Here is a 71,874-nt window from a genome sequence, read left to right as displayed (position 1 = left end):
AAAACTTAGGACACAACACGACACGACACCATTGTTCCTAAATTGGGCTCTAAGGGTTCTTACGACGGAAACCATAATCCAATGGTTCCGAGAGACACGAGATGAATCGAGATGATGAATAGTGTGAGGGAATGGGAAAGATAGAGAAAGGTGCGACTGAACTTGGGAGTGCCAAATTGCCTACGTACCCCGTGATGGGGATCAAGCCACACGTAGTTCCACTGGGGAGGTTACTTGGATTTTGGAAAACAGAATTGGTATTTGGATCAGGAATCGGGTTTGTATTTGAGCATTGGACTTGAGATTCAGAAACATTGATTTATCAATGGGATTTTGGAATTGGGAATTTGCATCAAAGAATTGAGCATATAGGAATCATCAAGGGTTTGAATTTTGGGAATTCAAAATGGGCGGGCTTATGAGATTCGGCCAAATGGATTCAGACATGCGACTCGGATTGTGTTGGGATATTACTTGGTTGGATTGGGTTAATGGTTAGGGTCAAGTGAGTCGGGTCTAAGTTAGGAGCAAACCCGAGACTAGCCATGGTCTAACTAGGAGGAAGCAGGGTACAAACCAGGGTGCGGACCAGGGTGCACCAGGGTGCGAACCAGCAGGGAACCAGGGTGCGAACCAGCAGGGGAACCAGGGTGCAACCAGCAGGGAACCTGGGTGCAACCAGCAGCGAACCTGGGTGCGAACCAGCAGGGAACCAGGGTGCGAACCAGCAGGGGAACCAGGGTGCAACCAGGAGGGAACCTGGGTGCAACCAGCAGCGAACCTGGGTGCAACCAGGGTCTAACCAGAGTGCGAACCAGCAGGGAACCAGGGTGCGAACCAATATCGAACCAGGGTGCGAACCAGTAGGGAACCAGGGTGCAACCAGCAGGGAACCAGGGTGCAACCAGTAGGGAACCAGGGTGCAACCAGCAGGGGAACCAGGGTGCGAATCAGTAGGGAACCAGGGTGCAACCAGCATCGAACCTGGGTGCAACCAGCAGCGAACCTGGGTGCAACCAGGGTCTAACCAGAGGCTAACCAGGGGGAAAACGGACCCTACATGCTTCCTAACATGGTTTTTCTTTTAAAGTAAAAGATATGCATGAAAACAGACCCTACATAGAATTGAAATAAATGCCTACCTCTTTGGAAACCCACTTTGTGTTTGATTTTTCTTTGATGTTAATTCCTTAAAGATGATTCCTTGCTTGATAATGACTGCTTTTGATATATATCACCCAACGTATAAAATCACCCGATCCGGCAAGGATGGCCGAACCCTTGAAGAGATGAGGGAGAGGGATGAATTTTCTAAGAGAGGGGTTCTTTTTCTTCTTTTCTTGGATGGTGGGATGAGAGGGTATTTATAGGAGAATGGGATAGGAGGTTAGGTGAGGTTAGGTGGTTTTGGATGGTTAGGATGAGAGGATGAGGTTAGGTAAGGTTAGGTGGGGTTAGGTAAGGTTAGGTGAGGTTAGGTGAGGTTAGGTGAGGTTTGGATGGTTAGGATGAGAGGAGAGGTTAGGTGAGGTTAGGTGAGGTTTGGATGGTTAGGATGAGAGGAGAGGTTAGGTGGTTTTGGATGGTTAGACCCAGGTCAAGATCTGCCATTGATCTAACGATTTACGAAAATCGGGTCTCGGAATGGAATCAGGGTCCGGGCTATGAAGTGACCCTAGCTTATTTTGTCCCGATTGATGATCCGTAAAGTCAGATCAAGATATTAATGACCTAAAACATATAAATCAATGATAGAGGGGGTTCTCACATGGATTTAACACACTAATTTATTTGTTGATTAAAACAAAACAAAATGGGGTGTCTACAGAAACATGCATAGATGGTTCAATTTTATAATAGAAAACTTAGGGTCGGGCAGGGTCAGGGTACCCGAGGCATTAACCCAGAACCCGACCCGACCTGAGTCAGGGTCTAAAAAATGAACCGTGACCCGCCTTCAGGGTAGAAAAATCCAAACGGGTCAGCGCTGACAGGGCCAAACTTGCACCCCTAAATTTTATACGTCCTCTACTTGCCATTTTGTAATAATAGCTGCATCTATCAATCCTCTTCTTGACTGTCAATACTGAAAAGAAAGTCACGGGAAACAACAGAAGTGATAATGCCTTCTTGGCAGATCTTCCATTAAATACAAAGAGGCAAACAAAATTAGTGTGAAATGCTGAACAGGGAGGTGGAAATAAGATGTCACAGCAATGGCAGACCAAAGGATACAAAAAGTTTAGGATCACTCAGTTTTTCTTCTGAGTTGTCTCTCCTTTCCACATAGGAATTGATATATCCACCCCTACTTTTTTCTCCTCAGTTTCTCTCTCCTTTCCACATAGGAATTGATATATCCACCTCTACTTGGTTCATCTCCGTACTTTGCTACAAGCCTACACCATCTAGAAGGTTAGTGTTCTCTTAAGTATACGAGTCCTCGTACGATATCATTACCCTTGAGACTGAGCAAGTCGACAATGAAATATCTTTGCCCTTGTTTTGATATATCCACTCCTGCTTTGGTTTATTTGTATTAAAAGCTTTGAAACAATGTTTCTTTAGCCTTTTATTTTGAGTCCAACTGGGGTTCCATGGAAGAAAAGTATAATGCCGCAAATTGAAACAATGAAATTTAAAGAGAAAAGTCAAATACGAGCCTCACTTGTTTCTAATGAAATTCTTTATCTTCATTAGCTCTCAAAAGCTTAAAAATATCTATATTTTTGGTAGGCTACTTGGGAAATATCTCTATAAAATACTTAATTTAATTGATAGAGAACGACTCGTCTCCTATTAATCAAAAGGTGGTTATAGCTCCTAGATGGATCCCTTTCGAGTCTGGTTGGTTGAAGCTAAACTTTGATGGTTCTAGCTTGGTAATCCTAGCACGCCCAGGCAGCGGAGATATCTTTAGTGACGAGACTGGCCCATCAAATGTGCTTTGTCGGGTCCTATTAGAATCAAAGTGTCTAAAGGGGCAAAAGTAAAAGCTATTCCTCAGGGCGTTAACTTCCGGAGGCGATTTGGATGTTCAGAGGATATTTTGATTAGCTTACTGGGAGGGTGATTCATTGACAAGGATGCCGATTCAATGACAAGGATGCCTACACTGATATACAACTCTATTTAGTGCCACTTTGAATCTATACATTAGTGGACTTTTGAGAAAAAATACACATTAAGAAACATGTAAGGGAAGTGATATATTCGTCCCCTTTTCTTTCCTTGTCCACCCACAATAATGTCTTTATGACTACTCTTTTCACAGTAAAAAGGGGTAGCCTGAGAAAGAAAAGGGGCCGAATATATCATTTCTCTATGGTTGTGTTTGGATTGTCGGAATTAGAAATCGGAATCAACATCATATTCCAATTCCTATTGGGATTCTCCTTTAAATCGAATGAGAAAAAAAATTTAATCCAAAAAATTCAATTTCAACCAAGGCGAAGTCAAATACCACCTCTGACCAGATTGTAAAAGAGTCCGACATTCCCCCCCCCCCCCACCCCCCACCCCACACACACGCACACGCGCGCGCACACACACTCTTCATTTAAGATCATGTCAACCCATTATGAGTTCAAAACCAATTATTCGATGCAATTTTTTTTAAGACAAAAAAAAAAGGCGATTATATCACTTCCTCTCAAGGCATTGTTCTTTTATGATTATGCCAACCGATTGTGAGTCCAAAGCCAATTATTCGACTCAAAATTAAAAGAATAGGGCCCAAATATCACGAAACTATGTGATTTGGTGTAGGTCCATCTCTTTATAGTGAGGGGAAATGATATCTTCTCCCATTCTTATTCACTTGGGACAGCGTCAGTAGTAAAAAAGAAAGAAAGAAAGGGCTGTCCCAATGAAAAAAAGGGTGAGACTCAAAACAGTGGGCCCCCATTAGGTGATAAGAGCCTCATATGCGGAGTTTCCCACCTTTTGTCGCCACATTTGGTTTTCCTTATCGGCGTTCTTCTAAAGTTTATCTCCCATGAATATTCCAACACGGGCAGGTTCACAGTACCTTTTTTGTTTTTCTCTCATGTGATGTGACAAGTGGGACCCACTTCTTGTGTGATGTTTTGTAACCCACTATTTCTCATCATCTAAGTATTGACCTTCTAGAAGTAGTTTGTTTAATTACGCAAAATTCCTCTAATCAAAACTACTTTGGCAATGATTCTGATAGTATAATAAAAATACATGTAAAGCCAACTTGAATATATTTAAACTAGAACTACCATTGTAGAGTCCTGTTAATTTTTTTATTCTAAGGACTAGAACAACTCGGGCAGTAGTGCTCTGTTTGGTTGCTTGTAGATGGCTGGGAGAATAAGAGAAAAATAAGTCAAAGAGAATTAGACAAGAATGGAAGAGAATGGAAGATCGGGAGAATATTATGAGGGAGATTTGCGAGTAGTGTTTGATTGCGCGAGTAAATTAGCAGAAGATGTAGGGTGTCATTATCAAAATATAGGTGGAAGAGAGAAAAAGAATAAGACAAGAATTTCTCCTAATTCCCCTAACAAATTTCTCCATTTTGGTGAAAAAGGGGGAGAAGATTATGGGGGGAACATCTCCGCCACGTAGGCGCCACGTAGGATAAAAACCAATAATGATGTTTAGAAGTTGTCTAGTAATCAAAGGTGTAAATGACAACAAAACATGCTTTGGGGAGATCTCATGCATTTGAAACTCCTACAATCCCCCCAAAATAAGCAACCAAACATAGCATAAGGGGTGCAACTCGGGTCGGGTTGGGTCGGGTTGAGGCCAACCCGACCCAACCCGATTTCACCATTTGTTTGATTTCTCCATTTTATTTTTGTATTTCCATCTCATCCTAGTCATTAGATGTTCCCCAACAAGAGGGTTAATTAGGACAACTTTCACCAAGCTTTTTATTTCTTTCTAGATTTGAGTTATACAATGACAAAACAAACATAGAAGTAAAATTTTTATACATATCGGAATTGAAAATCGGGTTTCAGGTCGGGTCGGGTTGCCCGACACCCCAAACCCAACCCAACCCGATGTCCAATTCGGGTTGATTTTTCCAAACCCAACCCAACCCGGCTTTTAAAAAAACTTAACCCAACCCAAATTTATTTGTAGGATGATCCAAGCCACTTCTCAAAATGAAATCCAATACTTCTCAAAATGAACATTGGAGCCCACTTTATAGGATGATCCAAGCCATTCATTTGTTCGGCCACAATGTAAATAGGTTGCACCCTGAAAATCATTTCCATAAGATAATCCTAACCCTCCAATCTGTAGAGAGAATGCACATTATAAAAACCTTTATAGATCGGATGGTTAGGATCATCCTATGGATATGATCTATGGGGTACAATCTATTTGTATTGTGGCCTAACAAATGAACGGTTTGGATCATCCTATGAAGTGGGCCTCACTATAATTTTCAAAAAATACACGTACCAGAGGGCCAATAGTTGCAATTGAGTCTAGCTATAATAAGATGAAAAAAGGTGATAACAAGAAGATACAAAGCATGATTAGTGAGAGATACGCTCATAAATCCGGTATTAACTTTAACAAGATATTTTCTAGTCAAGTTGGGCACTAAAAAAACGAGTAAGAAGGCTGTGGCCGGTGGGTGATGAAAATGGGGCCCATGGGGGTAGTCACTTATCCAAGGATAGTTATCCAACTATACATGGGATATTCCTTCCTTTTTCTTCCCTGGGCAACCCTTTGTAGTGTAAAAGAGTAGTCATAACTCATAAGTAGACTAGAGGGGGCTGTCCCATGGACGAAAAGGGGCCGAATATATCACTGCCCTTCAAAATTTACCTTGTAATTGTGTGGGCCCTATTGGCTAATAATTCGATACAAAATGTACCTCTTAATTATTTAAATTCAGACTCTCATTTGTTGAAGCGGAGCGTAGTGAGCTTTAGGCGCCGAGCGAGAAACGTCTCTTCTTCCGTTTCGGGGTGGGAAAACAATGAAGAGGTGGGCCCACAGCGAATGGACCACGGATAGAACACATTTCACATATCAACCCAGATAAAAGTTATGGGACTCTATGATTTGGTGTGGATCCCATCCCTTCACAGTGACACTCATAGCAGCCTGCTGAGCGAAAATTCAACAGAGTACCACCCAACATGCATGCCACCTTCAGGGCCTCTTCGGATGTGGGAAAAAAGGAATTTTTTCCATGAAAATTGAATTCTTTCATGTTTGATAAACTCACTTACTTTCCATGGATTTTTACCAAAATATTTTTTTTCTTCTTGCTTTTCAAAGATAACTCTAAGGTCATGATTGGCAGCCTTAAAAACTCGAAGGTCCTCTGTTCAAAACACAACTCCTTAATTGATATTAAAAACTAGGCATTTGGCGGATGGCTGTTGCTTCTGACAGGAGCCATAGAAGCTCAATTTCCTGCAGATATTGTCTTCATTCACGAGGTGGCTATTGTCTTCATTTACGAGGTGGCTACTGTCAGATGCAACAGAACGTCCGCGAAATGCCTTCTGCGATGGACGCTAGCAAATCCCATGATTAAATAACACCAACTCTAACAACTTAAGCTTTTTGAGTAACCCAAGAATTTTTGTTTTCCATTAAAATTTTATCATAGAAAATATTAATTTTTAGGGAAAATTATTAAAAAAATGTAAAGTTTTGTCTAAATTGTGAATAAAGGGTAGTGATTTGAAAATTATAAAAAAGGTGTTGTCAGGTGAGAGAAGATGGCTTTTAGGACAAATATATCCTTCATAGTGGTTCCGTAGTAGAAAATGTGGTTCCCTAGTGGTTACGGGGTATAAAATGTGGTTCCCTAGTGGTTCCGGAGTAGAAAATGTGGTTCCCTAGTGGTTCCGAGGTATAAAATGTGGTTCCGTAATGGTTCTGGGGTATAAACTGTGGTTCCGTAGTGGTTCCGAGGTATAAAATGTGGTTCCCTAGTGGTTCCGGCGTATAAAATGTGGTTCTCTAGTGGTTCCGGGGTAGAAAATGTGGTTCCCTAGTGGTTCCGGGGTATAAAATGTGGTTCCCTAGTGGTTCTGAGGTATACAATTTGGTTCCTTAGTGGTTCCGGGGTAGAAAATGTGGTTCCCACGCCGGGTCCCGTACGGGCCGGGTCGACCCGCCTGTCACCCGAATTTTTGCCGTATTTTTTAAGATGATTTTGGGAAATGTTATCCGCATTACCGTATTTTGATGAGGACACTCCTCACTTTATTAAAAGTACGGTATGGCCCGCACCATAGGATGATCCAAACCGTCCATTAGATGTGCCACAGCCTAAATAGGTTGTGCCCCAAAAAGCATTTCCGTGGGTTTATCCTAACCCTCTGATTAGAATGTTAGAGGGTTGGTCCTAACCCTCTATAGATCGGAGGGTTAGGATCAACCTATGGAAATGATTTTTGGGTCACAACCAATTTAGGCTGTGGCCCATCTAATTGACGCTTTGGATCATCCTATGGGGGGCCATAGCGTACTTTTAATTAAATGAGGAGTGCCCTCATCAAAATACAGTAGTGTGGATAACATTTTCCTTTTTTGTATGGGAATTTGCTAGCCACCTTTGCCGAGGCAACTTCTCGGCTTGTGGCCCATCCTTTGATGCAAAGATTGGCAGAAGTAATATGGGTGCAAAAGTGGCTAGCAAAAGTATAATTGCAAAAAATAGTAATCATTACTTGCAAAAAATAGTAATCATTACGGATTTGTGGCTGAAGTGCTAAGTTTTAAATGAAAAATTACGAAAAAATGGAAGCAAAATATTAAAATTACGAAAAAAATACCAAAAGGATGCACTAACATATGACAATTACCGAACTACAAAGTTTGACTGTCTCCTGTCGAAAGTCCGAACGTTTGTTCGGAAGTCCGAACAAACCTTCGGACTTCCGAATGGAACCAATATTTTGGTTATGTATACTGGCTTCCATTCGGAAGTCCGAAGTTTTGTTTGGACTTTCGACGGAAGCCAGTAGAAAATGGATAATTCCAAAGATTTTTATTTTCAAATTGAGTAAAAATTCGAAGGATAATAGGGATATACATTGTGATCTTAGTGTCATGCAGGCAACCATAAATTGAAGCTCGATTTTGATGTTTTAGAATAAAAAAATGCAAAGAAAATGGATTTATCTTGAAAATGGGGAAAACAACAAAATTCAGTTTATAATTTTCCCTATTTTCTATCCTGGAACCACTAGGGAACCACATCTTATACCCCGGAACCACTTGAAAACCACATTTTATACGTCGGAACCACTAGGGAACCACATTTTATACCCCGGAACCACTAGGGAACCATATTTTATACCCCTGAACCACTACGGAACCACATTTTATATATCGGAACCACTAGGGAACCACATTTTATACCCCGGAACCACTACGGAACCACATTTTATACCCCGCAACCACTACGGAACCACATTTTATACCTCGTAACCACTAGGGAACCACATTTTATACCCCGGAACCACTAGGGAACAACATTTTCTACCCCAGAACCATTTGGGAACCACATTTTATACGCCGGACCCACTAGGGTACCACATTTCATACCCCAGAACCACTAGGGAATCACATTTTATACCCCTGAACCCAGTACGAAACAACATTTTATACCCCGGAACCACTTGGGAACCACATTTTATACGCCGGAACCACTAGGGAACCACATTTCATACCCCGGAACCACTAGAAAACCATATTTTATACCCCTGAACCACTACGGAACCACATTTTATACCTCGAACCTACTAGGGAACCACATTTTATACCCCGCAACCACTACGGAACCACATTTTATACCTCGTAACCACCAGGGAACCACATTTATACCCCGGAACCACTAAGGAACCACATTTTATACTCTGCAACCATTACGTAATCACATTTTATACCTCGTAACCACTAGGGAACCACATTTTATACCCTGGAACCACTAGGGAACCACATTTTCAACCCCATAACCACTTGGGAACTACATTTTATACGCTGGAACCACTAGGGAACCACATTTCATACCCCAGAACCACTAGGGAACCACATTTTATACCCTCGAAATTAGTACAGAACCAAATTTATACCTCGGAACCACATTTTATACGCCGGAACCAGTACGGAGCGACATTTTCTACCCCGGAACCAATACAAACCAAATTGGGTAGAAACAAGTAATGATCTTTTTCCAACAGAGAAAATGGTGGTTCTAACTTTCTTTTAAAACCCAAAAAAACAATGAAAACAATTATACAACCAACATAGAACAACTTGGGTAATTTCTCTGTTTTTTTCAACATAAAACAATAAAAACAATGAAAACCTTCATAAAATATTAAGACCCAACAAAACATGAAAACCTTCATAAAATGTTAAAACCCAACAAAATATGAAAACCTTCATAAAATGTTAAACCCTATTCAAGTAGAGGAACATGGACCTACTTGGAGCTATGTTTATCACCCAAGTTCAAATTTGTGACAAGTAATGGTGTTTTTTTTTAACAAAATACAATGGGATTGGAGCTTCCAAAGGATGGCAATGGCTGTATTGGGTGTTTTTCACGTTGGATGGGTGGGGAAGAAGAAAGAAAAACGTGAAGTGGGTAGCTGAAAAAAACATACGGATTAGAGCATAAAAAATGGTGGGAAAATGAAAGTGGGGGTATATTTGTCCTAAAACTCATACTCTCTCACCTGACAGCCCTTTTTTTACAAAATTTAAATATCTACCTTTTATTCATAATTTAGCATAAACTTTGCATTTTTTTTAATAATTTTCCCTAATTTCTATAATTTTCTGTTTCTTAGATCCAAACACCCCCTTACACTTACACTGGAGCCAAGTGTGTTAAGACACTGTCGCTCTCATCCATAGATATTTTAATTAGCTCGAAAGGTGATAAAAAAAAAAGAAAAAAAACTGATACAAGGTAGATTCCGTGTAGGATTTTTTCTCCTTTTGTCTTCCTCATCTTCCTTCGTCTACTTGTTTTGACCAGATTTCAATTTCTTGGATTCTCCGCCAACGAAAGCTCCATGAACTCAACTTTTTCTTTGAAGCAGACTATATTTGGTGAGCATGGCCATTCTTCTTTTCATCTTATATATGTATTTATCCACCTTCTAGACGTTTTATCCTTTGTTTTATGCAGAAAATAATCGAGATATTTTGAAACAGCCGACTTCAGCAAAGCTTATGATAATGTAAAATACTATATAAAACCCTTTGATTTCATTAAAACAAAGGAAAATGAACTTCAATTACTCAAGCTAGATGAGAAACTGAAAGAAAAATCTTGAAATTTGTATTTATAGAAAGAGGTGAGTAATGATGAAAGCACCCATGTCCCACATTGCATTATCGAATGATTTCTTTTATCCATGGACAGGTTATTTATCTTCGAGAACAAGCCTAATGAATAGAGTATACTGGACAAACAAGGTAGCCAATCCTAAGGATTTTTAGTCATGATAAAATTATCCAAACAAAGTAATCTTTTATCCATGGATAGGTTTGTTATCAACGTTTAAAAACGCGGATGTGATCGACTCGGTGTGGACGCAACCAAGAATGCGGTTGACGAAGTTGATGCGGTCATAACTCGGGAGAGATAAAAGGAGTTTATTGGCTCTGTAGGGCAAAATGAGGAATGCGGATGTGGTACAACGGCCAAGGTAAAATGAGTGAACTTATGCGAGTTCCTCATCTAGTCAAGGAGTTTTTAAACACTGCTTGTCATATTCGGTTTACATCTAGAACAACCCTAATGAATATTGTACAATAAGGTAGCCAATCCTAGGAATTTAGTCAAAGATAAAATTATCCAAGACAGGACAGCTTGTCCAAGGATTTTTGTCTCCATTAACAGGAGCCCCATTTACAAGTAGCTAGCAACTTTGGTGGCTTCCAAAGAAGCCCTTCTCAATTTTGATAGATGCTGGGCTGTGTTTGGTTGGCGGACAGTGCGTGCTGTTTTAATGTGGACTTCATTAGCTGAGATATAGACTTTTGTGGGCATGTTTTTGGAGCTTCTTCTAGAAAAAAGAGGCTTTTTTCTGGGAACTTCCAAACAAATGACAGCCGAGCATCAGTCAAATTTGTGGACGGGAGAGAATGGCCGTGGAGACTTTCTAGAAAAGTTGAACTTTCTAGAAAAATACCTTTTTTTTCTAGAGGTGGGTCCGAACTCAAGAGAGTGGATCTAAATTGCGCTGCAGCGCTGGTGGCCTACTAGGCTAACATACGTGCCCTCATATATAGTTGGGATAATTATTAGAGAAATTATATGGTGTATGGGCGTACAAACAAGTAAGGGTGGTGCGATGAAAGTACTACGCTTGATATTTCATCTAACAACAGCTTCACAAAAAGAGAGCTACTGTTGGATAAGGATGGGATGATGAAGGCTGTTTGTGAAGGTGTGTGTGTGCAGCAAAAAATTTGGAAATCACAAATCTATGGCTTGAAGCAGACTCTGTCCTCGCAGTTAATGCGTTTAACAAAAAAGGTCCGGCTCCATGCATGGAGGCAAATCAAAATTGTAAAGAGAGCTTGCAATCAATTGCAAGATATAACCACCCACATATGGAGAGAAGCAAATGCAGCTGCAGATTTCTTATCGAAAAGGCCAAAAGGGTATGTCCTTGTAAAGGCACTCAGATCCCATTAGAGCACATGCCTGATGAGCTGAAGAGCAAGATCCATTCAGATAAAACTGGAATAGTGTATCTGTGTTCGTAGGCCTTCTGTAGTTTTTTTTTGTTTGGAAATTCTCTTCGTAGTTGGCTCATTTCAGCCCCATGTATTGCCTAAACCCAGCTTACTCATAAAAAAAAAAAGAAAAAAAGATGAGATGATGCGTACGAGTTTGTATGCCCATTCATCATATAATTTCTCTAATTATTATTGCTACTGTGACTTGAGTCCACCGCTTTCTCGTACAATAAAGGGGGAAATTATATTATTGCTACGGATAAACACATACCCATCATCCCATCCTTGATATTTGATCCAACATCAGTTCATGCTGCTTTGGATCAAATATCAAGGGTGGTCCCTCTTTTGTACCATCTTTACATATAAGGCCATTCATCATATAATTTATCTAATAGAGAAGAGATCTAGAGACCCACCACATTAAAACAAGAAGTAAAATGGTGGGCCTCACTTGATACAAGTGTTTGGAAAGAGTTGAGGGGACTGAACCCATCAAAACTGCAAAACATGGGGAAGTGGTATATTCATTCGCCCCTATTTTTACTTGGGACACCCAGCTCTAGTGTATCTATGACCGCCGTGGGACTGATGTGCTTCACATGGGAAGAATTCAACATGCCTGATGTGGAGCGATACATTAATAACCTTTTTTAAGGAAAAAATAACCATTTTGTGAGTTTTAATTTATATGGTACGAATGCGTGAATTCCAATGTATTTTTTGAAGAGTAGAGTAGGGCCCACTTCATCGAATGAGTCAAACCGTTAATTTATCGGCCCACAACATAAATTGGATGTGGCCATTATATCATTTCCATAGGATGATCCTAACCCTCCGGGCCAACAAATGAAAGGTTAGGATCATCCTATGAAGTGGGCCACTTGCACCCTCCGTAAAATACTGTACTTCACGTGCACACAATCGTATAGAAACTCTATAATTATACTCCTGCTTTTGGTACACTTGCCACATTATTGTGGCTGTTTGGGACAATTCTAAAACATGAGTGCCTTCGTATGCTTTTGCAAAGTTTAAACATTATTAGGTACTTTTCTAACAAAACCATTTGGGCCCCACTGCATTGTGAAAATGATGGGAAGTGATCTATTCGCCTTCCCCGGCCACCCCCCTCTTGTGTGTTTATGATTAATCTTTTTACATGGAAGGGGCTGGTTCGGGGAAGAGAGACCTTCAATCTATTGATATCCCTCTAAATGAACCATATTCATATTAATTTCCTATAAATTGTCAAAATATAAAATTTTCCTATGAAATTTTTTCCATACATTTCTGGCAATCCAAACATGGCAAAGAGTCATCATTTTCATGGGCCTTAATGTGACAGATGGGATGTCCATTTGGTATGGAACCAAGACCATGTGGGCTGCCTCTACATGATCCATCACATGAACATTCTAATCACTTGTCGTGTCACGACTAGGACAAAGCAAGAAGCAAAAACCCGTAAATCATTAGTCCCTTGAGAGAGTTATTCTTGAATTTTATTCCAAGGTAGAACCGTACACCACACACTCTTCTCTTGAATATTTTATTCCAAAATAATTGTCAAAATTATGATTTTCTCTAATCTCAGATGTGTTACACTTAAGATGATCAGTGCTTAAATAAGCACTTGAAGATAAACATGAGAGATAAGATAGGAACATGAGATGAAGATCATCCTAATCTAAACCAATCTCCCTAATCCACATCCTTATCTAAATCAACTACCCCAATTTACCACCGATCAAATCTTATCATGTATGACAAATCTTAACACGTATTGCACTATCCCAATGCTAATTAAAGAAAGACTCCTAAATAAACTCAACAGCCACATGCATCTTTCCTTTTTCAGAGCCAAAACCAAAAACAACTCTAACCAATTTCCTAATCCAATTAGGACTCAAATTAAACTATCCTACACTTACTAAAACCTAAGACAATATTTTAGAAACCTATATGACATGTATAACAGGTCATATTCTAATAAGACATGTATAACAAGTTAACAAGCGAATTGCTAGCGTCCATTACAAAAGGCATTTCACGGCTGGTCTGTCGCACGTCAAACCAGCCACCTCGTGAATGGAGACAAAAGCTATGTTGTCTTCATTCACGAGGTGGCTAGTCTGACATGCGAAAATGCCTTTTGCGATGGACCCTAGCAAATCCCAGTTAACAATCCAAATTAGAAACTAAACTAAAATAAACTTATAACAAACTAGAAACTTCTTTAAACTACTAAATTAAGGTCCATGTGGGCCCGTTTTGGCTTGCGTCCGCCCGTGTCGCATCCGCCTGGCCCCTCCGACGCCGTGGAGAGTCGATGATGACTCTCAGCACATCAAGGCGTAGTGCCTGTATTCATCTGAGGTGCTTGTTAAATTTAGGATGATATCACTAATCTTGAATACATTACAAATAGTATAATGAGTATTTAAATATTACACTCAAGGGATAAACATAGAAAAAGTTTAACATAACAACCAAAATATATTATTTCTGCATAATCAAGCCTAATTACCTCAATCTACCACCAAACTAGTCCTTTGTTTTCCCTAGCTAGTGCGTCTCAAGGATAGGGAAGGTGGTTTTCATACTTAAATGTTCCATCTTTCTTTTCATATAATAAACCTGTTGGGGTCCCCTCCAATCCCAAGCTTACCTTCCAAAGCAAGATCTTATGTATTCTAACATGCCCGTCAAATGTATGTAGATTGAAATTTGCATAAAATTCCCTAATATGGAAATGTAATTTTCCATCAAAAAAGAATCCTCTGATTTGAAGTGCACTCTCAAATGTCGATGACGAATATCTCCTGAATATCTCCTGATGTTCTTGCCGAATGTCAAGACCCAAGTTTCTTTAAAAACTTGGCAATTTGGCAAGGGTATCTCATTGCGGACGTTTCTCATAGGATCTAAAATTAATTTCCATCGATCCACACAACTAACAAAAACCCGTGGGACTGTTCTAAATCCATGTTTACACTATTTTACAAAAATACCCTCCAATTTTTTGTAACTTAAAGTATTATTTCATGGATATTTTAGTAAAAATAAGCCAAATGCAATTTTCTTTTAGTCTTTTGTCATTCATTTCTCTCAAGTCTGGAGCCATCCTCTTTACTTCCTTGACCATGGTCATTATTTCCCTAACCTACTAGTAATTACACTATTGTCGTTGCAGCTCGCGCTCGCCCCCACCCTCTTCTGGAAATGTTAACTATATAGTATATTCTAGGGGTGGACATGGTTCGGTTCGGTTCCGGGGTATACCCAGAACCGAACCATATGCAATCGGTTCCCAGAATTTGGAAGCAGAACCAAACCATATATCTTTCAAATAGAACCGAACCAGAACCGAACTTGATCGGTTCAGTTCGGTTCGGTTCTGGATTTACCCAACCTTTATTTTATAATTGTTTCCCATTTATTGGATGAATGAATGGAATGGAATGCATGGGCTGTTTAGTAGAAAGTTTAATAAAACCACTATGAAAAAGACCAAATATCATATTATCATCAATTACTCCAAGGAAAAGTCAGATTATCATCCTCCTTAAAAACCCAAAAGAGGTGTGATGAAAAAAATAAAAGGTTCTTTGTAAAATATAAGCATGAAAAAATGCAAAAAAATATCTGTTTGAATATTAAACAACAAAATATGTGTGATGAAAAAACCCTAAAAAATCAACAGGGTCTCCGTAAAAAATGAAAACGACCAAATATCTTTGATCAAGAAGTTAACCCCCTTGAAAAGAAAAGAAAAGATTAAATATTTGTTCGATCTTGCAAGTTGCAATACACACACACAGAGAGAGAGAGAGAGAGAGAGAGAGAGAGAGAGAGAGAGAGAGAGAGAGAGAGATGTTATCTGGAAGTTAAAGATGATGAGAGCCTAGAGGATGAGCCGCGAAGTTGAAGACGACGAGAGCCGGAGATGGCGAGATTTTATTCGTTTTGGGAAAAACTAGGGTTTCCAGTTTCCACATAACGACTGAGATTTTATTCATTTTTAATAACTTACGATTAAAACTTTAAAAGGCAAAGCAAAACGTTAAAGGGGGGTGAATTTATCCTCAAGCAGTAAATATAAAGTCTAAAGCATTTTTTTTTCTCACGGAAACCATATTGGGGGAAGGGCGGAGGCACATATAGCATGAGGGGGGCCATGGCCCCCCAAAAGACTTGCAAAATGCCTTTTATGTAATATGGGTGTACATGCATGCTAGCTAGATTAGTGGTGGCCCTCCAAAAGACTTGCAAAATACCTTTTATGCTATATGGCTGTACATGCATGCTAGCTAGATTAGTGGCCATGGCCCCCCAATTACCAATCAAGGCAAGTGTAAATTAGTCTGGCCCCCCAAAGTGTAAATTCCTGGCTCCGCCCCTGGGGTGATTTTATCAGATTGGGGGGATATGATCCTACTTGGTTCTCGGATCCCAAACCCAGAACCGGACCGCATTCTCCCGGTTCCAAGATCCCAGAACCGGAACTGAACCATCAAATCTTAGAACATAACCGAACCGAACCGAATAGGCTGGTTCGGTCATGTCCACCCCTAGTATATTCAATGTAAGTTGGACCCTAGGATCGACACTCCGATGGAAAGTCTAATTTGATTTGGATCTTGACCAAGATTTGGAAGCTAGGATCCGAAGAGCACTACTAATCTAATCTGCTCTTCGAATCTGATCTGACCAATAAGATATTTGATTGGATCCTGACCGACAAGTGTTTATGATTACCCAGTGGTCTTCATTTTTAGGGCACGACCTGTATACTATATGAGCCTCAAAATGAATGGTTCAGATCATCCATTCATGTTAGCCCCAGCTTGTCTTTTCATTTTTAATTGGTTTATAAGAGCTTTTTGGGAACTGTAATAACCCTTGACGGCTTGACTGCTCTTTAAATACTAAAAGAGAAGATGAGTCAGTGGAATTATCAAAACATGATTGTGTTTTCATCATAATTACTTGTTGCTTGGAATTTTATAAGCCAAACAGAGAGGTATAGGTTTTAATGTTCCCAACTGAAAAGGAAAATAATTTTTCACGGCATATATTAGCATGTGCAGTTAAACATACGCCGATCTGAAGATCCAACGGCCAGGATTGCTTAACTGGTCAATGTGAAAATTAGTGGCACATGACACTCTTCTACAAGAAAAACCTCTTGCAAACGACACTCTAGGCATGCAAAATGCGCCACGTCATCCGATTTTAACGTGGCTTCGCCCTAGGAGAAATTATATGATGCCCGAGCGTCAAATCCCGTGAAGGGATCAAATATCAAGGGGGGTCCCTTTTTGACGGTGCTTGACGGTCGGGCACGTTAATGAACGTACCTGGCATCTAGCTACCGGGCGCATGTTAGAGAGCGGCGGGCCATCTTCTTTTTTTTTTTCCCAAAAATTTCTTAAAAAAGAAACAAAAAAATCTCATTCCAAAAGTGTCTTCCCTTTATTCCGGACATCTGGGCCGTTCATTTGCTGGAACTTTATCATGAAATTTCTCTCCCTAGCCCAAGCTGAGACTGCATCACCTCAAACCTAACCTGACCCAGTCCGAGCCTCGGGTTGAGGATGGCCAACCCTAGCTCATCCCCATCGGATCCATTTTTACCAATATCGAGTGAGGTTGAGTTAGGTTCGGTTCGGGTTATAATTACAGGTCAGAGGTCCAGGTGGAGTTGTCTTTTACCATCCCAAGTTGAGGAAATTCCAACCTAACCCGAGCTAAAATCGCGTATAAGCAGTCGGGTTTGATTTGATCCCAACTTAAATTCCACACCTAATTGGGGGAAGTGCTACTTTTTCCCATTATTCTTCTCTAAGCTACCCCATTTTGTGTAAGAAGAGCAATCATAAAACTCTAGAGTCTAGAGAGGCTATTCACGACAAAAAAAAAAAACAGTAGAGGGGTTGCGCTGGGAAGAAAAGGGGGGCGAATATTTCACTTCTAAATGGTGCGCCTTTAATGACCACGGTGGGGCCGAAACAGTGAGCATCATCGCCCACGTGACTCTAGCCTCTAGGACGCGTAACGTCAACTTCAAGAGCCAGCCACATCGGCCATCAAATCCGCCAACTACGCAGGCGGCGCATGTTAGCGACGTCGGCTGTAGAGTAAAGCCTCCTCTCACACGCGCGCTCTAAGTATAGTCACGTGCCACGTCATCCAAACGTTCCGGTGCGCCCTCTGCTTATCCGATCCTGTCTATAAATATATCTCCGTTGAACCCCTCGTTTCTCAACCATACCCAAGTCCCAACCTTTTTTTCTATAATTTTTCAAATCTCTCTCTCTCTCTCTCTATCTAAAAGACGTCATTGGATTCGCCATTGTTGTTCTGCAACGAAGCTTAGAAAGAAGAGGAACGGATCTCCCTCCTCAACACAAATCGGTGAGTTTTCACATCTTTTTCCTTACCTTATCGATTCCAAGTGATAATTAGCGTGAAAGAAATTATGTGATCTGTGTATTCTATTTATTTTTCTCTATGAGTTCTTTCTCAGAGATTAGAATGCGATTAGATCTAGCTCTATTTGATCAACGATACTAGTTTTTTCTTTTCCTTTTGCTCTCTATCTCTCTTCCTCCGTTTGCTATGATGATTAAAATTTTTAGTCTAGATTAAAAATCGATCGGATCGTCTGGAAAACGAGTAATGACTCGTTCTTCCTACGAAGTTTCATTTAGATAACCGTAAAATGATAGATTAGAGTGATTTTTTCGATGATTTGTCGGGAAAACGAATTACACCTGTTTGGATTGCTTTTGTACGAGCGTCAATCGAGAGATTCAAAGGATTCTTTAATATGAACCGCGCCAAATGGATGTAATGATTTCTACTGCCTAAGAAATCGTTTAGAGGCGAGGATTAAAGCGATTGGTTGAAGGAGTCATCGAGGACAAGAATCCGAGAAAGTAATAACTCATTTTCTTTTGAAATTTCATTGTGAAGTTCTTGATTCGAAAGATTCTTTGGATGAATAATCGTTTTAAGGAATCATTCAGGACGAGAGTAACTCATTTTCTTTTCAAAATTTCGTTTCGAAGGCTGTGAATCGAAAGATTCTTCTAATTAATCTCTTGGCTTGGCCTGAGAACTACAAATCTCGGTCCAGAAATTCCTCTTTTAAATTAATTTGTGATCAATAAACATCTGTCTCCTTGTTTTTATCTTTTTCATCTTTCGCAATCGATTGAAAATCACATGTTCAAATACATGATCGACTCCGAGTCGCTATTTCTCGAGGAAATCGTTTCCAAATCAGAATCTCTATTTTTCCTCTTATTTCGTTTTTTTTTTTCCTTTTTATTTACATCCAGTTTTCTGACTTTTCCTCTCTTCTCTTCCACTCTAGTTTTATTATTATTATTATTATATTATACGATGATTTATTTTTCCTGAGAGTTCAAGGTGCGAGATCGTGGAAGAAAAATAATTTTTTTCCGTTTTTTTTATAATAAGTTTCGTTTTATTTTTTTTATTTTTCATTATTGTTCGATAGAAAAGCTTTGATCATCTCAAAACAAAGGATTCGTCGTTATCTTTTCTTTTTTGTCGCGATCTCAACTTCCTATTGACAGATAGGTTCTGAACCGTACGTTTTCCCCTCACCCTTTCTGTTGGTTTAGCCATCAAACAGAAACAGACGTTGTTTCCAAAGCTGCAAAATGGCAATTTCGTGATTACTTGAATCTTGTGACAGATAAGCTATTCTGTTTCAATTTACCAGTTTTAGACGATTTGGTAGAGTGGTTATATCGACTGGGGCCGTTTCCCGAGAGAAACAAATTTCTTTTCTAACCATTTTTTGATATAAACACAACCATGTTTTGATAATTAGACTAACTCATTTTGTCTTTCATTATTTAAAGAGTTGTCAAAGTTATTGCAATTTGCAAAAAGCTCTCACAAGGCAATTTAAAAAAGGAAAAAGACAAACTGAGTTTGTGCAATTATCAAAACATGGTTTTGCTGATAAAAAAGGAAAAAGAAAAAAGAAAAAAGGTATCACAAGGCAATTATGAAAAGGAACAAGACAAACTGAGTTTGTGCAATTATCAAAACAAGGTTTTGCTGATATCATTTCCTTTTTTTTCTCTTATTTTCTTTCTCCTTTGCCGATGATCTAAAATAATGTCACTCCGGTGATTTCTTTTTGTTGAGAAAAATAGCAGGGAATGTAATTCTATTGATTCGCTCGAGAGTGTTTGGTAGGAAATTTAGCGAAATTGGGGAGTTTGACCACCGCAGATGTTGGGCCGCTTGTCGGCTGACGTGGAAACCTCAAAATTCACTGGTGCTCTATTTGGATGCCATTAATTCTTTGGGAGATCTATATCCCAGCGGTCAAAGGGGAGATCTAAAGCAGATCAGTTAACGGAGAGATTAAGGGTGGAAGAAAGAAATATTGTTTGGTCTGTCTTCCAAATATTGGGAGGTTTGGGATAAGGGCAAAAAGATCTCCCCAAGATCTTCTCTAGCGCGCCACATCACCCGACCGTAGCCTAGCTGTCAAAGGCCTTAAAAGGCAACCAAACAATCTCAAGAAGATGTTCTCCCCTCAATCTCCTTAAAATTAGCCAAACAAACAGAGCATAGATGAATTTCTCCGAATCGAAGAAAAAAGGGGAGAAGATTTGCTCAAAAATCTCCTTTGACTTGTTCTCCAAATCCTCCCAATTTCTGATTGAGGGATGGGAACTTCGCTTTTACTCTTTCTAGAAGTGTAATTATTTGAAAAATATATTTACTGCTTTTTAAAATAATAATATATTCGGAATTATATGCAGTGATTGATTGTGTCCACCCACATGACTTTAACGTGAGCCTGATCCACTTTTTGTCCACTCCTTCTAGACTCTTATCCCATTTGTTTTTCTCTTTTTTAAATCATAAACGTCCTTTTCTAGATTGCATTACAGTAAGTTGTGGCTATGACATCTCCATAGCCTGTCGCTGAAAGTCTTATCGTTTCTCTTAAACAATCTCAACATAAATAAACAAACAAATTGCATTATTTACCTTCTTGTCCTGTTTCATCTGTCTATTAGTAGATTTTGTTCAAGCATCTAACCTTGTTTTTCTTTCTTTATACCAGGATTAAAGAGTAACAGCTTTAAAAACCCTTCAACCCATTCCTATAAAAAGCTCACATGAACATAGATAGCTACTTACAGGCAGCTATGGAACCTGAGAAGAAGTGGGATTCAAACTTAGCACTTACAAAAACAGGCCCAGGCCTAGGCCCAGAGACAGCCACAGGCTGCTTCGATTGCAACATCTGCTTAGAGTTCGCCCAAGACCCCGTGGTCACACTCTGTGGCCACTTATACTGCTGGCCCTGCATCTACAAATGGATAACCCTCGAAAAAACCTCCACCCCTCAACTGTGTCCCGTCTGCAAAGCAACCCTCTCTCAAACCACCCTAGTCCCACTCTACGGCCGAGGCCAACCCCCAAAACCTCCTAAACCCGAAGGAAGAGTAGTGTCCTTACCAAAACTTCACATACCCCGAAGACCCCCAGCAAATCGCCCCGACTCTCTATCCTCACCTTCTACTCCTCGTAATCACACCCACCACCATATTCACCAACACCAACATTTCCATCAGGAAAACCCTCCTTACAATGGTCATTACTTATCTTCTCCGTCGATGAATTTTAGGGTTCCGGTGACTCCGACCGCGGCCACGGCGGGGGCTTTGGCCGAGATGGCTATTTCGGTTTTGCCTTGGTTGTTTGGATGTCAACAACAGCATCCTTTTGTTCCTTCGAGTCCGAGTATGAATAGTCCGAGGGTGGATTTGAATAGTCCGAGACTCAGACGTCAAGAGATTCAGGCGGAAAGGTCGCTTAGTAGGATTTGGGCCTTCCTTCTTTGTTGTTGTCTTTTGTGCCTTGTCTTCTTCTAATCTTTCCATATTATACGCTCCTTGGTATACTTGTATGTACAGACTACAGAAGGCTTTCTAAGTAAAAATTACAGAAAGCAAGGCTTATGCTAAAAGGGTGATCAATATCATATGCTTACAGTTACACAGCATTCTTGTGAGGGAAATGATATACTTGCCCCCTTCTCTTCCTTGGACCCCACCCCATCAAAAAAAAAAAAAAACACTAGAGGAAGATGACCCAGGGAAGAAAAGGAGGGGAATTTATCACTTCCCTTGTTGTGATTGTGATGAGAATCCTGTCCCCTCTCCTGTTACTAAAACACTTTTTGAGCTTTATGTTCATGTGTAATGAAAAAAGAGCTTTCTTTATCCTCATTGCTGCTTTCAGTGCTTTGTGGTAGCTTTTTTGGTAAATGTAACCGAAGCAACTGGGGGGGGGGGGGGGGGGGGGGGCTATGTAAGAGTTGTAATGAAAAGTAGCCGTTCTGATATTTTTACCGGCATGGCTTTTAGCAAGTTTTTCTGAGTGCACTGGCAGAGAAGACAAGACATGTTGTGGATTATTAAGTAAATGAAATTAGGGCCCGTTTGGATACCTTTCATTTTGTATTTGGATTTGGAATTGAGTTTTGAATACAAATTGAATTGACCTGGCAGGTCATGTAAAGGGAGAACGAGAGGGAAGATGGTACTTCCTAGTGGAGGGGAGAGATTAAGGAGCTAAGAGGGTGAAGGAAACTCCCAGATATGTAGATTTTCAATTTCTTATTTCTTATTTCCACAGGAAACTTAGAAATCTGATTTTTTTCACTGCTGAATTAGAAATCCAAGAATTTGATCCGATCCAATCCAAATTACAATGTGAAAAATTCAAATTAAAATCTTCTCGGCATCCAAACAGGCCGTTAGGGAAATGATATCTAACGCTCCCTGCTTTCATAATGGCACTACACACTTTATTAACCACTTTTCTGAGTGGCTTTTGAGTGTATCTTGCGAATTGTGACATACTAGAAAAGTATAAAGCAAAGATTGAAATAGCATTATTAAAACAAGGGAGTGCGAAAATAAATTCAGTATAATTAGTGTTTGGGTTGCCGGTATCAGGCATTTTGATTCCAGTGTTCGGTTGAAAAAAAAAAAAAGAGAACGGCAACAAAGGGCAGAATTACACTAGGCTGCAACTCAGGCGCCAAAAATGTTGGAATCTGTTTCCCATTCTTAGAGGTGGTATCAGGTATAAAAATTTTACTGTATTGTTTAAAATCAAATGTTTTATTTTAGTTTTAATTTATTCTGTCCTAATGATTTTGACAATCCAAATGCAGATTGTTTCTGGACGGGCCTAGACAGAGGTGTGTAGACCGAGTTGTGCAACTCAGTTTGGGTTGGGTCAGGTTAGGTTGAGCCCAACCCGAACCTGACCCAAGGAAGCATTAACTAAACCGTATTGGTACGGGTTTAGTTATTGGTTTCAGCCAAAATTTAGATAATTACATGGTGGGATGTCAATTTGTTCAATTATTGAGTCAATGACTTTAAATCAAATCACATTAGTATATCTCTGCCAAAACATGAAATGGGCCCTCCCTCCAAAGGCATTGATTTCTCAACAGCTTCCGACAGGCCTCGTGGAAATTAATCTTCTAGGTTTGATGGGAAATAATACCCCACATACTTGTTTCCCAAGAAGTGTAAAATAAGAAGAGGAATCCTCCATTATCAAACACAGATTTGATGTGTTGTGGAAAGCACTTTCAAAATCGATCGCTAGGTATATTACTTTGAAGATTAATCCTAAAATTAGGAGTATTTTGGTCATTAATTTGGCCCAAATCATTAATTAAGGACCTTTTTCTTGTCTTTTTGCGTATTACTATTTTTTCAAGCAAAATGGGCTCCTTTTTTGCTAGTTTTTTTCATTTGTTTATTGGGAAAGGTGTGCGTACTCGGTCGAGTAGATAAGCTTATCTACTCGGTCGAGTAGATAAGCTTATCTACTCGGTCGGGTTAAAAACAGTGGGGGCCCACATTTTTTGGGTGATCCAAACCATTCATTTGAAAGGCCCTTACCTAGATAGGGTGTCCACCAAAAATCAGCCCCATAGGATCATCCTAACCCATGCAACAGTGGAGGGAAAAATGGGAAAAACACAGCTTGTCCACAAATCTGCCCATTTTTCCCTCCACTGTTAGATGGGTTGGGATGATACTATGGGGCTGATTTTTCGTGGACACCTTATCTATGTAAGGGCCTTTCAAATGAATGATTTGGATCACCCCAAAAATGTGGGCCCCCACTGTTTTTAACCCGACCGAGTAGATAAGCTTATCTACTCGCACACCTTTTAAGTTTAAACTTCTGCGCTTTGATTATGACTTTGATTAAGACGTTGCTTTTGTTTGAAGCGTGCGATCTTTGACATGTGGCATCTATTTCATGGGCCAATTAGATGAATGGTCCAGATCAGACTGATGTCACGTGAGCGGGCGGCCAACTACTATAGTGTCTCATGTGAGTGTCTTTTATACGTGGGGCATGTAACAAGTGGGAGTGATATAAATCTAAAGTATTGATTAGGGTGAATTTACAAACATTTACGGGCGGCCAACCACTTGCTATTCTCAACTATTGATTTGCATTGTTAACGTTAACCCAATGTAACAAGTGGATTGCCACGGTTGCTATCAATCCCACTTGATTTACAAACGTTTACCCTCTGATCTATGGAGGAATTGTATATTATTATTTATGGAAACCTTTTATAGATCGGAGGGCTAGGATCATCTCAAAAAAGTTTGGTATGTCAAGGGATCAGGATTATAGTATCCGTCATCTAATAGTATGAATGACTGCCTACTCAGATGCAGATTGGGCAGGAAATGTTGAAGATCGAAGATCTACCACCGGGTACCGTGTTTTTCTAGGTAACAGTCATATATCATGGAGTTGGGGCACAACTTATTTGGGTTGTGTTCCATAACATGGGTGGTTTAGGTCATCATAGGATGTGGTCCGTACAGTATTTTCTGAAAAACATGAGACTATAAGGGCTTTCATCGTATAAAATCTCGATCATTTGGGTTTTTACGGCCACCAGCAGGTCTACCCGGCCCTGCCAATTTTGATGGGACCCGTACGGGCCGAGTCAAATTTCAACGGGTAACTAAATTAGTGACCCAAACCAGTAAATTACGGGTGGATCCGCGGGTACGGGTCACTTTTTGGCTTGTCTGTGTATCTAGTACTCTCTTTTTAAAAAAATAAAATAAATTTAAATGGTCAAAATATGTATATGAGTACTCTTTTCGGGAAACAAAGGGGGTGGCCAAGGGAAGAACGGGGCAAATATAACATTTCCCAACTAAAACTCTATTTCACTTTATCTTTCCTCTTGATTTTGGTGAATAATCGAAAGGCTATTATTTGAAAATTTCCTTGCATGGCTCTTGATTCGGGTGAATAATCGAAAGGCTATAAATTGTAAAATTCCTTGCAACAAGGAAAATAAAATGAAAAGTGCAAGGCAACCAAACATATCCGGGAATGTGAAAATGAAGTTAATGTTATTTCATTTTCCTTTCCCAGACAAACACTGCATCAACAGCAACAAAACAGAAAGGTTGAGTGCCATAAAACAGAAGAAATAGAGATACGAATTAAGAAATCAAGAAATCATGGCTTAAGGTTTTATCTTACAATGCCCACATTTTCTTTCAATCAAGACTGCACCTCAAGACTATGACTAATTTCAAAGAGAGAAGGAAGATCACAACACAACTCTCCACAAACTAGTTTTATTTTTCCTATTTTTCAGCCACGTGGCACCATCTCCTCACTCCTGTCCTCTCAATTCCCTCCCTCTCTGACTCTTTCTACCAATTTCTTACCACTTGGCCAACTGATATTCAGTGAATTAAAAATTCATGGTTGCCAAACATGACCGAGAATTCTTAGAATATTTTAAGACATTATTTGTAAGAGAGAATTCGTGATTGGAGAATACAAATCTTGTATAAATTTAAGTAATAAGCATTACATCTTAAAGACTTATTAGTAACAAATAGATGTGACATAAAACATGGTTTAACATTCTTCATTAAATGAGGACTTGTCAATGAACCTAAAATAATTGTTTTGTTACACATGACAAGTTAATAATTCCCACGTCTCTATCAAAACAGATTATTTTGATGAGGGCACTCCTCACTTTATTAGAAGTACTGTATGGCCCGCACCATAGGATGATCCAAACCGTCCATTAGATGGGCCACAGCCTAAATAGGTTGTGCCCCAAAAATCATTTCCATAGGTTGACCCTAACACTACAATCTGAATGTTAGAGGGTTGATCATAGGCCTCAATAGATCGGAGGGTTAGGATCAACCTATGGAAATGATTATGGGGGCATAACCTATTTAGGCTGTGGCCCATCTAATGGACGGTTTGGATCATCCTATGGTGTGGGCCATACCTTACTTTTAATAAAGTGAGGAGTGCCCTCATCAAAATACAGTTTCAGTGCTGATAACATTTCCCTTTTTTTTATTAGAAATGATGTTTTAATCTTGTTTGTCCAAGCATTTCCACCTTCCTTCGTTTGTTCTTGAAAATGGCTTTATGTCCGGGAAAAGATAATCAAAACGGAGTGGAAATATCTTTTTCCACTTTATTCGTTTTTTTTGTTTTAGCCCTGTTTGTTTAAGATTATGACAACCGATTGTGAGTTCAAAACCTATTCTGATTATAGGCCCAATCAGTATCAGTGTCAAGGGTGCATTTGTTAAGTACAACACATACTATCATTCCTCTTCTATGTCAACAGTAGAAAAAGCTAAAAGAAACAGAGATGCTAGGTACCACAAAAGTAAGCACCACTTAGGGTACAGTGGGCTACAATGAATTTATTTTCATGGTAAATTAGCTTCTTCAAGTGATGAGGGAGGCTAGGAGAGGGATTTGTTTTCCGGAATAGTAGTGGGAGTCAGTGAGGAGAGGGCAAGAAAAGCCTGAAAAATCAGGAAACAAAAAACTCCACTCCAAATGTGAACAAATTTTTCCTGGTTTTTTAGCCACTTCTCACCCTCAACTCATTCCTGCCCTCTCAAATCTCTCCTTCTCCCATCCGCCCTACGCCTCTCACACCACTTGGAGACACTAATTTATAGTGAAAAAAAAATCGCACAGATGGAATGACTGAATGACGATTAAATTGCCCCATGTTCCGAAAACCAACCAGTCAGAAAAATCGGTAAAAGCTTTGATCAAATCAAATCAATAGTAAAATTTTGATTGCAACATATTAATCAGAAAAATGCATAAAAAAATTTAGGCATTGGAGGTTTTATTTCAGGAGAAAAATGGCAGCACACTACTATTTTTTCAGGTCTAGCGGGTGTTTGCAACTCAAACGAGGCAGAAGCTTGAACTTTCTTTTGAGGATCAGGGTAGTAGGTAAATACAATGAAGACCCACTAATCACAGAGGGAGATTCTTCAAACGTCATCGCTTGGGCCTCTAATAACTTGGGCCTCTAATAAAGCAATCAGTCACTGAAAAATACTGGGTGTGATAGAAGAAATTAGATCTATGAGCCAATATCTCTCAGGAATTTCAACATAGGTTAAGGTGGGCTAACAAGCATGCAGACAAACTTACAAAAGGTGGTGCGGAAAAGGTGTTGGTAGTCATCAACGGTCCTCATCTTGGTGACAGGAGAGACGAAGGGGAATGAAGAAGCAGGGAGTTGGTGTATCATTCTGCACATGTAATGGGATAACCCATCCCATGTGTGTACTTAATGTAGAAGAGTTGGGATTATCAAGAAATTTCATTCCTTTTCAGATAAAAAAGTATTTAAGCTCACAAAACCCCATTCTAGGATTTCTAACCAAATTTTAGTCAATTTGTAATACATAGCATTGCATTACAGTAATGAAAAATCACATGGGGCAGTAGCCAGTTTCAGTCTAGAATGTTACCTGAAATTCCATTTCATCTCCCTTCACTCAACAAAATAAGTCTTCTCCTTTGATCTGAACAACAAGACAGTAATTTAAGATCATTGAAACTCACAAAACTGGATGCTATTTCACTTCAAAGTTGATCAAATGAATTGTGTACAACTATTGCCGGACTATAATTTGATTCCTTAGATTTGTCACTAAATAGCGTCAAACTCCATCATTATCTCACTGCCATTAGCAAAAATTTCTACATTTGCTGGGCTTTACTCTCATGATTCATACGTATTTCAGACCCTAAAATAGCTTGGTTCGAGCTTCCCGCTGATTCTGATAACCGTGTCTCTCGTGTTTCCAGGATTTCTTGTGTTTCTTTATCTGCTTCCAAACCATCCACTTTCATTTGATCGAGTACACCAGAGACGGGCTTTCCAGCTGCAATGTAAGTCCTAAGCAACCTGTCGTAAACACCCCTTGTCAAAGGCACCAAAGGCTTGAGTAACCCTACAAATTCCTCCGCTCCTTCAACATCGCCCAGCCCTTCAAAGTGTTCAAGACACTTAGCAGCAAAGTCAGGATTTAGCCTCCACCCAGGATAAGCAACCAACATTGCCTTTTTCATCGACTCTGCCGCCTTTGAGATCTGATTATCCTCCAAATACCCAACTGCCATACGATACCATGTAATCACGTCAGGCGTCTTTCCTCTCTCTAAGGCCTTGTTTACAAATGATTCAGCCTTGGCTAAAAGACTATTTTTACAATAAGCTGAAATTAGCCGATTTGGTACCCTGAAATCATAGCAAGTGCACCCAGATTCCCAGTCCTCCACGATCTTCTCAGCCCCCTCGATATCATCCAATTTCAATAGTGAGTTTATCATGTTTAGATAGGACGCAATGTTCAACTTCTCCGGCAAAGACTTGTTCAGATCCCAGATTCTATAGATCTCATCTTTCTGTCCTAAGCCTGCATAGAGAGTGAGGAGAAAGTTGTAAGCAACCCTTTTCTTCACAATGATTAATCCCTCCAATTTTTTTAGCATTGCTAGAGCTTTGTCTACCGAACCCACTTTCGTATACCCAACTGCTGCGAGTGAATACACATCCCAATCCATGATGATTTTGGGATCATTTTGCATCTTTTTCAAAATATTTTCCATCCCATCAATATCGGAGATGGCTGTATATGCACTCATTCGGATGCAGAACGTGAATTTGTCGGGAGGTATTCCCTTTTCCTCCATTCCTTGCATCAGGATATCTAGTTTTTCATGCTCTCCAGCCTGATAGTAAAGTTTCATCAATGCATTATATGCAAGAGAATCATCGAACCCCAAGCCCTTCATTTTCTCAAAGACGGTCTCCGCCTTCTCAACAGATTTATCATGTGCATAACAGTTAAGAAGAGCACCATATGTTTTTAAGTCCTTTGACGGCTGAGGAATTTCACTGAAATACTTCTCTGCATGTTCTAGGCCGTGAACCTTACAGATCAAGTCTAGTCGAACTGCAATGTCTCCATGTGAGAGACCAAAACGCCTTTGGTCAGCCATCCACTGGGATATCTGAAAAAAGAAAAGACATGAAATGAGGTTATCATTCAGTAGTATAAAGATTATTCGGTAACTTCTATTGTTAGAGGTGATCTGATCTGTAGTGACAAATCTACTACTAAGTGTATCACTGCAGCTTAAGAACCCAGTAGCGCATAGACGTGCCAGGTCCTAACAATTCAGTATTTCAAAATGTGGGACAAAATGCGGTTAAACTTTTGGATAAAGAATGCTTGGATAACGTTGTGGTTGAAGTGGATAAGGCATCGCTAGAATTGTTTGATACCTTACCCCTTTGAGTGCTCCTTAAGGTATGGTTGTATTTTTTTTCTTTTTTTCTGCTTAATTTTTCACAACTAGTTTGGGACAAAGGCTTTGTTGAGTTGAGTTGAGTTGAGTTGAGTTGAGTTGAGTTGAGTTGAGTTGAGTTGAGTTGAGTTCTGCTTAATTTTTCTATATTGACCTTCTCGGTCTCCCTTTTCCTAATTTAATCGACATCATTAAAAAGAAAGGTATAAAGGGGTCAACTAGGGCAAGTCAACGATGACGAGGGGGAGTTTTGAAACTATGCCTAAAATAGCATATTTCCAACTCTTCTGTGGATGTTACCTTTACTCCCAATCGCTTCCACTAACTAAGGTTCTAATCTCATCAAACCAGCCATATAACTGTCACATGTATGTTCAGATTTCAGAGTATCATAACGCTACATCGCTTAAGGGCCGGGCCTGGGATATCAATGAAGCAACAAAACTAACTACCAATTCAAGTGAACAGGTTAAGAAATTGGGAATTGTAGTATCTGAGTTGGAACCATACAATCTATGAAGCACGGGTGCGGGTGCGACACGACACGGGTACGCAGGTACGTGATTTTCCAAAAAATTCGGGTGCGGGTGCGTTGAATATAATAATATTTTTATTATTTTATTATATATTTATAAAAAAAAGAAAAAAGGAGAGCAATCAAATAACAATAACATCACCAAAATAGAAAATTCTAATATTACTCTTTATTTCAAACGTGATTAAGTTCATCATTAAAGCACCAAAATAACATAAAGCACTAAAAAAACATAAAGCATTAATGCATCATCAATCCTTATTCCTAGAAGTCCGTCGCCTCGTCTCCAATATCGACAACATCGTCCTCTACGTCGTCGGTAAAAATAATGGACTCCAGCTCCGGCTCATCCAAAGAAAGACTAGCAACTTCAAGTACCCCTACATCCTCGCAAGAATCAAATGTATCGCCACCTATGTCCCACATCTTTGTCTCTCCTTGCTTATATTGTGGAGTTTGTCTTGAGAGAAGCCGAAGATTGCTATGAACGAAAACTAAACCTTGAGCTCGTTGTGGAGTTATCTTGTTCCTCTTGAGAGAATGCATAAAAGAGTAAGTGCTCCAATTCCTCTCGGCACAAGATGATGATGAAGGTTGCATAAGAATCTTCAAAGCTATGCTTTGAAGCATAGGGGCACATGTACCATGGATGGCCCACCACTCATGAGGCTTGATAGTGAACCGTTCATTGATGGAATCAACATCATTGAATAATCCGGACTTCATGGAGAATTTAGCGAACTCCACATTAGCTCTCGTGCGGTCCTCGGAATTGGTGAAGTACCTCTTGAAGCACTTTATCCTCTCGGTATAAATTTCCGCATCTTTATGTGGAGGCACCCGACTCGAATCTTCACTGAGCCATTGCTCACTATAATACCTTTAAAAAAGAAAAAACTAATTTAGCTTCAAATTTCAAGTTAAAAGTTAGAACTTAGAAATAAATATAAATAGCTAATAATCTAAATAAATTTAAAGTCACCTAACCTTGGATTCAATGAATGAGCCAAGCAATGAAGTGGAGTGTTGCTCTTGTTCCAACGAGCAACAAGAATCTCGTGCACCACGTCAAAAAATTTGGACTCTTCTTCTTTCCTTCCTTCCTATATATCGCCGCCCTTACTTTCTCTATCATGGTATCCCACAAATCATAAACCAAGTGAAGGCAAGGCGTATCCATGTCACACTCTCTAAGCATGTCATAGATGGGGGATGTAAATGCGAGTATGTAGTCAATAGAATCCCACCATACGTCATCTAACACCTTCTCTTTTACAAACCTCGCTTTCCCCAAGTCATCCTCTCTATAACAAGTCCATTTGTCGCTAATAACCATTGCTTGCTAATAACCATTGCTTGAAGACCTTGCTTTAAGAGTTTCAATCTCTTAAGCATAACAATAACACTCGCGAATCGAGTCTCCGCCACGAAAAGCAACTTCAAAGTGTTGAACTCGTTGAATATGGCTAGTCTCATGGAATGATTCATTATGAAATTCTTAATGATCCTAGCATCTCCCGAAACATCCGTTATCCAACTACATTCGTCATATGTAACTTGATTTGCTTCCACATTCTTCGTCGCACATATGTTCTTCAAAGCAAGGTTGAGGGTGTGCACCCCACATGGGGTCCAAAAGATGGAAGGAAATTGTGCCTCAATAAGTTGCCGGCCGCCTTACAATTTGCGACGTTGTCGGTAATTACTTGGACAACATTTTCATGCCCAACTTCCATAATTACCTCCTTCAACAAGTTGGCAATGAAATGTTTGTCCTTTGTCTCCCCCGAACAATCTACCGCCTTGAGAAACATAGGGCTACCCTCGGTTACCACCATGAAGTTAATGAGAGGCCTCATTTGTGAGTCACTCCATCCATCACTAACAATGCTCACCCCTTTATCCTTCCATGTATCTCTAAGGGGTTGCAACATATCAACATTTGCCATCTCTTTTTGTAGTAGAGTCGTCCTTAGCAAGTTGTACCCCGGAGGCAAATAACCAAAAATTGGATTGTTGGACGCATAAGAGTATGAACTCGCATAGTGTGGGTTTCTTGCTAGGTGAAATGGCAAGCCACCTGAGTAAAACATCCGAGCAATCTCGCCATGTAGGCGATCACGGGCCGCCATGTTGAATGCCTTTTCAATAGCACTCACACTTCCACTTGGACCACTTGTCTTCCTCCTCTTTAGATCAAAACGTGGAAGGACAGGTATATTACTTGGCCAACTCAATGATCCACTACTTGATGATGGCGGTAATGGCACTCTCTTGGGAGCATTTTGCTTCATACGCTCTTTGCATTCTTCCTCAAACCTTTGCATTGCAAGTAGATCACTTGCTTTCACTTTAGGACATGGTCCGATTCCTTGTCCCGTTATCTTCAACAAGTGCGTCCTAACCCTTGTGTAGGAGCTACTGAACCTCTTACTGCAAAAATTGCATTGCCACCTCACATTCCCTCCACCCTTAGGATCTTTATCAAATCTAGAGACATGCTTCCATAAAGGCTTCGACAAATCTTCATCAGTAGAAGACGTATGTGCGGCTTGGGCGGCATTACTAGCACCGGATGAAGACATTCTAAAATCTATTAAACAACAAAAACAAAAATTAGTCAGTTATTGTACATTTGTACCCAAAAATGTAATGAGCCCCAAATAGATTTTTGGACTCAAAATTAAACAGAACAGGGCCTAAACTGAACAAGTGAATAGGGCCTAAACTAAATAGGGCCTAAAATGAACAGGGCAAAATCACTAAATGTAATGAGCCCCGAACAGATTATTGGGCTCAAAATTAAACAAAATTTTAAATCCAATAATCAGTTTTGCATTGCAGAATTCAAACAGATTATTGCACAAATAATTAGTAGTGGACTGAAAAAAAAAATAGGGGGAGCAGTAAAGCCTATTCTCTAGCAAATCCCATATACAAGCAAATACCAAAATTCCATATACTAGCAAATTAGCAATTAGCAAATCCCATATACTAGCAAATCCCAAAATACTAGCAAATCCCAAAATTCCATAGCAAATTGCCAAATTCCATATAAAACAGTTTTCAGATTTAAGGCCCTGTTCGTTTCAGATTTTGACAACCGATTGTGCTCCCAAAAGGGAAAAAGCCCAAAACCTATTTGGAGATTATGACAACTGATTGTCAGCCCTAAATAGGTTTGAGGCTGATAATCAGTTGCCAAAATCTCAAACGAAAAGGGCCTAAGTTTGGAGATTATGACAACTGATTGTCAGCCCTAAACCTATTAATCTGAGGAAATAGGTTTGGGGAACATAATCAGTTGCCATAATCTGAGGAAGGAAAAAGAAAAAGAAAATGGGAGGAAGAGAGAGAGAGAGAGTTGTATACAGAGAGAGAGAGAACGAGCAGTAGAAAGGGAGAGGGAGAGAGAGAGAGATACCTTTAAGAGAGTGGAAGGGAGAGCCGGAGAGAGAGCCGGAGGTTCCGTCGGAGGAGGGAGAGCCGGAGAGAGAGGCGGAGGTTCCGTCGGAGGAGGGAGCCGGAGGGGGAGGGAGAGCGAGATATATATATATATATATATATATATATATGAGCCGGAGGTTCCGTCGGAGGAGGGAGAGCCGGAGCGAGATTCCGTCGGACGACGGAGCCGGAGGGAGAGGGAGAGGAAGAGGGAGAGAGAGAAACATATATGAGTTAGGGTTTGAAAAAAACCCAAATCGTGGTTTTAATAATTTTTTTAAAGACCCCCCACCTTTTACTCCACACACACCCCACCCCATTATGTATAAACCCCGATTTTTACCCCCCACACCCCCCTAACTTAAGTTTTTTTCTTTTTTTTTTTTTTTTTTTTAAAGTTAAACGTGTCAGGTACCCCAAACTCACCCGATTCACAAAAGATCGTTTTTCTAAAAATAATCTCTAGGGTGCGTACCCGGGACGTAACCGTACCGGATACGCACTCGAGCGTACCCGTACCGGATACGCACCCGACACGGGTACGAGGGTTTTTTAGGGGTACCCGTGCTTCATAGCATACAATATAAGCTTTATCTGAAAACAAAATTCAAGAAATATATTTTACAAACCAAGCAAAAACAAGCCAACAAACGAAGCTTCAACAATGGAATCAACTTTGCAAAAGTCCATAGAAAATATAGTTCAAAACCCATGAAGAGGATTCATGAAAACAAAATTCAAGACATATTGAAAATAAATTGTTCACTTCAAATTTTAAAATAAAAAAGAACTCAAACCAGTACATTTCTCATAAATTAGTGGTGACAGTAGTCAACAGGGAGGAGACAAGTGAATTTATCAGGAACTTAACCCATAGAAGTGGTTAGTGTTAGGCTGTCAACGTCGTAGAGTACTGGTATGGGTGTCATTACCAATGTATAGAGAGAGAAAGAGAGAATGAGCATCATTCCCATGAAATCCAAGCAAAATTCCACCTTTTTGTGGATTTTGGCTTGGATTTCATTGGGAAGGGATAGCGGTCGGATCAGCCTCTTGGACCATTTTGAGGGAAGGATCAGTCCTTTGTGTGCAAGAAAACAATTTCTGGACAAATTTCTTCATTCCCTCCGAAAAAGGCTACGTACATGTTATTTATGCCAAAATGGAAATCCCACTTGGCAGCCACTTGACCATTTCCACTAAAGCTCCAACCCAAGCCAATCTAGGTATTGAAACCTTTATCTCTAAGAATCCTACTCATACCAAACAATTAGAAAGCTCAACTCAACTCAACAAAGCCTTTGTCCCAAACTAGTTGGGGTCGGCTAAATGAATCCTTTAGAAAAATTTCATGAAAAAGGTGAAAGGAATCTACCCGGCTCTAATCCTGGCCCTAGTTGGGTTCTTCTACGTGGATCATTTTCTTCAATTCTATCCTATCCAAGGTCATGTTCTCTGTTATGTTCCTAACTATCAAGTCTTTCCTCACTGTTTCTATGCAAGTTGCTTTCAGTCTGCCCCTATCTCTTTTTACTTCATCAACTTGGCACGAGTCGCCTCTTTTCACTGGAGCATCCAAAGGTTTGAGTTGGATATGTCCAAACCATCTTAAGCGGTGCTCTCTCATCTTCTCCTCAATTGGTGCCACCCCCACCTTAATTCTATCTAACCTTGTGTGGCCGCACATCCATCTAAGCATTCACATCTCCGCTACACTCATCTTATGCACATGCTGCTTCTTGGTGGCCCAACATTTCGAGCCGTACAGCATGGCTGGCCTCACAGCTTTCTCATAAAACTTTCCCTTCAACTTAGTAGGGATTTTATGGTTGCATAGAACTCCTGTGACAAGCTTCCACTTCAACCAACTTGCTCTTATTCTATGGTTAACATCCTCTTCAATCTCTCCTTCCTTACGTAGAATTGAACCACGATAGCGAAAGATATCCCTCTTAGGTACCTCCTGTCCAGACATATTTACTATATCCTCGTCCTGCATCCTTATATTACTAAAGTTGCACTCCATATACTCTGTCTAAGTCCTACTCAGTCTAAAACCTTTGGATTCCAAAGTAGTTCTCCATAACTCTAACTTAACATTTACTCCTGCTTTGGTTTCGTCGATTAATACTATGTCATCTGCAAATAACATAAACCACGGCACCTCATCTAGGATACCCTCCATAAGCTCATCCATAACTAGCGTAAAAAGATAAGGGCTTAGAGCTGATCCTTGGCTCAGTAATATTGTAATTGGAAACTCACTAGACGTGTCATCCGTGGTTCTGACACTAGTTACTGCTCCACCATACAGATCCTTAATCAAATCGACATATTTAGTAGGCATTTTTTTCCTTTCAATGACCCACCATATAACAGCCCTGGGAACCCAATCATACGTTGTCTCCAAATCAATGAAAACCATATGAAGGTCCTTTTTATTTTCTCTAAATCTCTCCATTAACCGCCTAATCAAGAAGATAGCTTCCATAGTCGGTCGTCCGGGCATGAAGCCAAAGTGATTCTCTGACACCTTAGTCTCTTTTCTTAGTCTATGCTCAATTACCAAACAATTAGAAAGCAAAGTCCAAAAATTAAAAAAATCCGACCTAATTTATTACATTCTAAGTGAGACCCATCTAGGCACGTAACACTAATGCAAGCAAGCATGGAAGTGAAGCGAAATCAAATGAAGATTAGATTCAACTTCATACCAAGAGAGTCCCATTTGTGTGAAACAACCAATTACACCAAAACCTTAAGCTGTTAGAGTTGGTGTTATTTAATCATTTATACATTAACGCTCCCCCTCACGTGTGGCCCTCATTTTTTTGGTGTGTCTGTGTGTGTGGAGGTGGGGGGTGGTAGCTGTATACGTGGATTTTTAATATCAAGGAGTTGTTGGGTTTTGAAACCAGGGCCTGCGACAAGGCAATAGCTCTGATACCCTGTGAAACAACCAATTACTCCAAAAGCTTACGCTGTTAGAATTGGTGTTATTTAATCATTTACACTTCAACAATTTGTAAAGTAGTGATTGGTTGCACGACCGTCCTCCCGGAGAGTAGTGGAAAGAGGTAGGGGTTTCATTACCAATATAATATAAAGAGTGAAAAGAGAGACAGAGAAGTGAGAGAAAAGACAAAACCTTTTCCACTATTCATCTACCAAAATTTTACCATTTCCGTAAAAATTTGGTTGGAACTTGGAAGATGAACACTAATGCCATATGCGCGCCACATGAGAAAAAAAGGAGTCGAGTGGAATTTCATTGCAACTTTAGCAACCAAACAAAGAATCGCCATTCATTAGCATTTGAAATTCGAATGATCAAAGAAGAAGAAAAATGCAAAGAAAGGAAAAAGAACTAAATCCTAAAATGAAAAGCAGAAAGAAGAAAAAAAACAAGAGAAAATGATACCTCGAGGGCGTGCTTGAATCTTCTGTGATTCCTGAGCCTTTTCACCATAGACCCGAGCTCCCATTTCTCGATTTTCCTTCCTTCTTCGATCCATTTCTCCACCACTGGAACGATCGAAACCCTAGGGTTTCTAACAGGAAAAACCCTCTTGTATAAAGAATCTGTGGATTGAGTGGTGGTTAGGGTTTGGGTCGTGAAGGGAAAAACCCTAGCAAGCCTAGGGCAACATTTATTACGGAACGAAATAAGCCTGGTCCAGTTCATTGGCTTAATTTTGAATGACCCATCATATAAATTTTCCTATAAATGTTACCATATTATTAATTACACAGTTCTTCTGTGTAAGGATCATCCTATGAAATGATTTTTAGGGCACACCTTAATTACATTGTGGCCCATCAAATGAACCGTTTGGATCTTCTTACGGTGTAAGCCATATAGTACTTTCTGAAAAATACTAGACTATACGGGCATAATGGTGTAAGCCATATAGTACTTTCTGAAAAATACTAGACTATACGGGCTTTATGCCGTACAGGAACTCCAATTTAAGGTTGTGGCCAAAAAAATCATTTCCATAGGATGATCCCAGCCCTCTTATGGCCAATCTTCGATCCTACTAACTGGTTTTTCCACTAACTTGGAAGCAATTACAGAACACTTAAGTGATATATATAGAATCAAATTTTGATAACTATGTAAAGAGACTAATCTAATTCAATAAAGTTGGCTAATGTATCCAGGTTACCCCATCCAATCCATTTGCTCGATCTACCTCCAAGATGATCTAATGGTGAGATCTTAACCCAACCCAACCGTTGGATGTCACATATTCTAACAGTTTTGCGTTTCATTTTGAAAAGAAAAACAGATACTAATTTTAGTAGTTAAACAATAATAGAATAAAACATTACTAGAAAATTATAAGAAACCTATATTTCAGTTGAATTTAATAAAAACGTATTTTACCTTTTAAAACATCTTTTGGGCATGATATTTGCTTTTGATGGGTCTAATTACTAACTATATAAATATTACAAATAAAAAAAAATAGAACAAAAATCATAAAAAATACAAATAAAACCGAAATTTTGGTACATCTTTCAAATGCGTCACTTTGATGAAGAGAAAGTCTCCTCCTTCACTCCTTTAGGCCTTGTTTGGATTGTAAGAATTTTCTAGAAACGTTTGGAAAAGAAAAACGTTCCAAAATTTCAAGCTTTTACATTGTCTAATTACACATGAAAAAAGTAACTTTAATAACAATCGTTCAAAGTTTTATTTACAGGGACTTTAATTTATAATATTATCTCTAAAACTTATTATTGGCTTATGGGGCCAGCGATGCCCCTTGTGCTCAGAGGGCTTTGATTGTATCAGATTAACCCTGTCCGTCCCAGGGGCGGAGCCTGGAATTTTCTTGAAGGGCGGCAAATTTGCTTGGGGGTGAGAGCCAAGAGGATGTCTCTTGTAGCACGTTAAGGGCCCACCGCTTTACACTACACTTCATATTTTGATGTAATGGGACCCACTATTTACACATGGATGGGGTCCACTATTTTACACCCATGCATAGCATGTCCCAAGAATGCTAGTGATTTAATAAATTCCAAGCCCCCCCCCCCCCCCCCCCCCCCCCCCCCCCGCCCCCCCCCCCCCCCCCCCCCCCCAAACTAAAATAAAATAGAATAGAATTGCTTTTTACTTTGAAATTTTCAATAATTCCTAAAATTTTACATGTTGCGGTGAACCTGAAATACTATATTTTTTAAAAAGGTACTATGAGGCCCACTTCATAGGATCATCCAAATTGTTCATTTGTAAGGGTGTGGCTCTTTGGCGTAAAGTCATGGGTTTGCTCCCCAGTGACGAGCGTTCGAATCCCCCCTTGCTTACCTGATGCACGTGGTTTCCGGGTGATTGTGCGTATCCGTAGGGAAATAGTCCTACCCCCGAAGGGGGTGGGGACACCCTTCGTTACCCCAAAAAAAAAAAAAAGAGAGAAAGGGGAGGCCATTAGAGAGAGGGAGGGGTGCAATTGCCTATATAAACAGGTACGAATGGAAAATTTTCATAATCTTAGGGGCGCAACTGCCCGCCCTTGACCCCCGTAGATCCGCCCATGGTCCGTCCCATTCTGGTGCTACTCTATGTTGACCTTTAATTTATAATGCATGTGTTGTTGACACTAGTTGAGCTATGTTTTGTGTAGAGTAGATGAAACACAAAACGAAATAGACATGTATTCAACAAATTTATAGCTACTTCCGAACCAAACGGAATGAGATTCTCGTGATCCAAAATGAACATGGCCTTAGAGTTCGACATCCCATGCCTACGATAATGGCACTACACGCATAAAAGGTAGTGCCATTTTTACAATGGCACTACACGCTTTATAAGTCACATTCCATTTTTATTGGCCATTAGTAGTTTCATTGAAATTGTAATCACCTTTAGTAGGGTCGGCCCAACATCATTGTAAAAGTTGAGACCCCATTTTGTCCTGGTGGTCATAGTTATCAAAATGTGATTCGGCAATAAAACGGGGCGGCAAAAATTTGAGTTTAATACGGTTTTGGTTGAAAAAAAACGTAGTCAAAAAAACCGAAACACAAAAAAAAATATTTAAAATTTTGTAATTTACAAAATATAGTCGGGGTAAAGTTGGAAGGTTAGCATAAAAACTTGTTTAATACGTTTAAAAGTTAAAACGGATTTTAAACGTTTTCCACACACAAAAAAAACGGAATAATTTTCACCGGAAAAGTTTTAAACGGAGTTTTTAAACAGCAAACCATTAAAACGAGTTTTAAACCGCCGGGGGGGGGGGGGGGTATGACTGGTGTGGTAGCAACCTATCGAAGATTTCACTTAAAAGCTAAGTATACACTTCAAAGCTAATTAATTTTAAGGGGGCTGATATCTCCACGACCATATTTTGATAACGGGACGAATCACCTTTTTTTTATGCTTCTAGCCTATTATAGTAGAAGCCTTAGAACGAATCATACTCTGGCTTGGAAGAGTCAAACCTTAGAACCAGTTTTGTTCTGAAACCATGTGCAAAATACGATGGTGTGAGAACAAAACTGGTTCTAAGGTTTCACTTTTCTCTCCCTCTCAATCTCTTTCTATCCCTTTCTTACAACATGACCTAAAATTCTTACAAAAATTTAAGACGTGATTTATGTAGAAAAATCAAGAATGCAGATATAAATCTTGTATGAGATTAAGGAATAAGCATGACAAAGACACTTAAAGCTCTATCTTAAATACTTATTTCTCAATTATTTTAGAGCTACCGAAAGGTAAAGTCACCAGGATACAATGCCCACGTTTTCTATTATTCAAGAACAAACCTAATGACTTTGAGTTGAGAGAGAAAGGAGAACCCAACTCTAGAAATTCTAGAAAATTCTAAAATTCATCGGACAGAAGAGAGTGAGAATCGCCCACTCTTATGTCACTTTGAAAAAATAATGGTTTTTACGTGGTTAAATGCACATTAAGCCCTGCTAAACATGTTTTTTTTTAATTTTTTTTTTAATTATTTCATCTTGCACCAAAAAGCGAATAAAAAAGCTACTGTTAGGGGTAGAATCCGTCCTACCAATGAGCGCATGAGACATGGCCTCTTCACCGAATTTTATTGGGACTGAACCTGCGTATTATTGAGCAAGATCAAAATGGTCTTTTCACCTCCAAAATTGGTAACTTCGATTAAAAAAGTAGGTGCCCTAGAAGGGAGTTCAAATCGGGAAGCAACTGATGCAGGTGCAACGACCCACGTTGATCAAATCATTAAATATAGTTTTTCTTTTTTTTTTTGAATTTTCCTCTATCAGAAATCTTGGACGAATTCCAAGTAGTGGTCGTTCGATTAACTTTGAGTTGAGAGTTGAGAGTTGAGAGTTGAGAGTTGAGAAATTTTAGGAAAAGTAGAGAGAAGTTTTAGGAGTTTGATTTTGTTTAGGATTTTAAAAGATTGAGTTAGATATGTTTTAGAATTTGATTTAGAGAAAAAGATGGACGTCCAAAGTGGGAGAGAAATTTCAGTTTGAATAGGATTAGGAATGACCAAGAAAAGTCTATAAATATGGCCTTTGTAAAACGTTTTATTATCTTTGGAATAAAATTTGGTTGCTTGCCTCTTCTTGTTTTTTTGGAGAACGTACACAAGAGCCACCTGCTCTTTTGACCCTCCATAATAGAGCCATCTGCTGCTCTTTTGACCCTCCATAATAGAGCCACCTGCTGCTCTTCCCTTTCATAAATTTAGCCCCATATTATCACCCAATCTCCATCCTGCAAAAAAAACCATTCTAAAATCAGCCCATTGATTTCTTATACGCGCCTGCGTCAGCAACCTTCCCAAAAGCTCAATAATGTAAATAGAAACCGAGTTCCACCAAGACACTCGAAAATCTCCAAGATAAACTTGGAAACCGACTCCTTAGGGAAGTCAACCAATAAAGGAAAGTCTTCAAGAAAGGCAAGTATTTTAAACTTCTTAGGACTCCGACTCTGTAAAAGGACCTCACTCTCAAAGGTACGCATCTGAGATCTCTAGCACAATGTTACTCTACTCCTCTGCTATTTGCATTCCCTGTTGTGCCGATTCCTGACTTGAGCATCAGAGTCCAAACTCCAAGACCTCTAACATTTGTTTTTTGAGCGCATGACGTGCACATATAGAAGTATAACTCAAGCTCATCCGGCAACGAGTGGATTTCGGCAACAAGTGGATTTCGGCACCAACAGTTACAAGAATGATTGACAAACATAACCTAAGCCTCATTTTATGGAAACTGAATAGACTTGAAAGAATCCTTCCACATAAGCAACTTGAATTAGAAAATCAAATTAAAACCTTTTAAAAATAGGCGAGTGACAAATCAACTCCCATATATCTTAAATCGACTCCCCATGTGTCTTTCTCTCTCCTCTGGGTTAGAGAGAGAAAGAGGAGAGAGATAGACCCATGGGAAGTCGATTTAAGATATTTGGAAGTCGATTTATCACTGCCCTAAAAAATACTAATATACTTTGAAAAGGCTACTGATATTAGCACTATCATGTTTTGATAATTGCACTAACTCACCTTGTATTTTCTTTCTTGATTTTCTTATGATAGCTTTTATGGATATTGTGATAATCTTTCACAGCTGATCAAATAGTATTAGGCAAGGTTGGTTAATGCAATTATCTAAACATGGCTGTGCCAATATAGTAGGCTTTGAGAATGCCCAACATCTTTTACCGTGCATACAGTAGTAAAAAAAGGGAGATGATATTTGCACTCCCCTGCATTACGTGCACGGTCCCCTTATAACCTGATTTGACGTGAAAAGTGGGCAACTTTTATGTTTTTTTACATCAAATCACGTCATAAGGGGGCACATGCGTAATGTAGGGGAGGTGAAAATATCACCGCCCTAAAAAAAGGTAATAATCCCCACAAAGATGAGGACTAACTAATGGGGGACTCTCCACCGTAATCTTTCACTTGCATTCATTCAAAAAATAAAGTATTTTTTTTATGAGAAAAGTGTTCCTGCGCAGGAACCTCCCTTTGCAGGCCACAAAAAGCGACCAATCGGTGGCTTTTCAAGCCACTTAAGTGCAGGGAAGCTCCCTGCGAAAGAACACTTTCCTCATTTTTTATTCACAATATGTTTTCATCTGCTTTTTCCAAGCATTTCCATCTTCCTTTGTTTGTTCTTGAAAATGACTATGCTTAGGCTGTATTCAGACAAGATCCGCCCGTGTTTATGGGTTACGATCTGTTAGGATTTTGACTTTATCGTGGCCTTGAAAGATAATTTAGCCATTAATCTAAGTTTTCTTTCGTTATACTCTTTGTAAACATGTTAAGGCCAACAAAGAAATGCCACAGCCTAAAATCCACTCAGTATTGGATGATCCTAATTCTCAGTAGCCTGCTGGTGGACATTTCAGAAAATAAATAAAGTAATCATTCAAATTCAAGCTCCAGGCATGGTTTTAAAATTTTGGTTTCGGTACAATTTAGGCCGAAATTCAGTAGGAAGTCCAGAAATTTCGTTTTCTGAGACGAAATTACAAAAATTTCGGAATTTCGGCTGAAATTCTGTAAGGGCCTGTTTGGATACCTCATGCATTTGTATTTTGATTTGGATTTGAGTTGTGGGTACAAAATACATCAATCACCTTCATGACCATGTTTTAAGAGAGAGAAAGAGAGAGAAGGAGGGAGGGGGGGGGGGGATGTATCGCTGCCGCCGGAGCAACATCGAGGAGCAGCGACGGGGAAGGAAGTTGCCACAAACATTGATTTCCAAAGAACGTTTCGAACAGATTTGAAAATTGGAATTTTTTTCACTGTTGTAGATGATTTAAAAATCTAAGGATCTGATCCAGTTCAAGATATCAACTAAATCCAAATCTAAATCTCGTGGGTATCCAAATGTGTCCTAAAGAAATAAAAAGGGCATTTTTGGTAGGTCCACCAGATGAATAGTAAGTAATGTGTAGGCCCAATCAGTATCAATAGTGTCTTTCCTAAGAACATCACATACAAAGCTTTATTATGAAAGAATTTTCCATGCTCGTTGTCAATCCAAGCTCAGATAGTCAATTGGTTAGGTGAGTGAGAGAGCCCGTAATGGCCACTACCCTGTGTACTGAAAACCAACTAGTCAGATAAATCAGAAGAGGCTTTGATCAAATCAAATCAACGGTAAAATTCTGACATTAACATATTCATAAGAAAAATGCAAACTCTGTTTGGCTGCAAGAAATCCTAACTTTGCCGGAATCTTGCTTGGATTAGAACGGCCAATAACCCAAAATCCCCTGCTTGGTAGGGTAAATGCGGAGAGGATGGAGAATGAAGTAGGGAGTGGTGTGTACATAATGTAGAACAGTTGGGAGTATCAATAAATTTCGTTACTTTTCAAATAAAAAAAGTAATTAGGCTAACAAAACCACATTCTAGGATTTCATACCAAATTTTAGTCAATTTGTAATACATAGCATTGCACTGCAGTAATGAAAATCAGATGGGGTAGCAGCCAGTTTCAGTCTAGAATATTACCTGAAATTCCATTTCATCTCCCTTCACTCAACAAAATCAGAGTCTTCTCCTTTGATCTGAACAACAAAAGAGTAATTTAAGATAATTGAAAGTCACAAAACTGGATACTACTACGCTTTGAAGTTGATCAACTGAATTGAGTAAGACTTGAATTTGAATCATTAGATTTGTCACTGAATTAACATTCATAAAAAAGAAAAAAAAAGATTTGTCACTGAATAGCCCTAAAACTTCATGAGTATCTCACTGCCATTAGCAAGATTTTCTACATTTGGTGGGTCTTGCTCTTATGATTAATAGGTATTTCAGATAACTGTGTCTAGTGGTTCAAGGATTTCTTGTGTTTCTTTATCTGGTTCCAAACCATCTGTTTTCATTTGATTGAGCACACAAGAGACTGGTTTTCCAGCTGTAATGTAAGTCCTAAGCAACCTGTGGTAAACATCCCTTGTCAAAGGCACCAAAGGCCTGAGTAACCTTACAAATTCTTCTGCTCCTTCCACATCGCCCTGCCCTACAAAGTGCTCAAGACACTTGGCAGGAAAATCAGGATTTAGCCTCCACCCAGGATAAGCAACCAACATTGCCTTTTTCATCGACTCTGCTGCCTTTGAGATCTGTTTATCCTCCATGTACGCCATCGCCAAACAATACCATGTAATCACATTAGGCGTCTTTCCTCTCTCTAAGGCCTTGTTTACAAATGATTCAGCCTTGGTTAAAAGACCATTTTTACAATAAGCTAAAATTAGCCGATTTGGTACCCTGAAATCATAGACAGTGCACCCAGAGTCCCAATCATCCACGATCTTCTCAGCCCCCTCGATGTCATCCAATTTCAATAGTGAGTTTATCATGTTTAGATAGGACGCGTTGTTCAACTTCTCCGGCAAAGACTTGTACAGATCCCAGATTCTATAGATCTCATCTTTCTGTCCTAAGCCTGCATAGAGAGTAAGGAGAAAGTCGTAAGCAACCCTTTTCTTCACAGTGATTAATCCCTCCAATTTTTTCAGCATTGCTAGAGCTTTGTCTACTGAACCCACTTTCGTATACCCAACTGCTGCAAGTGAATACACATCCCAATCCATGATGATTTTGGGATCCTTTTCCATCTTTTTCAAAATATTTTCCATCCCATCAATATCGGAGATGGCTGTATATGCACTCATTCGGATGCAGAATGCGTATTTGTCCTGAGGGATTCCCTTTTGCTCCATTCCTTGCATCAACATATCTAGTTTTTCATGCTGTCCTGACAGATAGTAAACCTTCATCAATGCATTATATGCAAGAGGCTTGTCGAGCCCCAACTCCTTCATCTTCTCGAAGAGGGTCTCTGCCTTCTCGATATATTTTTCTTGTGCATAGCAATTGAGAAGCGCACCATATGTTTTTAAGTTCTTTGATTCTTGAGGAATTTCATTGAAATACTTCTCTGCATGCTCTAGGCCATGAACCTTGCAGATCAAGTCTAGCCGAACAGCAATGTCACCACCTGAGAGGCCAACACGCCTTTGGTCGGCCATCCACTGGGATATCTGAAAAAAAAAAAGGAAAAAAAAAGAGGTTATCATTCAGCATTATAAAGATTATTCAGTAACTTCTAATGTTAGAGGTGATCTGGTCTGTAGTGACATGAATCTTCTACTAAGTGTATCACCGCAGCTTAAGAACCCCGTAGTGCATAGATGTGCCAGGTCCTAAAAATTCAGTGTCTCAAAATGGGGATGCCGGTCAAAATGCGGTCAAAGCAAACCCTAGTCAACTTGAAGCGACGCGGCAGAGTACTCGGTTGACAGGACTGAGTAATCGTTTAACGTGGCTGGGTATTTGGTTGAGATGTTCGAGTACTCGGGAGAGTCAAAGAAGTTTTGCTTAGCATTGTAGGCAAAATGTAGAGTTGGACAAGAATGCGTCCAAGGTAAAAAGGAGTCGACTCGGGGAAGTCAACGATGATGAGGGGGAGTTTTGAAACTATGCCAAAAATAGCATATTTCCTATTACATTTAATGGAACATATAAGAGAGGTAAAGAGAAGAGACGAGAAGAGGAGAGAGAAGAGATGGAGAATACGTTGAGGAGAGTTCTTCAAGTCTCTCCAACATGAATATATATGTGTGTGTGTGTTATGACTTATGAGTAGGATTACATAGAAAGACAGAAATACCCCTCCTCAAGTGGAGTTGTATAATACGACCATTCTCAACACTCCCCCTCAAGCTGGAGTGTATATATTATACATGCCCAACTTGTTACATAAATCACTCAATATAGCCTTGTTTAGGGATTTTGTAAACATGTCTGTTAGCTGATCATTTGATCTAGTGAACACTGTGCAAATCTCCCCTTTTTGAATCCTATGACGGATGGCAGTCCACGTCCACATGCTTTGTCCTCTCATAAAGAACAGGATTCATGACCATATGAATGGCGGACATGTTGTCACAATAAAGTGAAGCAGGTGACGAGTAGGGTTAACCCAATCTCTAACATAAATGACCTTAACTAGATCAACTCGCATCCTGTATAGACCATGGCCATATACTCCGACTCTGCACTCGACCTTGATGCAATCTCTTGTTTCTTGCTCTTTCAAAACAGCAAATTACCTCCAACAAAGGTACAATAGCCATAAGTAGACCTACTATTTGCATGAGATCCTGTCCAATCTGCATCTGAATACCCATTGATCCTCATATAGCTATGTTTTCTGAAGAAGAGTCCTTTAGCAGGAGCTTACTTCAGGTATTTCACTATCTGGGTGATAGCTGACCAGTGGGGTGTCTATGGTGCACTCATGAATTGACTAACCACACTAACTGCAAAAGAGATGCCAGTAACTAAGGTTCTAATCATCAGACCAGCCATATAACTGTCGCGTGTATGTTCATATTTCAGAGTATCATAACGCTACATCGCTTTGAGGCCGGGATATCATTAAAGCAACAAAACTACTACCAATTCAAGTGATCAGGCTCAGAAATTGGATATTTTAGTATCTGAGTTGGAACTTATCTACATAAGTTCTTCGTTTTGCTTTGTCAAGTAGAAAATTTGACAAAACAATCCAATACATGAAGCACCAACAATGGTTGTGCACCAAATTGGGAACCCCCTTCTCTAGGCTTATTAAAGCTTAACTTTGATGGGTCTAACTTGGGAAACCCGCGTCCTGCAGGTATCGGTGGAGTTCTTAGAGATGATGAAGGAGAAGTTTTATGGGCTTTTGCAGAACCTATTGGAGTCACAGATGCAAGCAAAGTGGAGGTATGAACTGCCTGGACAAGGAGTGCATGGGTAGGGTGGTTGTGGAGGGAGACTCCATCAATGTCATCAGATGGCTTCGAGGTTCCCGTGTGCCTCCTTGGAGATTCACGAAGTATTATCATGAAATCAAAGATCATGCGGCCGGGTCTTCGATGATATTCAACCATGTTAAAAGATTGGCCAATAACGTGGCTGATAGATTAGCTAGAGCGGGGATAGATAAGGAAGGGCTTGAGATATTTGATTTTCTCCCTCCTTGAACTGGATCTCTTTTGTTGTTTTACATTGTACTTTGTTTTCCATATTCTTAAGAATCTATTGTATTTTTATTGGGGTTGAACATCTCGGTCCTCCCTTTCGTTTGAATGAAAGTTTGCTACCACTCAAAAAAAAAATGAAGCACCAACAATGGCATCAACTTTTCAAAAGTTAATTGAAAATATAGTTCAAAACCCATGAAGAGGAATCTGCAAGACAAAAAATCCCGAAATATATTAAAAATCAATTGTTCAATTAAAATTTTAAAATAAAAACAACTTAAATAAGTACATTGCTCGTAAATTAGAGGTGAAAGTAGTCATAAGATAGAAAACAAGCATTTAATTTATCCGGAACATACCTCATAGAATAGTGTTTAGTGTTTGGTTGTCAACCTCATATAGTACTGGTATGGGGTGTCATTACCAATATAGAAAGAGAAAGAGCATCATTGCCATGAAATCAAGCAAAACTCCAACTTTCTGTTAGTGTTTTTTTTTTTTTTTTTTAATACATTAAAAAAAGCATAGTTTTTTAATGTATGTGGTGTGTCTCTGATACATTCAAGAAGCTTATTTTAAAATGAGAGAAAATACAAAACACATTATACTTAAATAAAAACAGGTTAGCGTTATGAAAAGCAGCAGAAAAGAATAAAAAAAAAATCTTACCTCGAGAGCGTGCTTGAATCTTCTGTGATTCCTGAGCTGTTTCACCATAGAGCGGAGGTCCCAGTTCTGGACTTTTCTTCCTTCTTCGACCCATTTTTCTAAAACCGGAACGATAGAAACCCTAGGGTCTCCCAAGGTTGAAACCCTCTTGTATAGAGAATCTGTGGATTGAGATGCTGCATCAGTTAGGGTTTGAGTGGACAAAGGAAAAACCCCAAAAAACCTAGGGCAAGATTTCGGCAAGGAAAGAAGTCTGGTCCAGTTCATGGGCTTAGTTTTGAGTAAGCTGAGCACTCCCACCAAAGAATAGAGTTTTATGCGGTGTAAGCTTGTATATAAGATTGCAACTTGGGACAAATCGACCGGACCCCACCCGAAAATAACATGGGTGGGGTTTAGAAATCTTGGGTTTTGGATTGGGTTTGGTTTTAGATTGAAAAACCCGACTCAATCTTGGGTTGGGATTAGTGTTGCAACATGGGTCGGGTTTTACGCGACCCACATCGACCCTTCCCGAAAATAACATGGGTGGGGTTTAGAAATCATGGGTCTTGAGTAGGATTGGGGTTTAAATTGGAAAACCCGACTCAATCTTAGTTAGGGTTGGGCTTGGGGTTGCAATTTGGGTCGGGTTTTACATGACCCACATCTACTCGGCCCGAAAATAACATGGGTCGGGTTTAGAAATCATGGATCTTGGGTAGGATCGGGTTTTCTAAATTGGAAAACTTGAGTCAATCTTGGGTAGGGCCGGATTTAAAGAAAAAAAAACCCGAAACTCGACCCAACTCATATGGGTGTACTGTGACTTTCTTTGATATCTCTTGAATAACATAGAAAATTATTTTCCAATATATTGATACAATTGTTTTCATTGAGGTGATCATGTCTGCTGTTATGTGAAAATATAGTGGCCTTAGATTTATCCACTTGATGACATAAATTTAGAGATTTTTGATGTGAAGATTTGTTTTTTCCCCTACAATCTTTAAAATTAGTCACTGTCCTACGCTAAAAAAATGAAAACCCGACCTGACCCAACCAACCTGAGAAACTATTTTGGGTGGAGTCGGGTTTACGAATCTTGGGTTTTCTTGTAAAAAATTAGACCTGACTTGACCCGACATAATTTTCAGGTAGGGTAGGGTTTTGGAAAACCCGACCCGCCCAACCCGAGTTGCATCCCTAGTTGGGATTAAAGAGAGAAAAAAACCAGAAACCCAACCCGACTCATATGGGTCGGTCTACTATGATTTTCTTAAATATCTCTTGAATAACATAGCAAATTATTTTCCAATTTATATTGGTATAATTGTTTTCATTGAAGTGATCATGTTTGTGAAAATGTAGTCTCCTTTCTAAATTTATACACTTGATACATAAATTTAGAGATTTTTGGTATGAAGATTTGTTTTTTTCTACAATCTTTAAAGTTAGTCACCACCCTTTCCTAAGAAATAAAATCCCGACCCGCTCAACCCGAGTTGCAACCCTACCTGTATAGTTAAGTATTTTTCAAAACAGTATTGTTCCGCTCACACCATAGGATAATCCAAAGCTATATATAGATGGGAGGCTTGGGATCATCCTATAGATATGATTTTGGGAGCACAACCCATTTACACTGGGCCCGTCAAATGGAGGGTTTGGTTCATTTGGATCATCATAAGGTGTGGACCGTACAATACTTTTTGAAAAACATCAGACTATACCAGCTTACATCATAGAAAAACTTGTAAAAAAATGATGACCCTAAGGGCACAGCTACCTTTAAATTTTTTTCATGATAAATCTGTGTCTGAATTTTTTTCATGAGAAATCAATGTCTCCAAGTGGTGTGAGAGGGGTAGGACAGGCGGGAGAACGAGAGACTTGAGAGGGCAGGAATGAGTTGAGGGTGAGAAGTAGCTAAAAAATAAGGAAAAAGCCTCACATTTGGAGTGGATTTTTTTTTTTTGTTTCCTGATTTTTCAGTGTTTTCTTTCCCTCTCATATTCCGGGAAACAAATTCCTCTCACAGCCTGCGTCACCGCTTGAAGAAGCTAAATTTATCATGAAAATAAATTCATGGTAGCCAAACGTGCCCAAAGTAGTGAGAGAAGGATAGGGTGGGTGAAGTGGCTAAAAATCAGGAAACTAGTGTCCTTGAGTGACGAGGAGGGGCTAAAAATCAAAATCTCTCTCCTCGTAGTGCCCTACGCCTCTCACCACTGGCACTTGGTGTTTCGATACACTTGGCCACACCAATTTATCGTAAAAAAAAAAAAATCCCTTGCTTCCAAACATGGCCTTACTGTACACCAAAGCTTTGTAACATAAACCGTTCCCACGGTCTGATCAAGTATTTGTTTGCAAGAATTATTTTACCTGGTTTATAAGGTTGAGATACGAAGCCTCAACCATCGAGCTACAAAGCCTCAACCATCAATTCGCAACTAAGTTGTACCTCTCCCTCCTTCACATGTTTGTGTTTCGCTTGTTTCGGAGTTTCGTTTTGGAATTAAAAATGAAATTTAAAACTATGGTTCTCATGATCCAAAATGGACAGGGACTTTGGCTTTGGATACCCCATGCATATGATAATGGTAGTGCCATTTTGATAATGGCACTTCACGCTTTACTAATCACATTCCATTTTTAATGGCCATTAGTAGCTTTCCAGACATTGTAATGGCCTTTAGTAGGGTCGGCGCGACCTCTCGTTCTAAAAGATGGATAATTTAGATGAGTCAAAAGGTCGCACCCTACTGAAGATTTTGGTTTATTCATTTAATTCATCCGAGAAATGCCTTCTGCGTTGGTCCCTAGCAAATCCCAACTTAATAATCAATTAGTATACACTTAAAAAGCTAATTAGTATAAATGGGACTGATATCTGCACGACCATGTTTTGATAATGAGCCAGATCACCATTCCACAAAATGAAATGTGCATTCCCCAAAAAATCCACTATGAGGAAATGGAAGAGTTTACTACACTTTCATGAATGGAAGAAAATGAAGTCATTCAATCACCTATTTTGCACATGGTATCAGAACAGATCTTGTACTAGAATTTCATGCTTTCCAAGTCGGGTTCAAGTGTAGAACAAGGTGATTCGTTCCATTATCAAAACAGGGTCGTGCAGATATCGGGCATTTTAAAACAAAACAGTGTAATAGAATAATCCTCTGCTTTGAGGACTCAATTTCATCTTTACTTAAAAATTCTCTCGTCCCAGCCCAATTCCAAAGAGAAGAGGGGTAATACATTGTCTAAGAACTTGATTGGGAATTCAAAATATACGATTGCTGCTTTAGTCAATTGTGGAGTCTACTCTGACTAGGTTGTGAACCTGGTCGAGTTAAAGAGTAACACAGTCCTTTTCTCAGGAATGAAACAATATAGTGTGACCTCACCATATTACAATGCAGTCCAATAGGCGCGCCACACCAGGATCTATCCGTACTGGTCATCTAGTGGTTTGCTCCTTGAATTACCCATGGCCCAAAATTTACCCTAGCTCAAACCAAATGAACAGATCGTCCATTCGCAAGCCCTTGATCCAACGGTTAGGATAGCCCAATCAGAGCGATTTTGGGGCCATGGACAATAAAAGGTGCACCAATACCCATCCATGCAAAACAGTCTGGCCGCACCATAATGTGATACAGATGCAGCACATCGGCATCAACTCATTTGCATAACTATGACAGAAGAAAAGCACCGATCAATTGCTCAACAAATTTAACACCTATAGCATAAGTTTTAAAACTAGAAATATGTCCTGATCATACACCAAAGAACCCACAAAAAACCGAACATTGAAAGTTAAATATATGATTTGGACTTATATTATAACTACTAAATCCCCATAATATCAGTAAACAACCACTTGGAAGTCATTAACAGACCAACAAAATGTAGAGGTGATCTTCCATGCATGAGAATATTTTATGTATTTGGCAGTTAAGATCATACCTATTCAGCAAGGGTTGATTTGAGCTCACCACTGTTGTGAAGTTCAAGTACAATATCACACCCTCCAATGAGCTCGCCATTGTGGTAGAGCTGAGGAAAGGTAGGCCAGTTCGAAAATAGCTTCAACCCCTCCCTCACTTCATTATCAGCTAATATATCAAAGGACCCAAAGCTCACGCCCTCCTCCTTAAGAGCATTCACAACCTTTGAGCTGAAACCGCATCGGGGACTCTCAGGTGTACCCTTCATGAAAAGCATTGTCGGTGAAGAAGATATCAGATTCTTAAGCTGATCCTCGAGAGTTTCTTTTGGTAAGACACCTTTCTCAGTTAACAAGTTCTTTAGTTCCCCACTCTTTTGCATCTCTAACACTATGTCGGAACCTCCAATTAGCTCACCTTTTATATATAGTTGCGGGTAGCTCGACCAGTTAGAGAAAACTTTCAGGCCTTGCCGGACTTCATCATCACTGAGAATATCAAAGCTCTTGAACTCCACTCCCTCTTGCTTAAGGATCTCAACTACTTTGCGACTAAAACCGCACTTGGGTTCGTCTGGTTTCCCCTTCATAAACAACATGACATGGCTCGAATCTATGATGCTTTTGAGCCGAGAAGTTAATGCAGTACTTAAGCCGGTTGAGGTGTCGGATATGCCGCCCTTTCCAGATTCATTATCTAAATTAACATTGGATATACCTGCAACTTTGGCTTCATTGGAAGAGGGAAGAACACCGTGATCTCTGAAAACTTCTTTTAATTCGCCACTCTCGTGCATTGCGATTGCAATGTCACAGCCCCCGAGAAGCTCGCCCTTGCAAAAAAGCTGAGGGAAGGTTGGCCAGTTGGAGAACTTTTTCATCCCCTCGCGTACCTCATCATCTGATAGTATATCAAAGCTTCTGAATTCAACGCCTTCATCTTTTAGAACTTCAACGACCTTTCGGCTGAAGCCGCACTTGGGTTGTTCAGGGCTTCCTTTCATGAAGAGGAAAACAGGGTGGGAGTTCACAATCTGGTCCAAGCGCTTCTTTAAAGAATTGCTAATGCCGGATGTTGGATCTTCTTTTTTGGAGGACCCATTTTCCTTTGCAAAATCCTTGACTGCTTCGAGGACAGCGGGTCCAGCAGCCATTCCAAGGCTAGCTGGAGCAGCTGATTCTGCAAGGTCTGTGGACCCAGCAATTTTCGCAACTTTGTTGGCCAAACTTGATGGATTTGCACCCTCCAATGTATCAACAGTTTTACCATCCTGGTAAGAACGCAGATACAAATATGTTAGAGAAAAGTTCAGGCAAAACAATTGTTGAAAGACTCGCTGATCAACTAAGAGTTTGGTTGAATTGACTTGTTTGACGAGGCTCTAAATAAATGCCAAAGGTTTTGTTTCGACAAAAAAAAAAGTCTCAAATACCAAGCCTGAATTCCACTTTAAAAATGGTGAGTTTTTCACTGCTTCGGCCAACTAGAACTAGATATGAAGAGACAAATTTCAAAGTCAAATCTGTGTTCTTCAAAAGAGACACATAATAGGAACTTTTCCGCTGGATCTTGCAAACCAAAACTCAAATGTTGTAGCTAAGAGAACAACCAAATCTATAAGTGGATAGATGGGGGTTTATTAAATGAAATGATTTTCAAGGAAGCATATATGAATCACATACGCAACAGCATACAGCATCTGAACCCCATTTCAAATCCAATTATCTGAAGCATGAATATTGAATACCAAATCAAAGATGAGGATTTTCAGAAAGATGTGTACTAAAATCAAGTCGGGTCATAAAATCGTGTCAGCACTAATTTCAGAAGCAGATCATAAACTCTAAGATCGTCACAAAATAAACAAAATGATATTAAGATCCTAAGAGATGGAAAATGTAAAGATAATATGACTAAATAAACCCCACACTCTTACCATTCCATGCCAAAACTAAGCTAATTTGTAATATTCCATGGCATTTCTATCTAGGTTTTTTTTTTTTTGGGGGGGGGGGGGATCGGGGGATGGTATGGCACTTCTATCTATGAATGAAATATATATTGAGGATTCAGAACACTCAGGCATGGAAAGAAACCATAGCACATTAACTGAATTCTCATGTATTCATCCTACAAATCACAAGATTAATCACGAAACCCAAGCTTTCCCTTTACAGTACAACTTGATTTTTGGATGATAGCATTCAAGTTGGTTCTGAGACTTTTCCCATGGAAAGCTTTTTCTTGGGAATGGGAGCAGAAAAATAGGAAAATTACAAAAAAAAAGGGCAGTGATTGCCCCCACATTTCTATGGCACTCTCTTCATTGGATTCAATACAATTCAATGGATTTGAAAGATAAAGAGTTTAGGATGCTAGGAATCTTAAACTGCCCACAATGATGACCATATATGCAAGCTTTAAAAAAAAAAAAAACTGAAACCTATTAAAAAAAGAAAAGAAAAACAGAAGCACGAGATAATGGCCACACACAAAAAAATAAAAACAAAACAAAAAATCAAATTTATGTGAGGTTATCTTTGAGTGCAGGGATATTCCCAAATGCATAGCAATAGACAGATATAGAATGTGCATTTTACTTCGGTTAACCTTTATCCCAGCCAACAACCAAAACAGGTGCACCACATTCCAATGTCTCTTCTAAGGTGTCAACAGGCCAGACCCCATCACAGGACTGGTAAATAAAGACCTCAATCTAGGTCCGGCTCAATCACAAGGTAAATTTTGGGTTCGTCCGGTTGACACCCATACTGTTTTATGATTTTTTTTTATCAATAAAAGAAGTTTATTAGAAAGAGGAAGATTGAAGGTGCATCCAAGTTTCACTTGTGCTAAGAAAACAGATTATGTACACACATAGAGAAGCAAACAAATAAGAGGCCGACAATGAGTTAAGGCCACGTTTGGATACCCACAAGATTTAGATTTGGATTTCTCACATTCACAGTTGAGAATTGGAACTGGATCAGATCCTTAGATTTCCAAATCAGCTACAACGGTGAAAAAAAGTCCGATTTTCAAATCTGTTCTGCAAGACATTATTTGGAAATCAATATTTGTGGCAATTGCCTTCACCCTCACTGCTCCTTGACCTTGCTGCAGCAGCAGCTAGACCTCCCCCCTCTCATACAACATGAGGATGAGGATGATTGGTGTATTTTGTATCCAAAACTCAAATCCAAATCCAAACACAAAAGCATGAGGTATCCAAACGTGGCCTAATAATATCTTTCCAAAAAAAAAAACATAACAAGTGGGTGATGTTGAATGAGTGTTGCATGAGTGTGGGTACGAATGTCAAAATCTGACATGGGTATTGAGTGTCAAACTCAGTAAACCCTGCAAAATATGATTCATAAATTCAGTAACATATTCTAATCAATTTTGGAAATCTAGGGCATGTTTGGTTTCTCCTAAAAATCATGATTTAAATTCGTAATAACTAAAACACAGAATTTCTAAATTAACGTTTTGGACAGCCCAACTCTAAGTAGCTAAAATCATAATTGAAAAGCCTTAATCACAAATTTTCTCTCTACTCCCATTTGGACAGCCCAAGCCTAAGTGGCCAAAATCGTGATTTAAACCCTTAATCACAATGTTATAGATTTCGGGTGGGAAGAGGAGTTTTAAAACTCTCCAAAAATTGTTTCCAACTGATTTCTGACCACTAGACAACGATTGAAACTGTCTACGACGTTGAAAATCCGACACAAGTTTGAAGGCCAGCACAATGACTAGCCATTGCGTGGAAAGGACCCATCTTGCTTCGATTGCCAGTGTTGTTTTTGGCATACTTCCAGCCACTAGATCACAATCAAAACGCTTCCCGGCACAATAAATTATCTACAAGAGTTCTTCCCACACAATGGTCAGTGACAAGGTTTCGAATATCGTAATCGAATCGTAAATTGTAACAGGGTTTGAATCATATCGAATCGTAAATCGGATGGTAAATCGTAAGATTTTTTCAGATTTATATATAAAAATGAGAAAAAAATTATAAAAAGTCAAAAACAAGAATAAAATGAGTAATTATCTATTTTTCATTCAAAACCTATGATTAATAAACGAAAAACATTTCAAAAGACAAATAAACGAAAATAAAAACTGCATCATACAATAAATCACTAAACAAAGCACAAACTATATTCATCTTACAATAAATCATCATATAATTTATCACAACGGTAAACAAAGCACACATTCAGTTATATAATCATCATCATACAACGGAGTGTCAACAGTAAACAAAGCATATTGAAATGATTTCCATATTAAAATCACAACCAGTCCTCAAAATCCAAATCAAACAGAACCTAAATAATTGAAATATGGGAAAAACAAACAAGGGCTAAATCATTTAACAGATTTCCATATTAAGGCCCTGTTTGTTTTGGATTAAAAGCTCATCAGCTCTCAAAATCCAAAAGAAACAGGTCTAAATCATTGAAATCACAATCAGTTCTCAAAATCCAAAATAAACAAAAAAAAAGTCATTGAAAAGGGAGAAATACCACTCTAGAATACACAAAAATAACTTGACAAAGATATGCTAAAGCAACCATCAAATGTCCTTGTTTGTTTTGAATTTTGAGAACTGAGTGTGAGTCTAACTAGTTCTCATAATACATAACAAACAGGACCTAGATCGTTGCTGAAGCAGGTAAAAAAACCCTACAACAGGGAAAAAACCTGGGCTGGTATTGGTAAGAAATGGGAAGGATGGGGAGAAGGAAAAAAGAGGAGAAAAGGAAGGAGGAGAAGAATAGAATTAGGTTTTCTTTACTTCTTTGACCTCATCTCCGGGCATAGTTTTAAATTTCCACCAAAATCGACATGAATCGACCAAAATATTTCAATCTGCATCCCCACCGTAACACACCAATAATCGAAATGCATAGCGAAACAAAACTGTAATGGTAATATGGTATACTATACCAGTATGTATCATATAATGCATTATGTATTGAATTAAGTGTGAAATGTGATATGTACTGAATTATCAACATACGTGACAACTCATGTCACTTGGTTTTTTATGTTACCAAACCTTAGAAGCAGGAATCTTCCCTCGAGGTGCCGCTCCCACCTCGAAACCTCGATTCGGCGCTCCATAGGAAGGAGCTTCCAGGGAGCGCGACCCCAAAGGGACAGGAACCTCTCCCATGACGCTCTAAGCCTGCTTCTATTACTCCATAAGTCCCACCATCACCTACTTTCTTGCATCAAACTCCTCCAACTTTTCAAAGCACTTCATTGGAGCAAGCACAAAGGTTTGTGCATCTTCAAAAGGCACGAGGAATGAGTGCACGAAAATGAAGATGGTTAGAAATTACTGCTTTTTTATGTACTTAAAATTTGAAAAATACATATGAAAATTATTAGAAACTATTATTTTTTGATGTACTTGAATTTTGAAAGATATATAAAGAAAATATTACATAGACGCTCCCATGGCGCTCCCAAACTTGGACTCTTCTAGACCCCCACACTTCCTCGCTCCCGCTCCCGCCTCCGCCCCCGCACCCGCTTTGTGCTTCTAAGTACCAAACCATTCTAGGTAGTTTTTTAATTTTTATTTATGTCATAATTTTGAGTAAGTATTTGTGTAAGTATTTATGTTACCAGACCGAAAACAACTTGGGTAGAAACCGTGAGGAAAGACTTGAGGGCTAGGAACATGACAGAGAACATGACCTTTGATATGATAGAATGGAAGAAAATGATCCATGCAGACGAACCCAACTAGTGTCAGGAGTAGACTTAGTCAATTTGAGCAAGGTAGATCCTTTCACCTTCTTCATGGAAATTTTCTAAAGGATTCATTATCCGACCCCAACTAGTTTGGGACAAAGGCAAAGTTGAGGTGAGTTGTATTTGTGCATATTCTAGCAATTCTTGAATTTTACAAGAAGCAAGTCAAGATGATACAGATCAACCAGTTCTTCTTGCGCCAAAGATCTTACCATTTCCGAAGGAACTGGAGCTACATCTCTTTTCAATTTTGATTCAAGAGTTCTTATGTGTTTCCACGCCCTTTTGTAATGAGTGTGTATTGAGAGGTTAATATAGTATGGGGTAATATTATAATGAGGAAGTGAAGTTGATGATGTGGCAAAAGGGGGGCACAAAGAGAGAACCAAGCAAAATTGATTTACAAGGAGCTACATCTGGGGTTTAAGCTTATGAGGGAAGAAGATTGGCAATGCCCTAGTTCTCGCTATTATAATTTTGGATGGCGGTTTAGATGCAGAAGATGCTCACAGGTTAGATTGATTCCATCCCCTCCTCCTGTTTGGGGTGAGGAAGGAGTATCTCTAGGGAGACCCAAACTTGTCCAAGATAACTGGCTGGGGGCATGGTTCTGTGCTCCTTGTCAATACCTTAACTATAAATGGCGGGATGAATGTCGATGGTGTCATTCGACCGGATCATCATTAAAATGGATTCCTCGATCTCCTAAGGCGCAATCTAAGGATGATGAAGATAGTATGTGACCTGATTCGGGTAAAATTTATCGCAACAAAAACTCTGCGATTCCAATTTTATCCATTTCAGGGCAGGAAATCGATGTGCGATTAAGTTCTCTCAGATCCTGCTTGGTTGGGAAAAAGAAAAAACCATGATGAATCCTTGCAAGATTTGTGGAAGTGGGCACAAGTGTCCTGGGTACTCCCAACGTTACATTGCCCTTCTTTACTTGCAAAGGATAAAGTCTTTTTTATGTTTGAATCAGAATTGCAGGCTTCACAGATCATTGCTAAGGGACCTGTGGCCTTGGACAACCATCTGCTCTCCCTTTCACCATGGACAAAGGACTTTATTCAAGGAGAGGAGGCGCTTTGGATTTGTTTTTATGGAATCCCTTTGCATGCTTGGGCTCTTTCCACGGTGGAGGCCTTAGGGGGCCTCTTTGGCAAGGTTGTAGAAACCAAGATGGAGGGCAACCATCAGAATTGTATGAGCTTCATCTCGGCTAAGATTCTAGCCCCTCGATGGCTCTTCCCTACCTCTGGGGTAAAGCTCAAAATCTCTGACCAGGTCTATCCCATTGGGGTTGAGCTCTTGAAGGAAACCCCTGAATCTGCCGTACCTGAATTAGGCTCCTCCTTAGCGGCGGACTGGCTCCCGGCAACCTCAAGGCCACTATACCTGGTGAACCGTTGGGCCCCATTGGGAATTCAAATTCTAATTCAAAGTTCCCTGCTAGGAGGTCTGAGATGGAACCATTAGCATTTCCAGAAAAAGGCTTGATGGGACTTGAACAGAGGTATAAAGATTTTTTGGGATTGTTGGTAAAGCCCAAGAAACCTACCCCTCACATCAGACAGAAGTTTGTTCCACATGTCAGGAAGAATTTCGTAAATCACGCCCCTGGCGGTTTTTCAACCTTCCCAGTCAGGAGCTCAAGTTCCAAAGACCACCTAATTATGGATAAGATAAGCTCTATCTTGGATTCCAAACCAGGTGTAGCGAAAAAATTTAGCAGATTGTTTAGACTTCTAAAGTTTTATTCCAGGCCTACTAGATTTGGCCCTATCTATAGCTAAGTTTATAGTTGGGGTTCCCGGGGTTGGAGAATGGCTATGACAATTAAAATAGCTGCATGTTTTGATCTTTGTATTTATTGGATGCTATGGAGGTGTATTGTCAGACTTATAGCTCTCCTCCCTAGGAGTGGAGGTTCCAAGGCTCTATACTCACCTTGCTATTAAAAGACCCTCTCCATCTAGTTTTTGAACACAGGATCCTTAACAAAGTGGGAATGGCTCTCCTTGAGGAACTGGGAAGGCCAGTTTCCTTAAGTAGTCAGGCCTCCCTCTCTATTTTGTTCTGGAACTTCACCGGGATCTTGGGAAACGGATTTTGTATTGACGGGAGCCAAAAACGTTTCCACATTAAGGCGATGGGTAGCCATATGGTGGAGGAAGGTTTGGAGATCAGTGACCCTTTGCAAGTCCTGATCCCTTTTTTTTTTTTTTGTGGGTTGTATATCTGTCACAGACCCAGATTCAGCATAGCATGGCTAAGTCTCTTCTGGCTTTGATGGGTTGTAGAGATCACCAAACTAAATGACTATCTAAATGGTGATGACTAGTCTGTTTTGAGGAAAGCCTTGCTTGAGAAGCCCCCAAGTTTGGCCCTTTTTGTTGGATTCGGTCGGAGGGTCCCCCTGGGGCAGTGCTTTGGAGCTTCGGGGGAGTGATGAAGACTCGGTAGGAGGCAGTGCATGGATGGGTAGTCCTCACTATTGCGGATGAATTAGTAGATTTCCTTCTTTGCTTTTAACTAGTCTAGGAGTATGCTCTTGGCCATCCTTAATTGATTCTATGTATTGCAAGTTGGGACCTCTGGTCCCCAATGTAATTGCCATAGTATCAATAAAATTGTCAATTTTCAAAAAAAGAAGAAGAGAGAACCAAGCCAAAGAAGACACATAACAATGGGGACCAGTAGTGCAATTAACTAACTAGTGGAGAAGGTGCCAAGTTTTCTAGGGACCACTTACAAGTGGCGGCCCAAGAAGAAAAGGCTACTCTCCTTGTGACAAGTGTCCCAGGGGACTACATGGACCCATGGAGAGGTGGCAGACTATAATGCATTCACTCTCCCTTTAAATAGGAGATGAAGGCTCTCATTTAAGCAGTTCTGGATGATTGTTTGAAAGAGTTACAGCCTTGGTTGAGGATTTGGTCTAGCCCCTTTGGGGAAGTGGTGGAGATCTTGTGAGGAAGTTGTGGAGGAGAGCAAGGAGGGTTCCTGAATTTGTGTAATGAATCTACTTTCTCCCTCTCTCTTTCTACTTTGAATTGCAAGTAGAATCTTTTGCCTTCTCTTTTACTTTGTTTTTCCCTATTGTATTCTTTAATGATTTCACTCGCATTTTTCAAGTTTTCTATATGACTTCCGCTAATCCGCCTCTTATCCACATGAAAATCTCTACCCTAAATAAACGGAAATAGATTGAACCTATCCTTACAATAATAAGATAATAGCTTGACTCATCTCCTCCAAATTTTCTCAAGTTTAGTTTCAATGTACCTTTGAAGGCAATCCGTACACCACTAAAACTTGGGGGAATTTCAAGCGAGGTTGTCAAGGTTTCTCACTCTTATCAACACCATCGAATCCAATGAGATAGGGTCTTCATATTTTTAAGCTGAAAGCTTTATGAGAAGTTAATAATGGAAGGTGACTCTTTTTAATGTCACTGCATCGACATCAAAGCTCGACCTGAATCCTTCAAGATAGAGTATCACTCCCGTAACCATTCGAAAAAAATTGAATATTACTCTTGTTATCCAGGATTTGACAAGATAGGTGATCCCAATTTACTTCCATATTCCTAGAAGCAATAACAAGATGTACAACTTCAAAAGAGAGGGCTTGGGCAATGATCTTTGTAGCATTCCTTTGCTTGGCTAGCTGTTTTGATTTTTTCAGCTTCTTGTTTATTTCTCCATCCCACCCCCCCGCCACTTCTTTTTATCTTTCTCTTTTACTTAATAAATTTGTTTTATCTTTCAATAAAATATAAAAACGGGGTTATCACTACGCATGTAATGCGACTTCTTTATGTGGAAATAAAACATTATATCCAACATGTACATAACCCACTAGAAGTCGCATTACATGCGTAGTGTACATGTTGGATATAATGTTTTATTTCCACATAAATTTATATCAATGCTGATGGAAACCAAAAGGCAAAAGCCACATAAATTTATATCAATGCTGATGGAATTTAGAAGATAGACAAGAAATCTGTAAGTATCGCATTTGAATCCATAGAGTCGTATTTGATGTGAGTAACAAGCCCATTTGGAAGAATCCACGAAGGTGATATCACTACATGGGCATCAAAGCTTGAGCCGAGTCCTTAGAGATTGGCCAATATCACTCTTGCTATCCAGGATCTGAAAAGAGAGGTGATTCTGATTTACATCCATATTCCTCGTAAGCAATAATAAGATGGTGGACTAGTTGACAAGAGAGGGCTCGGGCATTGAGCTTGGTAGCAGTCCTCTGCTTGGACATCTGCTTTGTTTTATTGAGCTTCTTGTTTATTTCAATTTTATTTTGGGGGTTATCTTGTTCCCACCCTTCTTCCTTCTTTGTATCTTTATCATTTTATAAATAAATTTGTCTTCATGTTTAAATATAAATATAATAATAGGGCTATCAGGGCATATGGAATGGGGATTCTAGTTCGTTACTCACATCTAATTTTTATTTCCACTTAAAAGCTTACTATCATGATGGAGAGAAACCAAAAGCCACATAAATTTATATTTAAAATACACGTCGGCCAGCGTCGTGGATTTGCTCCCCATAGATGAGGGTTCGAGTCCCCTCGGAGTTACCCGATGCACGTGGTTTACGGGAGATTGCGTGCATCCATAGGGATTAGTCCCGCCCTAAAATGACGTGGGGATACCCTATGTCAAAAAAAAAATAAAAAAATAGACAAGAAATCTTTAAGTATCACACTTGAATCCACATTTTCCAAAAAATCACACTTGAATCCACAGTGTCAATATTCAATGTTAGTACCTTGCCCATCTAGAAAAATCCATACAACATAGGTTATACCCAGTCAGCTGTTGATGCAATATATCGATGTACAAAATCTCAACTATAATCAAGCTAATTATTCCAGTCGGGAACTAATCATGAAGGCTGTTTTTGGATTTCTTTTTAAAATTAATTCATCTGAGTTGATAAAAAGAACTTGGTCTTTTTCCTTTCATCATTAAACCTCTTTTATTTGACAGGAGTAGCAATATTAAATAATCCTCTGAAACCCCCTCTTCTTACTTATCAAATTGAAGATCACTTCAATCCATCAAAAGAAGCAAATTATTCTGTCATTGTCACTCATGCTCTATTCTTCCTGCACCAAACCACATCTACCTACAAAGATCAACAAATCTTTCTGTACCTGACAAAATCTACATCTCTCGCCTGTTTATTAACAGTAACAAAAAAGGTCTGCTCAAATGCCTATGCTTTTTCTTCTGAGGTCTTAACTTATAATACTAAGATCCAAATGGTTGAATCAAGGTAATAGGAACTGAATGGATGAACTAGAGTTACCATAACGAGCCCTTGTGTTCAGAGTATAGTAATGTGCATGCATCACCACAGGAGTGATAACAACAAGCCTAATCCTACCCAATCTCATGACATTAATGTAATCCAAACCCTTCACAGGGTAGACACTAACATAGAGATCACATGACAGAAAAATTACAGTTATTGGATCATTCCAACCACCTAATCAATGTCTTGCAAATAGAAGGTAAAGTGAAAAAGAGAAAGGAACCACATTCAAATTCTAGAAATGTTTGAAGAGAGAATTCCAAGACAAAGAGATGGAGGGTGTGTGTGGGTGAGCCTGCGTCATGTGCTTCATGCATTACGAGCTTCTCATAGAATCATTCCCCTTATTTCTAATAGGTCATCTGTTTATCACGGCCATGGTATCCTGTATTATTGAAATAATTGTTTCACGAGTCTGAAGCAACTCGTATGAGCCTTACCCCGAGGCAGCACATATGGGAGGAAGTAATTCTATACAATGTGCTTGTACCAGGTAACAATACAGGTTACAGCATCCTAGTTTTCCAGGTAACTTAGAGTGTAGGTTTCTTTTGTCTTTTTGCCACATACTATGCACCAAATGACAAAGGCAAGATCCCATGGATGGTACGCTTCTAACTTGTCATGTTGCCTATATTTCATGATTGGGATTTGCTAGCGTCCATCGCAAAAGGCATTTCGCGGATGGTCTGTTGCATGTGATAACAGCCACCTCGTGAATGAAGACAAAATGTGCTGAAAAGTGAGCCTGTGTGGCTGCTGTCACATGCAACAGACCATCCACGAAATGCCTTTTGCGATGGACGCTAGCAAAACCCTTCATGATTTGAATGCACTGAAACTAATCCAGTCAAGTCACCAAGTTCTTTGAAATAATCAGATGAGTTCAACTTGGAAATCATAGTGCGATTTGCGACAATTAGAAATTTACTCAAACACAGATTCTCACTACACTGTTTTAGATGAAGCAGCAACCCATGTTAGAAATCCCAATGCCTAAAAACATCAAAACAATACACTTATTTTATAGAATCACCAAAAAAAGAATATACGATAATTAACACATAACCAGGCCTACGAAGAGTACAGCTTCCCTATCAATCAGTATGATCTACTAAATGCAGCAAATGAAAATGAAAATCAAATTGCTGAAATTATAACCTTTGACATCTCACCTAGTTTCAGAGCAAAAATCGCAAACCCTAATTTTTACTTTTTTTATTTTTTGTGTGTTACTTTTCCTAATTCCATATTCCTAAGCACTGCTGCTAACATCAAAAAAAAAAGCAGTAAGAAACTAACCTTACAGAAAACAAAATAAGGCACGGCAGAAATGGAATAATCCGCAGAAATCTCAGGTTGCTCTTCAGCTTCAACCTACAAAAAGATTTAGAGAAATATGCAAATAAATATCAGAATTGAACATTAAAAACCATTGTCAGCGCTAAATCATAAATAGAGATATAAGTAACAGAATCCAGTGGAAAAACTTTGGGATGAAATTTTTTTTATTAAGACCCATACTTCAGAAAAACGAATAAAATGATAAACCAACTTCCAACAACTAAGAAACAAGTAATATAGAAAAAAGAGAGGAAATGTTACAACAACAGAACGAATAAACAGCTACATATTAGAAAAATCAAATCTATTGAAAGAAATATGAGAAAAAAAGAATGAGTAGAAAAAGAGGAGAGATCAGACCCAAATAGACATCCAGAAAAATTGCAAAAAGAAACATACAAAAATCAAAATAAAAACCTCCAAAAGTCATTTCATAAAAATGAAAAAGACGGGATCAGATTAAAAAAGGAAATGAGTGTTGAGATTAAAAGAGGATTAAGCATGAAAAAATATATATATAAAAAACCCCCAAGAAAAAAAAAAAAAAAAAAAAAACTGAATATTGAAATAGGAATAATAAAAAGGCAGCTGATATTGACACTACCATGTTTTTATAATTGCACAAACTCAGCTTGTCTTTTATTATTTAAACAGCTGTCAAAGGTTATTAGCGTTCCCAAAAAGCTCTTAGAAGCCAATTAAAAATAAATAAAAGACAAGTTGAGTTTGTGCAATTATCAAAACATAGTAGTGCCAATATCATTAGGCGAAAAAAAAAAAAACCCTAAAAGTTCATTTAGACAACAAAGAAGAAACAGAGGATAAAAGATAGATAGGGATCCAGATGGAATTTAATAAAAAGAAAGAGAACGAGAAAGGAAACAGACCCTGAAGAAATGGGCATGAGGGAAATCGGTAGAGAGATGGGAAAAAACTTGATCCATCTGTTTGGAAGCTTCGCACCATGACGTCCAGAAGTGAAGGATAACAGGTGCGCCCCCTCGGAGCACGTTAGCAATCTCCTCCTTTGACTCAACATCTTTTACGGTACCACCCATCTTATTTTCTTCGCAGAGGAAGAAGAGAAAGAAAAAAAAAATTTTGGAGAAGAATAAGAAGACGAAGAACAAAAAACCCTCTTTGTCTGCTCTTTGTTTTTCGGTGATATAAAGGCCAAAAGATGCATGCAGTCCCGCTATTTATAGAGTGATAGTAAATTCGCACCATCTGTAGGATAATTCGCACCATCTGTAGGATAATTCGCACCGCTTTACCGTGATCAATTCAGGTGAGATGGATGCGAATTATCCTATATGGGGTGCGAATTTATTATTATTAATTTATATAGGAATCAACAAGGGTTACTTTGGTGTCCCGCGGGACCTGTCTAAAGTGTGGATCTCGCATATCTGAATGATCCAAATCCACGTGGAAGCCACTAGAGCCTTTAAGTTATGTGGGGTTCATCTCTCAATCAGTTTTATTTTGCATGTATGTAGATTAGGGAGTGCCATTATTTTGGAGTCCTGCGAGTCACCTTAAACCTCTAATTTTTAATTGTGCCACTGGTATCAGCATTGCCATCTTTTGATAATGGCACTGCCTATTTCTAGGGTTGTAACTTGTAACTCAGGTCGATAGAGATAGTTTCTCATGTTGGGTCGGGTTTTTCCACATTCACTCATTTTATCTTGAGGATTGTAGCATGAATAATTTGTCATTAATCCATAGTGCGAGCAGGTGCACAAGCATAGGCACCATTCCAATTCATGATAGCCATAGATCATGGCCATGCCTAGATCGTGTACCATCCTTTGGATCGTGTTCCATTCCCAAGTATGAACAGACAAAGCACATTCCAAATAAGAGCGCACTCATTTTCATTATCAAACATGGCTGATTAAGGCCGCCCCTTTTGATCACCAGGAACATCCTCTCCTGTCAGTGTATCAATGACTAAGGAGGAGCTACTGTACTTATGTCAAAAGAATTCACTGTCTCTGATTGCCACAGACACTAACAGGGAGTGTTCCTAGTGATCAGAAGGGGCGGATATATCCAAACACTAACAGGGCGTGTTCCTGGTGATTAGAAGGGGCGGATATATCACTTCCCTTATTTTTTATTTGGAAAACACTTCCACAGTGGGATTTCGTTTGAAAAATAAAGGCAAAAGTGAAATTTACCGATGGTTTAGTCAGTTCCACAGCTTTAATGAAATTTCATTTTGTGGGGATACAAGATGTCGTCTTTATCTTCGCAACAGAATCCCATTTTGCAAGCAGCCCTGTTTTTATTAATGAAATACAGCCAAACGCCCCAACACTTAGGCCATGTCCGGCAGCCATGATATTTAATAATTGCACAGACCCATCTTGTCTTTTCTTTTCTAATTGTCTTTCGAGTGCTATTTGAGAACCGTAAATAACCTTTTGACAGCTCTTTAAGTATTAAAAGACAAGATGCTTTAGTAAAAATAATAAAACATGGTTGTGCCGATATCATTTCCCAAAAATAAATGGCACAGATCATCCAAAAGGTAGGATCATAAATTGCAACGTTGGGATAAAGAAGAAGCAAAGGAGCCTACATGGGAATTGGACGCCATGCCACGTCAGCCCTAAACATCTCAAGGGACTATAAGTATGAATTCAGCGTAGCCTCTATAAATTGCAACCCATAACATGTTGTAAAGCAAGATGCAAACCCTAGAAGTGTTTTTTCCTTTCTTTCTAGTTGATTCTTTGCCTGTGTTTTTTCCTTTACCCTTAGAAGAAGAGTGCAGAAAAGAGGGTTTGAGATGTTTTCTGTTTTCTGGATCGATGATGTTGATGTTAAACTGCGTTATCTTTCTGTAAGTACCTGAAAAGGGTCTTGAAGAAAGCTGTATAATAGACTGAGATCCTAGAGAGAAAAAAGCAATTCTCGTACTACAATTCCTCCTTTTTCTTCTTGAAATTGTTTTTGAGAATGATTTCTTTGGATTTGAACTGAGGATGAGGCAATTTCCCTTGGATTTGTCTGTCCAATTTCTCTTGTTTTTTTTTTTTTAGATTTACCTTTTGATATTGTTGGAAATTTCTTGATTCAAAATTTTTTCACAATCTCAGTTGAAGCAAATATCTGTCCAGGAAGAAATGAGGTTCCAGTTTCTTCTTGATCTGTGTTTTATTCTCTGATTCTGCTAAGTTTTTTCCAATATTTTTTATTGGTTTTGCGCATTTGATACAAGATTTTTGTTTTTTCATGCATCAGATCCAAAATCAACTTGTCCCAGATGTTCTGGTCTTTTATTTTGATTCTACAACTAAAAATCACTTGTATTGATTGATTTTGAGTTTTTGATCGTGAGAGACTCCGGGTTGAACTCATCCTTAAAAGCTAGCCGTTAAGGGGAGGGTGTCTTAAGAATAATAAGCTGATCCACATCCATTCACTTTTTGGATGTGAGATCATGGAATCCCAGCAATCTTCCCCTCAACCCAGAAGCAATGTGGGAATCACAAGATCTTTTTGGGGACCGGAGTCACCAAGTACACCACTTGTTGGAACCTAGGTAGAACTCGCCAAAAGCCAACCGTTAAGGGAATGGTGCTAAGTCTTTATAAGCCCATCCTGTGAAGTAGGGAAAAAAATCTGTGGAGTTTAGTATTTAACACAGTAAGTTGGAATATTTGGAAAGAGAAATAATCAAAAAATAAATCAAATCTTCAACGAGAAAGGGAAATCACTGGACATGGGGTCACTCTTGAAATTAAATTCGACATATTGGCTTGGGCCAAAGCTGGTCAAAAACTTTGCTCCTTGTTCTTCTCTAGAGGTACGCAAGAATCAGAGGAAAATAATTTGGGAAAAGGGGCTCAAGGCCAAACCCACACCCAAAGCTGCTCAAAAATTTTGCTTGATGATAGTGTTTGGATACTCAAAATCTTAAGTTTTATAATCCACGCATTTGGATTTTAAGTGAGAAAACCAGGTTTTAGAAACCTCTATAGCAACCTAAGATTTCTAAAACCTAGATTTTAAAAACCTAACGAGACTTCTCTCGCTCCGCACCGCAAGCTCCCTCTTGCTCCGCACCCCACGCTGGATGCCAAGATCTAGGTTTTTGTCCCCAGCCCACACTCAACCCCAAGCTCCGGGTACTCTCTCTCTCTCTCTCTCTCTCTCTCTCTCTCTCTCTCTCTCTCTGCTGTGGCAGAAATTTAGCCGGAAGTGTAAAGCCCTCTTCAAGTTGAAAGCCCTCTTACATAGTTCCCGCTTCACTGAATAACCAGTTGACTCGTGTTTAGTAGCAACAGCATCCTATATTGGGGCATAGGTAGGCATGGCCAACATCGGGCATGGATACCGGAGAAGACCTTAAGAGAGTTTTTGAATTTGAAGTAGATACAAAACAACCAATCCAGCCCAACGACAAAACTGCCTTCTGTTTGCCATGGAATGTATAGGGAGCCAGTGGTGTAGGTAAACCATTATACATGGATCCCTATACGATGAGTGGAACCAGGCTAACTTTTGCTAGAATTTGCGTGGAAGGGGAAGCTTCTTCTTCCTTTCCTACTTACATTACTCTGAAAACCTCTTCAGGAATTATTAAACAACCAGTCGAATATGACTGGAAACCCATGCCATGCCCTTCTTGTAATACCTTTAGTCATACCCCAAACTCCTGCCCAAAAGTCCCCAAAGAAAAATCCCAAATGCCCCCTGCAAAAATGCAATGGAGACAGGTCTCAAAAGCTCCTCAGACTTCTTGTGATCTCACGGTCACCCAATCTGAGGAGGCTTCCAATCCTAATCCACCTTCTTCAACAGTACCCTGCTATCCCTCACATAAACCCACCTCCCCCTCCCACTCAACTCCTCTCATCCTTGATGCGAGTCCAAAATCTCAGAGATTATCTCCGTCCCCTAGACCCATCACTTCCAACCCATACTCCATTCTGGGAGAATTGGATGAAGCTATGACTCTATTTCAAGTTCTGATGAACAATAGATAGTCACTTTTTAAAATCTTACAGGGCACTCCCCCGCCCTCATATCCTCTGTTCATGATGATCGGGATAGGAGCCAGGAATGTTAGGGGTCTCGGGACTCAAATAAAGAGGGAGGAAATTAGAAACCTCCTCCACAAGGAAAGAATTCCTTTGATTTGTCTCATGGAAACAAGAGCCCCTCAGGAAAAAATGCAAGAATATTCTAGGGATATCTGTGATGGATGGAGTTCTTATGATAATTATACCCATTCTGATAATGGAAGAATTTGGATCATGTGGAATCCAGAGGTCATTCATTTTCAGTATATTTCCCACTCCTCTCAATTCATTCATGGAGAAGTATCTTTTCTGCAAACCCCCCACTCTTTCCTTCTTACAGCAATTTATGGCTTTAATTCTGGTTCTTACAGAAGAGTTCTCTGAGAAGATCTGAAGCAACTTGCCACTGGACTATCTAATCCTTGGATAGCTTTAGGTGATTTCAATACCACTAGATTTTCTGATGAAAGACTAGGTGGAGCTCCCCCAATCAAATCAGACTTAGAAGATTTTAACAATTGCCTTTTTGACTGCTCCTTGGTGGACGTCAAATTTCTGGGTCAACAACTAACCTGGAATAATAGATCCTCAAATGAAAATTTAAAGCTCCGAAGGTTGGACAGATCCCTAGTCAACCAAGACTGGCTAAACCTTTTCCCCCAATCTCATGCAAATTTTCTCCTTCCTGGCCTTTCGGACCATTCCCCCATTATTGTGAATCTCCTAAATCACCATCATTCGGCGGGGGGGGGGGGGGAACCCTCCGCTTCCATAACATGTGGCTAGAAGATCAATCCCTATACATCACTGTAGAAAAAGCTTGGAATAGAAATATTATAGGCAACCCAATGTTCAGACTCTACCAAAAGTTGAAAATTGTCAAGCAAGACATTAAAATCTGGAATTCTCTAGTTTTTGGCAGAATTGATATCCAAGCTCAATTAGTGCATAGTGAACTTGAAGAGATTCAGAAAAGATGTGCTGAGGATCCTGCTAATCTTACTTTGAGAGCTGAAGAAGGAAAAGTAAGGGAAAAATTCATCTCCACAGCTCTTCTGAAGGACTCCCTCCTTCGGCAAAAGTCTAGAGTTGACTGGATCAACTTGGGAGACCAGAACTCAGAGTTTTTCTATTCTGCAATAAGCGCAAGGCGCAATTCCAACTGCATCCAGGGGATTGTAGATCAAGATGGTCAAATCACATTAGAGCCCAGTTTAATTGAAAGCATTTTAGTCTCTTATTTTGAAAAGATTCTCAACTCAAATGTTCATCTTCAACCTTGTATCACTCCAGATCCAATTCACACCATTACTCCTGTTGAAGCTGATGATTTAACAAAAGAATTCTCTCCTGTCGAAATTGAAGCTGTTATCCAAAATTCCAATGGTGATAAAGCCCCTGGTCCTGATAGATTCAATGGAGCTTTTTTCAAACAATTCTGGTATTTAGTAAAGGATGATACAATTGCTGCTATCAAAATTTTTTCCATTCAAGTAAGCTTCTATCTGAATCAAATGCAACTTTTATCTCACTGATACCGAAATGTGCAGGAGCTTCCTCCCCAGACCAGTATAGGCCAATTTCCTGGTGCAATTTCATATACAAGGTAATTACAAAGTTGATGGCAAATAGGCTAAAAAGGATCATGGGGAAGATTATCTGTCCTTCCCAGTCAGCTTTCATTAAAGGTGGACTCATCCAAGACAACATCCTTCTATCCCACGATCTTTGCCACAATTTTCATCGGAAGGGCACAAAAAATGCAATATGTGTCAAAATGGACCTAAGAAAGGCTTTTGATAGCATCAGGCACGACTCCCTCCTTGAATTCTTAAAGAAGATTGGTTTCAATGAAGTGTGGTGTAGGTGGGTTCATTAGTGCATCACAACTCCCACCTTCTCTGTGTTAGTAAATGGCTCTCCGAAAGGATACTTTCGGTCCTCAAATGGTATCAGACAAGGGGACCCTTTATCACCTCTCCTATTTGGCATAGTGATGGAGATGTTATCCGTTAATCTTGAAAGGTCTCACCTGTCATCGGATAGATGCTCTCCCTTTGCCAGAAAGAATATCAGAATATCCCACCTACTGTTTGCAGACGATGTTATGATTTTCTCCTCTGCTTCCATGGAAGTAGTAAAGGAAGTTAACAGATGTATGAAGTATTTTCATGATTGCACTGGTTTGGATGTTAACCTCAACAAATGCGAAATTTTCTTTGCTGGGGTAGATGGCTCAAACCGTCGAAGAATTTGTAGGGCGCTTCA

The 71,874-nt window shown here is 39.4% G+C and overlaps 3 protein-coding genes, 2 long non-coding RNA genes, 1 other non-coding gene and 1 pseudogene across 6 annotated transcripts in view; 2 read left to right on the top strand and 5 right to left on the bottom strand.

Moving 5' to 3' along the window:
• LOC143882187 (uncharacterized) overlaps positions 1 to 1,694 on the bottom strand; it is a 4,683-nt gene extending 2,989 nt beyond the window's left edge. The window contains exon 1 of the long non-coding RNA XR_013252127.1: positions 1,143 to 1,694. This is a non-coding gene — a long non-coding RNA (uncharacterized LOC143882187). The remainder of the gene's footprint in view (positions 1 to 1,142) is intronic.
• Positions 1,695 to 17,652: 15,958 nt separating this feature from the next.
• LOC143882186 (uncharacterized) lies at positions 17,653 to 22,022 on the top strand. Its single transcript, XR_013252126.1, has 2 exons — positions 17,653 to 18,144; positions 20,852 to 22,022. It is a non-coding gene; the product is annotated as an uncharacterized LOC143882186 (long non-coding RNA).
• Positions 22,023 to 27,463: 5,441 nt separating this feature from the next.
• LOC143881110 (pentatricopeptide repeat-containing protein At2g20710, mitochondrial pseudogene) lies at positions 27,464 to 29,395 on the bottom strand (annotated as a pseudogene).
• An 879-nt stretch (positions 29,396 to 30,274) lies between these two features.
• Positions 30,275 to 36,942, bottom strand: LOC143880640 (uncharacterized). The gene is made up of 4 exons (XM_077383618.1): positions 36,879 to 36,942; positions 31,692 to 32,603; positions 31,344 to 31,476; positions 30,275 to 30,890 (listed from the first exon to the last, which is right to left on the bottom strand). Exons 1-4 carry the CDS (start codon positions 36,940 to 36,942, stop codon positions 30,275 to 30,277), a joined length of 1,725 nt encoding a protein of 574 aa, XP_077239733.1.
• A 7,125-nt stretch (positions 36,943 to 44,067) lies between these two features.
• LOC143882184 (pentatricopeptide repeat-containing protein At2g20710, mitochondrial-like) lies at positions 44,068 to 48,472 on the bottom strand. The gene is made up of 2 exons (XM_077385646.1): positions 48,156 to 48,472; positions 44,068 to 45,497 (listed from the first exon to the last, which is right to left on the bottom strand). Exons 1-2 carry the CDS (start codon positions 48,420 to 48,422, stop codon positions 44,262 to 44,264), a joined length of 1,503 nt encoding a protein of 500 aa, XP_077241761.1. The 5' UTR covers positions 48,423 to 48,472; the 3' UTR covers positions 44,068 to 44,261.
• Positions 48,473 to 51,868: 3,396 nt separating this feature from the next.
• GRXS17 (thioredoxin family protein) lies at positions 51,869 to 65,744 on the bottom strand. Its single transcript, XM_077385647.1, has 3 exons — positions 65,455 to 65,744; positions 64,526 to 64,600; positions 51,869 to 53,366 (listed from the first exon to the last, which is right to left on the bottom strand). Exons 1-3 carry the CDS (start codon positions 65,623 to 65,625, stop codon positions 52,116 to 52,118), a joined length of 1,497 nt encoding a protein of 498 aa, XP_077241762.1. The 5' UTR covers positions 65,626 to 65,744; the 3' UTR covers positions 51,869 to 52,115.
• Positions 65,745 to 67,381: 1,637 nt separating this feature from the next.
• LOC143882400 (small nucleolar RNA snoR27) lies at positions 67,382 to 67,475 on the top strand. The gene has a single exon (XR_013252237.1). It is a non-coding gene; the product is annotated as a small nucleolar RNA snoR27 (small nucleolar RNA).
• Positions 67,476 to 71,874: the final 4,399 nt, after the last annotated feature.

This window comes from Tasmannia lanceolata, unplaced genomic scaffold (genome assembly GCF_043159265.1).
Source record: "Tasmannia lanceolata isolate RefF3 unplaced genomic scaffold, GAP_Taslan_0.1 ptg000007l, whole genome shotgun sequence".
Classification (NCBI taxonomy): domain Eukaryota; kingdom Viridiplantae; phylum Streptophyta; class Magnoliopsida; order Canellales; family Winteraceae; genus Tasmannia; species Tasmannia lanceolata.
The sequence above is the reverse complement of the archived record's forward strand: the minus strand, read 5'-3'. Positions and strand labels throughout refer to the sequence as shown.

What these genes read in the sequence shown, in the direction of transcription:
- LOC143880640 (XM_077383618.1), bottom strand. Translation starts at nt 36,942, where the DNA reads ATGGGAGCTCGGGTCTATGGTGAAAAGGCTCAGGAATCACAGAAGATT. An exon ending in GATTCAAGCACGCCCTCGAG is followed by an intron (nt 32,604 to 36,878) that starts GTATCATTTTCT and finishes GTTGTTTAATAG; the next exon opens with ATTTTAGAATGTCTTCATCC. An exon ending in ATGGTTATTAGCAAGCAATG is followed by an intron (nt 30,891 to 31,343) that starts GTTATTAGCGAC and finishes TCTTTTTTAAAG; the next exon opens with GTATTATAGTGAGCAATGGC.
- LOC143882184 (XM_077385646.1), bottom strand. Translation starts at nt 48,422, where the DNA reads ATGAACTGGACCAGACTTCTTTCCTTGCCGAAATCTTGCCCTAGGTTT. An exon ending in GATTCAAGCACGCTCTCGAG is followed by an intron (nt 45,498 to 48,155) that starts GTAAGATTTTTT and finishes TTTTTTTTTCAG; the next exon opens with ATATCCCAGTGGATGGCCGA.
- GRXS17 (XM_077385647.1), bottom strand. Translation starts at nt 65,625, where the DNA reads ATGGGTGGTACCGTAAAAGATGTTGAGTCAAAGGAGGAGATTGCTAAC. An exon ending in CTCATGCCCATTTCTTCAGG is followed by an intron (nt 64,601 to 65,454) that starts GTCTGTTTCCTT and finishes ATCTTTTTGTAG; the next exon opens with GTTGAAGCTGAAGAGCAACC. An exon ending in CTTATTTTGTTTTCTGTAAG is followed by an intron (nt 53,367 to 64,525) that starts GTTAGTTTCTTA and finishes CGTTCTTACCAG; the next exon opens with GATGGTAAAACTGTTGATAC.